Source organism: Mytilus edulis, chromosome 11 (assembly GCF_963676685.1).
Source record: "Mytilus edulis chromosome 11, xbMytEdul2.2, whole genome shotgun sequence".
NCBI classification, from domain to species: Eukaryota; Metazoa; Mollusca; class Bivalvia; order Mytilida; family Mytilidae; genus Mytilus; species Mytilus edulis.
The window spans coordinates 46978810-47050898 of record NC_092354.1 but is presented as its reverse complement, the minus strand read 5'-3'; the positions used below and the strand labels follow the sequence as shown (position 1 = coordinate 47050898).

The window sequence follows — 72089 nt, the reverse complement described above, 5'->3', positions numbered from 1 at the left end:
AAAATAAAATCAGCGGTGAAAGAGAATGCTAATAATAATTTAATTGATGTGGACAGTGACAAGGATTCAGGATGATAATGAAAATATTGCTTTCAATGAAAATGACAAAGTTCAAATTAAAAATGTTGACATGGACAAAGAGACTGTGGATGATAATGCAGATAAGGAACCTGAACATGAAAATGAGAATCCCGATGAACTTCATGAAGATGTTACTTTAGATCCGGAAACTCTTGAACCTCTAAATAATAAGAACATTATATTTCACAATCCCGTGCTTTGCTCGGATTAATAACTGAATCTTAACTGTATATGGAGGTCGCGCGCCTTTGTTCACAACTCGCTAGTTATTCAATTGACCAGTACTATATAGGGTCCTCTTTATCCCAAAGGCAGCACGTCTGTAAAGATCTAACAGACTCTGTTAAGATTATGTACTAACACTTTAATTTACCGACTCGGTATTGATAAAAAGTAATTGGATCGAGATATAAAAATCCGACACTGAATAATGTCACGTTGTCATAGTTTGAGTGACAGTGATTCCGACTCGGACCACGTTAATTTTGATGATGAACTTAACGATGAGCAAGTTCTAAAGCATTTCGCGTCTGAAAAAGAAATAGATGCTTCTATTTCTGGGTTTTCGATACAGATATGATGAGGCAAAGAAGCCAGTGAATGTATATTATCGAAAAGTTAACAACACTGAAAAACTCTACGGAGAGGAGACCAAAATGGGTTACCATTGCTTCTAAATTCAAACCTGCCGGAACTGATGGCCTCTTTTCACCTTTTAGATATGGATGTTTCGAAAAAGAACAATTCTATCTGGTCAACGTATTTCACGCAAGAAACCAGAATATGGTGGGGGAAAATCTGTCTTTTTATACAGAATATGCAGATAAACAAATACCAACTTACATTACAGTTGGGTGCAGACCAAGCATTACATGTAGACGGGCCGAAAAAGTTAACGCGGCGTTTACTCGCGTGCACTTCATGTAAACGCCGCGTTAACTGTGCGTTAACTCCGAAATTGCAGTAGACATTAAAAGTAAACGGGCGTTTACTTTCGCGTTTACCTCCGCGTTAACGCAAAAACGGCGAGTCTTCTAATTTTGTAAAGAGTAAACGGGCGTTTACTTTTCCGTTTACCTCCGCGTTAACGTGGAAAAAGGCGCGTCTTCTATTTTTGTAATAAGTAAACGCGCGTTTACTGTTTGTAGTAAACGCCCGTTAACGCAGATTGTCATCGTAACTTGGATACACTGACCTAAAATATGAAATAATAAGGAACATCAAAATTAATTGACCAAGTGGTCATTTCTGCTTGACATATTGACGATTACAGTTATTTAAAAATGTCACACATTTGTATTTAATTGAACAATACTTATAGTAAATTTCTTGTTCTTCGCAAATAATAGTTTAAGTATGTTTATTCAAATACATGTAATTTAATCCTCACCAAAATCAAACAGTTTTCTCATCTTAGACAGACTGACTCGTAAAACAAAACTTTTTGATATCATTCACCACAACTGACAATATTTACCTGTTAACAAGTTATCTTATTCTATAAAGAAGTAATTCAGTTATATTTTTATGCCATAATTGACCATATAAAACAATTGACAGCAATTTTTGTACCAGCCTAACGGCGATGACCTCTTTTTATTTAAAATATTGAATAGTAAACAAAATTCAGTAGTTTTCATACATCAGACTAACTCGTAATATATAATTATTATTAGGTAGCAATATTTGAATATTATGACTAAAAAATTTTGTTCGCATCAATTTAGATTGCCAGCATGTACTTTTTTATTCAAAATATTGAATCGTAAAAAAAAATCAGAAGTTTTCATACCTCAGACTTACTCATGTAATAAAATAATTTGTCCGCAACAACAAAAACTGACCATATAAGCATTTTAATATGTAAATCTATATCGCTGCATAGTAAATTAGTTATATTTTCATGTAAGGATTGATTGAATAAGAAAATATGTAGCAATATTTGAATATTATGACTAAAAAAGTTTGTTAGCATCAATTTAGAGTGCCAGCATGTCCTTTTTTTATTTAAAATATTGAATCTTAAACAAAATTCAGTAGTTTTCATACCTCAGACTGACTCATATAATAAAATTATTTGTCCGCAACAACCAAAACTGACCATATAAGCATTTTATTATGTAAATCTATATAGCCACATAGTAAATGAGTTATATTTTCATGTAAGGATTGATTGTATAAGAAAATAGGTAGCAATATTTGAATATTATGACTAAAAAATTTTGTTCGCATCAATTTAGAGTGCCAGCATGTCCTTTTTTTATTTAAAATATTGAATTGTAAACAAAATTCAGTAGTTTTCATACCTCAGACTGACTCATATAATAAAATTATTTGTCCGCAACAACCAAAACTGACCATATAAGCATTTTATTATGTAAATCTATATAGCCGCATAGTAAATGAGTTATATTTTCATGTAAGGATTTATTGTATAAGAAAATAGGTAGCAATATTTGAATATTATGATTACAAAATTTTGTTCGCATCAATTTAGAGTGCCAGCATGTCCTTTTTTATTCAAAATATTGAAGCGTAAACAAAATTCAGTAGTTTTCATACCTCAGACTGACTCATATAATAAAAATATTTGTCTGCAACAACCAAAACTGACCATATAAGCATTCTAGTATGTAAATCTATATAGCCGCATAGTAAATGAGTTATATTTTCAAGTAAGGATTGATTGTATAATAAAAAAGGTAGTAATATTTGAATATTATAATTAAAAAAAATTTGTTCCCATCAATTTAGAGTGCCAGCATGTCCTTTTTTTATTTAAAATATTTAATCGTAAACAAAATTCAGTAGTTTTCATACCTCAGACTGACTCATATAATAAAATTATTTGTCCGCAACAACCAAAACTTACCATATAAGCATTTTATTATGCAAATCTATATAGCCGCATAGTAAATGAGTAATATTTTCATGTAAGGATTTATTGTATAAGAAAATAGGTAGCAATATTTGAATATTATGACTAAAAAATTTTGTTCGCATCAATTTAGAGTGCCAGCATGTCCTTTTTTATTCAAAATATTGAAGCGTAAACAAAATTCAGTAGTTTTCATACCTCAGACTGACTCATATAATAAAATTATTTGTCCGCAACAACCAAAACTGACCATATAAGCATTTGCTTATGTAAATCTATATAGCCGCAGAGTAAATGAGCTATATTTTCATGTAAGGATTGATTGTATAAAAAAATAGGTAGCAATATTTGAACATTATGATTACAAAATTTTATTCGCATCAATTTAGAGTGCCACCATGTCCTTTTTTATTCAAAATATTGAATCGTAAACAAAATTCAGTAGTTTTCATACCTCAGACTGACTCATATAATAAAAATATTTGTCCACAACAACCAAAACTGACCATATAAGCATTCTAGTATGTAAATCTATATAGCTGCATAGTAAATGAGTTATATTTTCAAGTAAGGATTGATTGTATAATAAAAAAGGAAATAATATTTGAATATTATGATTAAAAAAATTTTGTTCCCATCAATTTCGAGTGCCAGCATGTCCTTTTTTATTTAAAATATTGAATCGTAAACAAAATTCAGTAGTTTTCATACCTCAGACTGACTCATATAATAAAATTATTTGTCCGCAACAACCAAAACTGACCATGTAAGCATTTTATTATGTAAATCTATATAGCCGCATAGTAAATGAGTTATATTTTCATGTAAGGATTGATTGTATAAGAAAATAGGTAGCAATATTTGAATATTATGACTAAAAAATTTTGTTTGCATAAATTTAGAGTGCCAGCATGTTCTTTTTTTATTCAAAATATTGAAGCGTAAACAAAATTCAGTAGTTTTCATACCTCAGACTGACTCATATAATAAAAATATTTGTCCGCAACAACCAAAACTGACCATATAAGCATTCTAGTATGTAAATCTATATAGCCGCATAGTAAATGAGTTATATTTTCAAGTAAGGATTGATTGTATAATAAAAAAGGTAGTTATATTTGAATATTATGATTAAAAAAAATTTGTTCGCATCAATTTAGAGTGCCAGCATGTCCTTTTTTTATTTAAAATATTTAATCGTAAACAAAATTCAGTAGTTTTCATACCTCAGACTGACTCATATAATAAAATTATTTGTCCGCAACAACCAAAACTGACCATATAAGCATTTTATTATGTAAATCTATATAGCCACAGAGTAAATGAGCTATATTTTCATGTAAGGATTGATTGTATAAGAAAATAGGTAGCAATATTTGAATATTATGACTAAAAAATTTTGTTCGCATCAATTTAGAGTGCCAGCATGTCCTTTTTTTATTTAAAATATTGAATTGTAAACAAAATTCAGTAGTTTTCATACCTCAGACTGACTCATATTATAAAATTATTTGTCCGCAACAACCAAAACTTACCATATAAGCATTTTATTATGCAAATCTATATAGCCGCATAGTAAATGAGTTATATTTTCATGTAAGGATTGATTGTATAAGAAAATAGGTAGCAATATTTGAATATTATGACTAAAAAATTTTGTTCGCATCAATTTAGAGTGCCAGCATGTCCTTTTTTTATTTAAAATATTGAATTGTAAACAAAATTCAGTAGTTTTCATACCTCAGACTGACTCATATAATAAAAATATTTGTCCACAACAACCAAAACTGACCATATAAGCATTCTAGTATGTAAATCTATATAGCTGCATAGTAAATGAGTTATATTTTCAAGTAAGGATTGATTGTATAATAAAAAAGGAAATAATATTTGAATATTATGATTAAAAAAATTTTGTTCCCATCAATTTAGAGTGCCAGCATGTCCTTTTTTTTTAAATATTGAATCGTAAACAAAATTCAGTAGTTTTCATACCTCAGACTGACTCATATAATAAAATTATTTGTCCGCAACAACCAAAACTGACCATATAAGCATTTTATTATGTAAATCTACATAGCCGCATAGTAAATGAGTTATATTTTCATGTAAGGATTGATTGTATAAGAAAATAGGTAGCAATATTTGAATATTATGACTAAAAAATTTTGTTCGCATCAATTTAGAGTGCCAGCATGTTCTTTTTTTATTCAAAATATTGAAGCGTAAACAAAATTCAGTAGTTTTCATACCTCAGACTGACTCATATAATAAAAATATTTGTCCGCAACAACCAAAACTGACCATATAAGCATTCTAGTATGTAAATCTATATAGCCGCATAGTAAATGAGTTATATTTTCAAGTAAGGATTGATTGTATAATAAAAAAGGTAGTAATATTTGAATATTATGATTAAAAAAAATTTGTTCGCATCAATTTAGAGTGCCAGCATGTCCTTTTTTTATTTAAAATATTTAATCGTAAACAAAATTCAGTAGTTTTCATACCTCAGACTGACTCATATAATAAAATTATTTGTCCGCAACAACCAAAACTGACCATATAAGCATTTTATTATGTAAATCTATATAGCCGCATAGTAAATGAGTTATATTTTCATGTAAGGATTGATTGTATAAGAAAATAGGTAGCAATATTTGAATATTATGACTAAAAAATTTTGTTCGCATCAATTTAGAGTGCCAGCATGTCCTTTTTTTATTTAAAATATTGAATTGTAAACAAAATTCAGTAGTTTTCATACCTCAGACTGACTCATATAATAAAATTATTTGTCCGCAACAACCAAAACTGACCATATAAGCATTTTATTATGCAAATCTATATAGCCGCATAGTAAATGAGTTATATTTTCATGTAAGGATTTATTGTATAAGAAAATAGGTAGCAATATTTGAATATTATGACTAAAAAATTTTGTTCGCATCAATTTAGAGTGCCAGCATGTCCTTTTTTATTCAAAATATTGAAGCGTAAACAAAATTCAGTAGTTTTCATACCTCAGACTGACTCATATAATAAAATTATTTGTCCGCAACAACCAAAACTGACCATATAAGCATTTGCTTATGTAAATCTATATAGCCGCAGAGTAGATGAGCTATATTTTCATGAAAGGATTGATTGTATAAAAAAATAGGTAGCAATATTTGAACATTATGATTACAAAATTTTATTCGCATCAATTTAGAGTGCCACCATGTCCTTTTTTATTCAAAATATTGAATCGTAAACAAAATTCAGTAGTTTTCATACCTCAGACTGACTCATATACTAAAAATATTTGTCCACAACAACCAAAACTGACCATATAAGCATTCTAGTATGTAAATCTATATAGCTGCATAGTAAATGAGTTATATTTTCAAGTAAGGATTGATTGTATAATAAAAAAGGAAGTAATATTTGAATATTATGATTAAAAAAATTTTGTTCCCTTCAATTAAGAGTGCCAGCATGTCCTTTTTTTATTTAAAATATTTAATCGTAAACAAAATTCAGTAGTTTTCATACCTCAGACTGACTCATATAATAAAATTATTTGTCCGCAACAACCAAAACTGACCATATAAGCATTTTATTATGTAAATCTTTATAGCCGCATAGTAAATGAGTTATATTTTCATGTAAGGATTGATTGTATAAGAAAATAGGTAGCAATATTTGAATATTATGACTAAAAAATTTTGTTCGCATCAATTTAGAGTGCCAGCATGTCCTTTTTTTATTTAAAATATTGAATTGTAAACAAAATTCAGTAGTTTTCATACCTCAGACTGACTCATATTATAAAATTATTTGTCCGCAACAACCAAAACTTACCATATAAGCATTTTATTATGCAAATCTATATAGCCGCTTAGTAAATGAGTTATATTTTCATGTAAGGATTGATTGTATAAGAAAATAGGTAGCAATATTTGAATATTATGACTAAAAAATTTTGTTCGCATCAATTAAGAGTGCCAGCATGTTCTTTTTTTATTTAAAATATTGAATTGTAAACAAAATTCAGTAGTTTTCATACCTCAGACTGACTCATATAATAAAAATATTTGTCCACAACAACCAAAACTGACCATATAAGCATTCTAGTATGTAAATCTATATAGCTGCATAATAAATGAGTTATATTTTCAAGTAAGGATTGATTGTATAATAAAAAAGGAAATAATATTTGAATATTATGATTAAAAAAATTTTGTTCCCATCAATTTAGAGTGCCAGCATGTCCTTTTTTATTTAAAATATTGAATCGTAAACAAAATTCAGTAGTTTTCATACCTCAGACTGACTCATATACTAAAAATATTTGTCCGCAACAACCAAAACTGACCATATAAGCATTTTATTATGTAAATCTATATAGCCGCATAGTAAATGAGTTATATTTTCATGTAAGGATTGATTGTATAAGAAAGTAGGTAGCAATATTTGAATATTATGACTAAAAAATTTTGTTCGCATCAATTTAGAGTGCCAGCATGTTCTTTTTTTATTCAAAATATTGAAGCGTAAACAAAATTCAGTAGTTTTCATACCTCAGACTGACTCATATAATAAAAATATTTGTCCGCAAAAACTAAAACTGACCATATAAGCATTCTAGTATGTAAATCTATATAGCCGCAATGTAAATGAGTTATATTTTCAAGTAAGGATTGATTGTATAATAAAAAAGGTAGTAATATTTGAATATTATGATTAAAAAAAATTTGTTCGCATCAATTTAGAGTGCCAGCATGTCCTTTTTTTATTTAAAATATTTAATCGTAAACAAAATTCAGTAGTTTTCATACCTCAGACTGACTCATATAATAAAATTATTTGTCCGCAACAACCAAAACTGACCATATAAGCATTTTATTATGTAAATCTATATAGCCGCATAGTAAATGAGTTATATTTTCATGTAAGGATTGATTGTATAAGAAAATAGGTAGCAATATTTGAATATTATGACTAAAAAATTTTGTTCGCATCAATTTAGAGTGCCAGCATGTCCTTTTTTTATTTAAAATATTGAATTGTAAACAAAATTTAGTAGTTTTCATACCTCAGACTGACTCATATAATAAAATTATTTGTCCGCAACAACCAAAACTGACCATATAAGCATTTTATTATGCAAATCTATATAGCCGCATAGTAAATGAGTTATATTTTCATGTAAGGATTTATTGTATAAGAAAATAGGTAGTAATATTTGAATATTATGACTAAAAAATTTTGTTCGCATCAATTTAGAGTGCCAGCATGTCCTTTTTTATTCAAAATATTGAAGCGTAAACAAAATTCAGTAGTTTTCATACCTCAGACTGACTCATATAATAAAATTATTTGTCCGCAACAACCAAAACTGACCATATAAGCATTTGCTTATGTAAATCTATATAGCCGCAGAGTAAATGAGCTATATTTTCATGAAAGGATTGATTGTATAAAAAAATAGGTAGCAATATTTGAACATTATGATTACAAAATTTTATTCGCATCAATTTAGAGTGCCACCATGTCCTTTTTTATTCAAAATATTGAATCGTAAACAAAATTCAGTAGTTTTCATACCTCAGACTGACTCATATAATAAAAATATTTGTCCGCAACAACCAAAACTGACCATATAAGCATTTTATTATGTAAATCTATATAGCCGCATAGTAAATGAGTTATATTTTCATGTAAGGATTGATTGTATAAGAAAATAGGTAGCAATATTTGAATATTATGACTAAAAAATTTTGTTCGCATCAATTTAGTGTGCCAGCATGTTGTTTTTTTATTCAAAATATTGAATCGTAAACAAAATTCAGTAGTTTTCATACCTCAGACTGACTCATATAATAAAATTATTTGTCCGCAACAACCAAAACTGACCATATAAGCATTTGCTTATGTAAATCTATATAGCCGCATTGTAAATGAGCTATATTTTCATGTAAGGATTGATTGTATAAGAAAATAGGTAGCAAACTGACCATATAAGCATTCTATTATGTAAATTTATATAGCCGCATAGTAAATGAGTTATATATCAATGTAAAGATAGCAATATTTGAACATTTTAATTGACGAGATGGTACAAATGAACATACTTATATTACACTTTATTGATATCCCTTTCAATATACTGTTCAATTTACGTTTTTTTTTATCATTTGTCAAAACAGAATCTTATCATGTTAATCCCAGGCAAACAAGGTGAATTTCGATTAAAAATTAATGTATTAAATACACCGAGTTATAGCAGAGACATATAAATACATGTCTCTGGTTATAGTTAGGAATTCGAAGAGACAATTATAAACGGGGAACGAAACAACGTAAACCATGATGTTTATATCCTATCATATAAAAATATTCTCCCGATGTCTCGGATAACCTTTCTTTCCGTATCGATATTTGCACATGTAACTTTTGAAAGGAAAATATAGAAAATCTGCCAATCAGTAAAGTTAATGAACTTTATGAAAGTGATTTTGTGTAATTTAATATTTCGAATTAAGAGTTTTTGAATTGTTCTGGTTTGAAACACATATACGTGAAATATAAAGACTAAAATAAATGTGAAATTGAACTTGAAGTTTATTTCTAAATTTACCCAATCAGTTAACGCGAAAAGTAAACGTGCGTTTACTTTCAAGTGCACGTAAAAATACACTTGTAAAATCTGTACTAAACGCCCGTTTACTTTTAAGTGCACTTAAAAATAAATTTGAAGAATTCTGAAGTAAACGCCCGTTTACTACTGACTAAACGGACACATAGTAAACGCCCGTTTACTAGGGTAGACATTAGAAATTTCCATTTCGACCACGTTAACGTAATTATAGTAAACGTGCGTTTACTAGTAAACGGGAGATTTGAAGTTAACTAACGAAATATGTGCACGCGGCGTTAACTTGCGTTTACTTTATGTAATGCTTGGTCTGCACCCAACTGTACATTCTAGAAAGGGGTGTATTTGGTGACTGAATTCGTTCAATCCATATGACAAAAATGCACTTTGAAAATTCTGTGGATAGCACTGATCCCGTGCCATCCGATGCAAGACAGCGTCCAGTGGGTGAACATGAAACATCGGAGGTAAGTTATATCATGTGGTGTATTATATGACCAATTCCACAGCGTTTATGACAAAACAGGTGTTCTTATGAAATCAATATCGTAATTCAGTACCAGTATAAGTTATAATAAATACATACACAAACTCGTGTTGGTTGTACATGTAAATAAAATGAACAAAATAACCACCTGTCTACATTCAAGACATGTAATATATATTATCATACGATATTACACTTGGTATTCTGTTTGATATTGATTGTTTTATTGAAAAGGGGGAAATACGTAAACATTGCCTTGTTCGTCTAGTATCGATTCAAATTTAGACAATACCTATCAAAGCTCAGAACGGAATCAATAATGCGAAAAGGAAAATTGTGCATGTTTGTGTATTTGTATTATCACGATCAGAAATAAATTAATATCAATACTGACACGATAAATTAATACGGATAATTTCTTCTTTCTCGACATGTTGTCAAGCTCAATTTTGCACATTTGTTTGCGTTTTATTACTAGAATAACTTCAAAATATAAAACAAGGTGATCTGCTAACCAATAAATATTATCCATCAGAATAACACGTAAATCTGTAAATACAGTAAGGCATATTTAACGTCCAACGGCAATCCAAAGAGTTTTTGATTTCTAAAATGTCTTTGTGTTTTTGTCAGACACTTTTCAGTTTTTTATCATTCGAGATTGTAATGAGGGCTAATTATGATACTCGTAGTTTGTTCCTGATTGTATTGGTATCACACAATTATTTAAGTATTCTTTCTACTCAATAAGTTGGATTAATTATTTTATTATTTTTATTTTGCATGGTATTTCGGATATCAATTTAGGTCACACTCGGACCAAGGCCGTTCATCCTTATCCGGTGCTCTGGCCACTATTTAGATTGTTTATATGATCTTTCAGTATGCGTGTATTTTACATAGGATGCGAATATCTTACAAAGCAGAGACTTAAGAAGATATTCCAATGATGAATTACCTTCATATGCAAGGATTGCAACGGCAACATTCGCCTAATGATGGGGTCCGTGGAAACAACATGCATCTGATCTTCTATACTGATTGCCAGCTGCAATATTTAACAAAGACAAAACTGTGGATATTTGCACCTCTGTTTTACATGCTACAGAGGATATCATATGTCCCAATGCAACAAAACAAACAGGAAATTAGACCTTTAAATAAGGAACTCAACACAAGGGTTCAATCCCAACGGTCATCAGTTGGAGCCAAACAAAAATCTTCAGTTGCCTACACCTATTAAAACCGATCTTCTGGGATCTCATCTGAAAGGTCATGATCCTATTAAATGGAGTTATGTTAAAAAAAACTATGTATGTATTTGTTTATTAAAATATATTACCTATTACAACGATAAATATGCGTTTTATTAAAAATCAAATCATTAAAATGCACAGGTTTTATTGAAATTTATACCGTTTACACTATTATTATTACGCTTTTTCGATATCTCATTCCACATGATTACGTTAAATGTTACCATATTATGATTTTCAATTCTTGTACATGTATTCAATAATTTATTTTATTTGAGGTCATCGATGAAGACCCTTCTATAGTAGTAGACCGATCTTTTGACTTCAGTACTAAGATAGCATGCAGACATACATGCCCCAGAGCCAAACAGACCAAGCTAATCTAGCCTTCAACGTACTTGTAACGAGGCAACAGCCAGTTTGGACATCAATATCTTTACTTTGAGGTATTTTCATTTTAGGTACATTAGTATGACCAATACTATTTACAGCATTTGTAGTCTACAACTCTAACAATGTCACCTTAATGGTAATTTTGATATTATGTAATATGTACATGTGAATGAGACACCACCAACAAAGTAATTAAGATTGGGTTTACGTTAATTGTACAGCGACAGAGTATTAATATAGATATGTTTGTTAGTGTGTGTGTGTTGTTTATATTACATTTATATTTTTTTTTATGCAGCTTGATATAGATAACCTAGACCAGATAGCTCCAGATTTCTACAAGAAAGATGTTATCGTGGGTAACAACAGGCATCTCATCTTCTACACTGATCACCAGCTGAAACTTTTGGCAAAGGCAAAGACGTGGTACATTGACGGTACCTTCCGTATCGTCAACACTCCATGGATCCTAATGTTTTCGGTCATTAAGATTCCTATCCGGTATATTCATATTCAAGTTATTAGTGATAATTAATGATTTATAAGTTAGTAATTATTACTTATTGATAAGTATAAGTTTCTTCACAAAATATGAATGTTACAACAGAGGGAAAAGACATACGGCATACAGGCAGTTCAGCTTGTGGCACCACGGATACTTTGGAGATGCGAATAGGAGAGTAATATCATCATGTTGTGTTTGGAGGATCAGGGACAAATACCCTGATCCATTCGGGCAATGCAGGGGTTTATTGGGTGGGCGACTTACTAGACAGTTAAAAAATATATTAACTGAATGCATGTGTTCCCTTTTTTATAAATTCAAATACCTGTTGAAATTCATGGTCAGCGCCGAGATATGCCAACAGAGGAAGAGAGAGTCTGATGTAATCAGATTCCTCTCAATTGCATTTCCCGGCATCAGGTTGGTAAATGATTCAGAAGCAAACTTTTAGTCAAAAAAAGCCGTATGGAATTTAAAGGGTCGCGACGAAGTACCGTGTCACCAGTACAAAATGCAGTACCAGACTCGCCATTAGAGGCACAGATTGAACTGGAAAACCAATACCAGGTGCCAGATGTTTTAGACATAAAAGTAAACAATAATGAATTTGATAATATAGAAGACATAATAGGTGATGTGTTGGAAATAAGGGATTTTGAAGTTGAACCTGAAGCAAATGAATTAATTTAGAAGGTTTTTTGATGATAATTGTGACTCAATGGATGTTAGCTTTAATGTGTCTAATGAAGAGTGTTCCGATAATGTTATGAACACGCCAAAATACTGTGTTCCAGACAATATTCAGGAAAACAACCTTAATATCAGCAACATGTATGAGGATATATCATCGCCTGAAAATTTGGAGGAATTTACATGTACCAATGATGACCAGATGGAAACAGGACTAGAGGATTTAGTGTATGAGTCCGATGACAATGCATCAATTTGTTCTTCAAGCCAAAAATCCACCAGTAGTGAGTGATTCGTCTAATACCAAGGCTGAAATAGTTGAATCTGTGGAGATCATTTCCATTTCTTTAATTAAAACTGTCACGGAGGTAGCAGGAGTAAAACAAGTACGGACAGGGCAGAAGTATTCCTTCACTGCGTGCGATGAACCACAAAATATTGATTGGAATGACTTTTTCCGGTCTACTAGTATGTAAATTTAAATATATGAACATTCAATCAACCAAAATACGACCGTGCCAAAGCCAGATGTAGAAAAACTAATTAATAAAACATTCAAAATTTATATTTTGTACTAATTAATAAAACATTTCAAATTTAAATTTTGTTAACTATTAACATTTTGGATTTTTCTTTTTATTTTTTGTTTGTCTTAAAATTTGTAAATATTGGTTATAATGCTTTCATAACTGACACATATTTTTCTTTGTTAAGTACGTGAGTGAGCGTCAGTGGTGCTAAACCTGGTGCGTATTGTTGAATTCCTGTCCATCATGTCCTTGTTAAATTTATATTGTGCTAAAGAACTTGATCATTCAAGACTAATCGGTCAATTTTTGTTATTCATGTTATCATGGTTATTAATATCGATTCACTCGATTGAATTTTTATGCCCCACCTACGATAGTAGAGGGGCATTATGTTTTCTGGTCTGTGCGTCCGTTCGTCCGTCCGTTCGTTCGTTCGTCCGTTCGTCCGTCTGTCCCGCTTCAGGTTAAAGTTTTTGGTCGAGGTAGTTTTTGCTGAAGTTGAAGTCCAATCGACTTCAAACTTGGTACACATGTTCCCTATGATATGATCTTTCTAATTTTAATGCCAAATTAGAGATTTTGCCCCAATTTCACGGTCCACTGAACATAGAAAATGATAGATTTTAATCATGTATGTTGATATTTATATTTATATATATATATATATATATATATATATATATATATATATATATATATATATATATATATATATATGCAGTCTAGTGCATTTTTGGTATTATATCTTTGTTTTATAGGTATTTACATGTATGTCTGAAGGGTTTAACATGTTTTGTTATTATTATACTGAACAGTGGAAGTTCAGTTTTTCAAAAGGGGAGGGCTATGTAATGAAAATTTATAGGGTGTGGAAACTGTGTTTAATGGCCCTCATATTAAGGGCCGACCATCTATGACTTAGTATTACATGGTACTTTATATGGTCCTGAATTATGGAGCCTGTAAGCCCTGATAAGCCCATATTGCAGGTTAATGTATACAAGGGAGTGATTATTGTGATACAGTAGAGCTGACGATAGAGAACGAGAGTGGAGGATTGCTAATAGTAATAAAGTTAGTATTCTGTATATACTGTATATTCTGTTATTACTGTGTATTGTGTTTAATGATACTTTAATATACTGTTGATCGACTTCGTCTTTATTTGAGTTTGTCGGAGGAAAAGGTCCACGCAACACAAGAATCCCTTATTTGATACGCAAAAGGATCCTCTCCGGTCACGAACTACCCGTGGACAACACCACCGGGAAGGTCCCCCGAATTTTCGCGTTAAAGACCTTTCTTTTTAAAGGACTTTGATCTGGTTGTCCGGGGTCAGGTGGTGTTGGCGGTAGCCCAATGATACGGCCAAGATGTCTGCGGAGTCGGGGACGATGAGGATTACAACAGAGGGAAAAGAAGACATACCGCATACAGGCAGTTCACCTTGTGGCACCATGGATACTTCGGAACTGGCAACAGGGGATTTATTCCATCATGTTGTGTTTGGAGGATCAGGGATAAATACCCAAATCCATTCGGGCAATTGGGGAATTTTTGCGTTACATACCTTTAGCAGATGAGGATGAACATAAACCAGCAGACTTGACGAATGAGCTTATATCTGATCCGAAACCGAAATAATCTAGAACACACAAAAGGAGAGCATTTTCGGTACAGGACGCAGCGACTTTGATAAGATTGTGCAGTAAGAATTTCTTTTTTGAAGGACTTTGATCTGGTTGACCCGGGTCAGGTGGTGTTTGCGGTAGCCCAACGATACCGCCAAGATAGATGTCTGTGGAGTCGGGGACGATGAAGATTACAACAGAGGTAAAAGACATACAGGCAGTTCACCTTGTGGCACCATGGATACTTGGGAGGTGGCAACAGGAGAGTTATTCCATCATGTTGTGTTTGGAGGATCAGGGATAAATACCCTAATCCATTCGGGCAATACAGGAGTTTCCTGAGTGGGCGACTTGCCTAGACAATGTAAAAAGATCTTAACTGAACGTATGGGTTCCCTTTTTATAATCCAAAAATACCTGTTGAAATTCTTGGTCAGCGCTAATACAAAAAACAAAAAATTCCAAATACAAAAACGTGACACAGAACATACCAAAGACCAATTAATTTATGAATCCTGACTTGGGTATACAGGTCATATAAAAAGATGTGATCACTAATTTTACGAGGTGAACAAGAAAGTAGACCGTGAAGTCAATAAGCAATATATTAATCTGAACATTAATATTTATTTTATATTACGCATTCGTTGATTAACAACTTTTTTTTTGGAGGCCTGGACACTACATATATATTACACAAATGTAGTTGACAGTGACTAATTCAACATGTTTTTATGTGATAGTTAACTTTATAGAACAAGTCAACACCATCTCATAAAACAGAGATTTTTCTATAAAAATGGAAATCGTAGATACAAATTTCTTGTTTTGGGTTACAATAATTCATATTTTGTGAAGAATCACACTGAATCTTCCAAAAAATATACTGAAGATGATCAAATGCTGGACTTTTTGATCGACAATATGATTGTTGAGTTTGGAGGATTTATATTTTAACAGACAGACGGTATTCCAATGGGTACTAATTGTGCACCCCTGCTGGCCGATTTGTTTTGGTACTCGTATGAAGCAGAATTCATTCAAATCTTCTAAAAGACAAAAAGAAAAAGCACCTTGCGAAATTCTTTAATTTTACTTTCCGATATATTGATGATGTTCTATCATTGAATAAACCATATTTCAACCAATACTTACATCTCACATATCCCAGCGAACTTGAAATTAAGGATACTACTGATACCAGAAGGACTGCTTCATACCTTGATCCTTTCCTCAATATTGACGCGAAAATCTATGATAAACGGGACGATTTCAACTTCCCAATTATAAATTTCCCATTTCATAGCAGTAACATACCCTCTGCCCCTTCGTATGGTGTTTACATATCATAATTGATACGTCATTCTCGTGCTTGTTCACACCATACGGACTTCATATACAGGAGTGTGCTCCTTACACAGAAACTGCTTCAATAAAGTTATGGGGAGAACAGATTAAAATTGACACTCCGTAAATTTTATGGACACCATCACGAATTAGTTGATCCATAAGATAGGTCTTTGACCAAACTAGCTAAGGACCACATGGTAGATTGTGGTTTGTCATTACGTCGTCTTATCTTTTAATTACCGAACGTGACTTATTCCCGATTGTGACTGTTTTGCCGAGTGTGAATTCGCATTAATATAAGACGTGTTACGGTGCTTGTCTATCCCAAATCCATGTGTTTAGTTTTATGTTGTATTTGTGGTTCTCGTCGCATTTTGTCAAATTTGTTGACGTCTTTTCTATTATATTCATGTGTTATGGTTAAATTAATCACCGCCTTCATTTATTAGATTTGATTTTGTTCAACGTAATCGACAATAATTTACGTTTGAAGTTGGATTTAAAACAAACTTGACATATATATATTATAGTTAATTGCTATTAATAAGTATTGCAATGTGCATTGTGTTTAAATGTAAAATCAGTATTTAGTTCTATTATAATCTTATATCAATCCTAATTTAGAGATATAGTTTTTCAAATGTGACGTCATTTTTGTGATGTTTCAGATATTCATGTGACGTAATTTTTCTGCCTTTTCACCATTCGTATGTGACGTCATTTTTATGATTTTTAGCGTTGAGGCGGGTGTGTCTATTGTTCTGTGTTGATCTTTGCATTATGTTTTCGGTTTTTGTTTCTGTATTTAGTTAATATTTCAGTTTTATTATGTATATATTTTATATTCATTTGATAAAATTTACTGTTTGCATAGCATAAATTGTTCTAAATAATTAGGATGTTCTTATCCCAAGCATAAAAACATAACCGTATTTGACACAACCTTTTTCAACTTTTGATCTTCAGTGCTGTACAACTTGGAACTTTTTTTTCACATTCGTTCTTTTATATCTGGGCGTCACTGGTGAGTCTTGTGTGGACGAGGCGCGTTTTTGGCGTATTGAATTTTAAGCCTGATGCCTTTTGTTATCTATTAATCATGTGTTTCTTTGTCTAATACGTTCTCCTATTTATTTGTATTGTAGTCCTGTAATATTATGTTGTCATTTCAATGTTACATTTAACATTGCCATTAATGTGTGAGGTTTGCATGCCACAAAAACCAGGTTCAACCCACCATTTTTATCTTTTAAAATGTCTGTCCTGAACCAAGTCAGGAAAATGGCAATTGTTATATTATAGTTCGTTTCTGTGTGTGTAACATTTAAACATTGTGTTTCCGTTGTGTCGTTTGTTTTCTCTTATATTTGAGTGTGAATTCACATTACTATAAGACGTGTCACGGTACTTTTCTATCCCAAATTCATGTATTTGGTTTTGTATAATGCTTAGGTGTATGTTACATTTTAATGTTGTGTCGTTGTTCTCCTCTTATATTTAATGCGTTTACCTCAGTTTTAGTTTGTTACCCCAATTTAGTTTTTAGACCATAGATTTACAAGTTTTGAATAGCGGTATACTACTGTTGCCTTTATGTAGTAGCCCACAATGCATTGTAGTTTATTGAGTCGATTGGTCAGTTTTTCAAGGCTACATTTTCCTTCTAATTTGGAAATTCAGAAATTACTATGCAAATATATTGATGTCAGGAAATCTAGAGTACACCACTAGTCAGTTCCGTCCCCTTTAGCTTAAGCTACCCGTACTCGGAAGTGTAAATTTTGCAGATTCATTTGTTAAAAAGTTATAAAATACAAATCCAGATATATTTAAACCAACCAGTACTTGTTTTTGTATTGTTCTTTTTGTTTTAACATACTTTGTTTCATTACCACAACACATTCCATTAAAAAAAATTTAGACCAAGGTTTTAATAGATTTAAACTTTTTAAAGAAACAATAAATTATGGAAGGAAAGGAACCTAGATTAAAAGAAACTTCGATAATGCCGGAAATATGTACACAATTATGATGATAGCGAGGAGGACCTTAAGTTAATTAAAAATAAACAAGATACAAAGTTACCTTCAAAGATTTAGATATCAGAGTATTTATTATCTTAAAGAGCTTTACAGTGCTTTTCATTCCATAATAAAGAATATAACAGAGTTTATGGATTTATCCGATCTCTATATTGTGTCACTTGAAGTTAGTCAACGTAGCTTATTTTCATATTGCGTTTGTCTTTGTCCTTGAATTCTACTACAGCAAAAACTCGAGTTCGTGGAAGAAAGTTGACAGGCAAATAGGGCAACAGAGAAAAATATAACAAATGAATTTATAAAATCAATCTTCCATCAAACGATGTATTAATGTATAGTAACTATAGTCAATGTTGTTCTTCGTAAAATATGTATTTGTATAATGGATGATGCCAATTCAAGGTGTGAGGCAATACTATAACTGGTCTCGTTTCTTCATCTCGGTAAGTTATACTGTACTATCATCATATTTGAGTCTTAAAAAATAATAACTTTTACATGAAAATTGTTTCGTTTTTAACATTTTTTTTGTTCAGTTTAGGATGGCATAGGCGTTTTAAAGGCAAGGCTGCCCACAACCATTCTATCAGATTGTGCCAGCCTTCCATCAGGAAGTCAAGACTGTTTGGACTGCCACTGGAATATGAGGTATATAGGATAGGGACAGAATTTTTGCCTTGCCACTGGCCACCTACTGACCTCTCATTGAGTTGTTGCAAGGTTCTTTACGTGGAAAGCCAAAAATTAGTAGTACTTTTGCTAATCAATAATCATATGTAGAGGAGAATTGTACCCAGTGATAATAGTTTGAACGGGACTGGTTTGATATCTTTAAACACGGATATTATATGTTGCAATGTTAAAGTAAGTTTATGGCTTCGGTTTTTTAAATAGCTCAGGAACCTTGATGTTTGCAACGACAGTCAATATGTTTCGTTTAAATGGTGTATATTGTTATTTATTTTCTGTCCAGGAATCCTTTCTATCACTTTAATTAAAACTGACATTTTTTAAAATTCTCTATCATTAGGCTGTTTTTATTTATTGAATAACAGAAGAGTTCATATTGTTTTCACATAATATTCACATTTCCCCAGTTACTCATTAAAAGAGTTTATCAAACGTTGATAGGAAATTGTGCGTATGGATTTTTAAAGTATCACACAGTATACCTAAGAATAGGGCTGTCACACATTTGTTTCATTCATTTATTATTTACATAACGTATGTTTGTTGACAATGTAGTATTATAACTCTGATGTGTGTACATGAGTACCTTATATATTAACTTTTCACTTATCTTAACAAATTATTTATAATATGTATTATATTACAGTATGGTAGAAGAAAGACCCGTTTTAGAGATGGAATATATTTTTCCGGTAGCAACAGGTGGACGGGGTCCATTTAATGGATTCCGTCAGCACCAGAGACACTGGCATTTAAAACATGTTCGTGATATAAACGAGTTAAGTTGTGTCGGGTGTAATGACACATTTCCACGTAGGCACCATGTCAAGGAACATTTAATGAATTTTCATCATTTTACATCACGTCCTGCAATCATCATCCTTCCATCCTTACAATCTAAAATCAACGTAAATTTAAATTATGTAGATCCAGGGAAATGTTTACCGCCGCTATAGGAGGAGAGTAGAAACATTGAAGTTGCTATGGTTCAGGAAGAGGAGGAAGTGTATGTGGATTTGCAAGAATACGCAAGACACGGCGAGGGAGTTCATAGAGATATGGAGTATAAGTTGGTGAAGGAAATGCAACTGGTAGCAAAGTTGTAAAGTCTATATTTATATATTGTGTATTTCATTTTTTTCAATTTATATTGGCTTGTATAGACCATTTATTGGTATTATCAATGTTCTAGATGGGAGGGGAAGCCTTGTTTTGAAATGTTAATTTTGCAATGTCACGGGACTTTCAACCTGGTTAATTTAAAAATATAGTATTACACTTTGGAAACGTTTTTTGAACTTTAAAACATTTATTTCATCTGATATATTTGTCATTGAGTAACTTTTAAATCCAAAACTGTTATATGTTCCTTGAATTTAGCCATGCTTTTTATTCAGAAAAGTTCCGAAAATTATTAACTCTCTAGACTTTTCAATTGAGTGCGTTCGGAGATATTTCTCTGTGCGTTTTTTAAATCGAGGCATAACAAGTATTTAATAGTAATTTTCAGTATTTCAATATTTTTAAGTTCTTGTCCATTCGTTTTTGATGTGATTATGGACTCTCCGAATTGATTTTCCTTAATTTCAGTATTTTTGTGATTTTACTTTTCATTGGTTTAACTTATGTGTTGATGTTTCTTATTTGGTTTTAGTTTCTATAATTAGAATTTAATTAGTATATAAGGCCCACATATTCTTAATGTCATTGCTTTTAAAGCAACAGCCACTTGTTTGTAACCGACTCTTAAGGTAGGTGCCTATTAATTAGGACTATTTTCTGCTAGCGAACTTTAGTCTTCGACTATAAGCAATTTGACTAATGCGTTAGTTAAGGCTTACAATTTTGGCTTCTTGTAATACAAAACTTTGGCAAACCATTTCAAACTGTTAAGCTTCCACGTCTGGTTTTTCCCTTCCCAAATTTAATTAGTTAGCACGTTTATTTTATAAAACAAGTGTAGTTTACTTAACAGTAGGAAATCAAGGGTTTTCAATATTATTTTAGAAAAGGGGAGATAACTTTGCCCAATTTATAAAATTATTATATTGTGCTGTATAGGTGAAGTGTTGATTTGATGTGTATTTATATTAAATTCTGACATGTAGATTTGTCTTTAAACATCATTTCAGTATGTGAACTTGATTGTCTTTATTTAAATAAGCTACCAAGAGGAGTCAAAGACTCGGGATCGAACTACAGCAGAACCTAGAGCATATAAATACCCTGTTTAAAAGGTTAAGTCATTAACATGACACTGTTAATATTATTTTGGCTTGTTCCTTTTTTTTGTTTTTGAGGTTGGAATCTTTAAAATATCATTTAGGTTGATCTCTGTAAACAATCATACCATACTATAACAAGACATCAACATTTACAAACAAACAATTCAGAAATTACACGAAACACAAGAAAGGATAACCAGCTCCGGTTACAATTTCAATATAATTTCCAACACCCATATTCGATTTCTAAAGTTTAATATTAAAATAGGCAAAGTGGCGTTGATAACTTGATTTAACGAGCTTGGCACTCTCTGTACACGAGTCATCGAATTTAACTTTCCCATTCTGAGGGGACGTGACAGCGAACTTGAAAACCTCACAGTCAAACGGGCGCCCTTCTTCGGCACGCGTTTAAATGCCGGTCGGGAGAAGACCGCTGACCATACTTCGTTACCCAGTCACCCTTGATTAAGAAGACACCAGTTCATGATATTGTGCACATATTAACTAAATGAAGAATATTGCAGGAATATTTTAACAACACATGTTGATAAAAAATAAATTTGAGGTTAGTAGTATATTGGAATGTAGGACAGAAAGTCACAAGACAAAAAGTCACAATTCAATTTTTCTGATTATTTTCTTTGAATAAAACCTGCTTATTCCTACAAAAATAGATTTGTATTTTTTTTAACTGTTGTATATAAACCAACTTTGTAAACAAAATCGATCAAAAAAAATATCAAAGATGATCTAATAATTGTTAGAAAAACAAAAAGTCAAAGTGGCTTGGCACTTAAATGGCTTCGTGGTGTCAAGAAATATGTCTTTTGTAAGATTAAAATTAAATAAATCTTGATTTTTCACTTATAATGACACATTTCATTAACTTTCATATGAATATATGTAACAAAAAGTTAATATTTCAAGATATTTCTCTTAAATATTCAAACAATTGTCAACAAATTATTTGTGACTTTTTGTCCTACCAAATTTGTGACTTTATGTCTTGTGACTTTCTGGCCGTTTATCGTATATTGCAGTATTGTTATTTCATTCTTTTAATAATGGCTAAAACAAGTGACTGCAAAAGAGTCCAATGTATGCAATAATAACACATTATTATTGTTTAATCCTTTAAAATTCTAGTTATCGACTATTGGTAAAATAACTGTTGTTAAACTAAGTGAACTATTACTCTATACTAACAACGACAAAATTAGTTTCAATCTACCTTCGTCATGGTTGTAAATTATGATTTTTTACACTATCCTAATGATGGACCTTCTGCAATTAAATTTTAATGCTTCAATCACCTTAAAATACATGTTTCTGTTTGGATGAATGAAACTAAGAATTGTCTCTGCTCTAAATCATTGGTCAGTGAGTCACACAGATATCTGAAAAAACTTTGATGTTATGTGTACAATGTGTATTATTAATTTCATTAAAATCAAGTGTAGAAACATGGCCGACTGTTATTTATACAAACTATTTCAACTGCACATTGCAGAACTTGCATTTCATCGGATTTGAAATATTGATGGATCACCTCCAATTTTTGAGCTTACATTTCTGAACACGAGGCATCGACTTTAACTTTCCCATTCGAACCGGACATGACTGCGAACTTGAAAACCGCACAGTCAAACGTACACCCCTATTCGGCAAGCGTTCAAATGCCGGTCGGGAGAAGACCAAGTGACCATACTACGTTAACCCTGTCACCCTTGACCAAGAAGAAAACCACTGAGTAATGATATTATCAACTAATTGAAGAATATTGCAGGAAGATTTTAACAACACGTGTAGATGAACAAATAAATTTGATGTTAGTAGTATATTGAAGTATTGTAATTTCATTCTTTTAAATATACCAAAAAACAAGTGACTGCAAAAAAGTCCACGGTATGCAATAATAACACATTGTCATTGTTAAAGCCATGAAAATTCTAGTTTTCTTAAGATGTAGACTATGGTAAAATTTAACTAAGTGAATTATTACTCAGAACTAACAACGACAAAATTATTTTCAATCTACCTGCGTCATGTCTATGACATTGATCTATAAATTATTTATTTTTACAATTTCCGTCCAGATATGATGGACCTCCTTCAATTAAATTTTAGTGCTTCAATCACCTGGAAATAGATGTTTGTTTGTATGAATGAAACTAAGAATTGTCTCTGCTCTATTTAAAATCATTGGTCAGTGAGTCACACAGATATCTGAAAAAACTTTGATGTAATGTGTACAATGTGTATTATTATTTCAAGGTTGATAAACAGCTTATAAACCGAGTCCGACGGTAATTAAAATAAACTTTTGTAATTACACATTGCTTAACTTGCAATTCATCCGGATTAAAAATATTGATGGATCACCTCCAATATTTGTGCTTTTGTTTCACCAGATATTACATATTTCTGGTTAGAACAAAGCAATTTATATTAAATCATTGATCATTAGGGAAAAAACCGTTGTTGTTGTGTGTACATTGTGTTATGTTAATTTCATTGGTAAATGACAGAATCAAGTCTATGCAACAGTCGACGGTTGATAACGGTTCAATAAATCACGTGCACATTGTTTAGCTGCAATGTAATTCATTGATATTGTTTAACTAATATAAGACGACTTCATGTAAAAATACTGTGTCGTTGAAATTATTAAGCAATTCACGTGATGTTATTAAAGATATAAATTCTCCACGAACCTCTTCCTATTGGATGGACTCGTAAGAGGAGGGTCGGGTCGGATGTCTATGCGTGATTTATCAGTGCTGATGTAAAAAAACAACGTATGAAATTCACAACCAGTAAAAGTTCATAATCTAGAATAATTCATTAACCACTAGGATTTCAAAATAAAGAAAAGTGCACAAACCACTTTGAGTTCAAAATCAAGAAAATGCACAACCAGTTGGTGTTTAAAATTTACAGGATGTTTAAGAAGTAGGAGTGCAGAATCAAAATAATGCACAATCAGTAAGAGTTCAAAATCAAGATAATGCACAACCAGTAAGAGTTCAAAATCAAGATAATGCACAAACTGTAGGTGTTCAAAATCAAGATAATGCACAACCAGTAAGAGTTCAAAATCAAGATAATGCACAAACTGCAGGTGTTAAAAATCAAGATAATGCACAACCAGTAAGAGTTCAAAATCAAGATAATGCACAAACTGCAGGTGTTAAAAATCAAGATAATGCACAACCAGTAAGAGTTCAAAATCAAGATAATGCACAAACTGCAGGTGTTAAAAATCAAGATTGCACAAACTGTAGGTGTTAAAAATCAAGATATTGCACAAACTGTAGGTGTTAAAAATCAAGATATTGCACAAACTGTAGGTGTCATCAATCATCAAAAGCAACCTGCTTTGAGAAGATTCAATGAAGTGTCAAAACCAATCATCATTTTTTGCATATGATTTTCATTATTTTTTTAATGGACAACAAGCACCTCCCCCTTATGCACCATCAAGGCGACCAGACAGGTTGAGAAATAAGCCGGACTACTTTCATGAACATATGCAAAAACTAAAGGGACACCTTTTTCCATTTTCTGAAGGTTACATCCCCTGTTGCTATGAAGTTCATAAGTAGTGTTGTAATGGGAGTTAGAGCATTGATGTTGCAAAATAGTGCAATGAAATGTTTGGAATGTGTGATGTCACTTAAGGTATGTGGTATTTAATGAAATGTGTCATCATTTTAAAATATGAAATAAATGTGGTTTTCAGAAAGGTCATTTAATATTTAATTATACCGTTTATCATTCATTACAATGAGTGTCAAATTTGTTTATGATGATTTGCTTACTTTAAAAGATTTTGATGTTGTAATACATATTTAAAAGTAGCCAATCACAAGTTTTCACCTCTACAGGAGATCGTTATTAAGCATTTAGTGCCAACCACGATAACATTCGGAAGCTCTGCATTGCTTGCATCGTAAATGAGTGAGGTGTTAGATTATATATTTATTTTGATCTAGGGTCATATGCGTACATCCTTTCCCATAGTCCATTGTGCCTTACTTTTTTCTCGTGATCACATGACAATCTTTCAAAATAAAAGTAAAAATGTCTGAATCGATGGGTCACTGTGAAAACTGTCTAAATATTAGAAAACACAGGGTGGCAGGTAGGTGAAACTTACATAAATGAAGAGATTGATACCCAATTTTATAATTCCAAGGCCGTCCGTTGGCACCAGAAGCGACGAAGCAGCGCATCTATTTTAGATGGGCAAATATCCACTTTTTGACATGGGACGAACTCTGACGTCCCACGGCCCAAGCTTTTCTGGCGAAACCGCCGTTGGACGTCAGAGTAATCTCGGACTAGACTGTATAATACAAAAGAATGCAGTATTGGAAAACAATGACCACACAATTATGTTTGCATCAGTTTATGGTGGCAGCATGTCCTCTTGTTATTCAAAATTTTGATTTGTTTATTAATTTAAGTAGTTTTCATATCTCAGATTGACTCATATAACAAAATAATTTGTCCGCATCAACCAAAACTGACCATATTTTCACTTTAGTATGTATATTTTAATATATATATATAGCTGCATAAAAAATTACTTACAGTTACATATCATGATGGTTTGTTAATCTCGAATGACAGCAATATTTGAACACATGGACTACAAAACAAAATCCACATCAATTAAGAGTACCAGCATGTCATGTCATTTTTTTATTCAAAATATTGAATCGTAAACAAATTTCGGTAGTTTCCATAAATCAGACAGTCATTTTAACAAAAATTATTTGACCACATCAACCAAAACTGAAGATACATTGTATTTACACTTCATCATGTAAATATATATATGACCTCATTGTAAACCATTGAATAATATTTCTTTGTCAGAACGGATCGTATGATAAAGGTAACACCAACTTGGAAAACAATAACTACCATGACTACAAAAGTTTGTCCATCTCAATTTAGAGTGCCATTATTTCCCATCTGTATCTTTAATAATGAACGGTCACTAAAGTCCGTGGTTCGTGATGTTTTTTTTTTTTTTTTTAAACAAAACTATTTAACGGCATCATCCAACATTCACATGACCGATTTATATACTTAAAAATGAAAGTACATGTAGTTCTTTTCTCGGAATAGTATACTGTTAATATATTTTGAAGAAGGCAAAGAAGAATGATTGATTTTGTTTGTAGCCTAACGTCCAGGGGCAAATGTTTCATTCATGTTCAGACCGAGTATATTTTTATAACGTCCCCGACTCCCAAATATCATTTATAATCGTTATGGAAAAGTCTCTAAATTGACGAGATGGTGTAAATGTATATATTTTTTTTACTTAAAAATATTGAAATCCGATGAAAATTCAAATAGGAAAGTCCAAAATCAAAAGTCCAAACACATCAAACGAATGGACGGACAACAACTGTCATATTCCTGACTTGTTCCAGGCATTTTCTAATGTAGAAAATGGTGGATTGAATCTGGTTTTATAGCTAGCTAAACCTCTCACTTGTATGACAGTCGCATCAAATTTCATTACATAGTCAACGATGCTTGAAAAAAACAAACATACTCAAAGAGTAAAAATGTCAAAAATAGGGGTACAGCAGTCAACATTGTGTTATCATCTTAATCACTATAAAACAACAAATGTAACGAAGAAGCACAAAAAGGCATACATCAAATTTAAAATCCTCATTTTGCTTATCTTATACGATTTTATTTACCTATTTAAAGTCTACCCTTAAAGGATGTAAGGTTATCAGTACTGATGTAAAATTGCGCGTTTGAAATTCGCACAGGTAGACTTAAAATAATTTTGTCGTTCAAAGTATGACGGCATACATAAATGCAGAGTCACGTAAAGTAGATATAACAAAAAAAAACAGAGACTTAACAGTAAAAGTAATAATAATAAATAATAAAAGTCTCTTCCTAAATATCACTCTGCATTTAATTTATGGAATTTTAATCGTAATTAACATGGACTTACATTCATTATGTTTAAGTTATACAACACGTATTTAATTAATATCTCATTATGTATCCACTGTACAATTTTCGTTTGATCATTTGTCAAAACAAAATCTTAAATCATGAATGTAAATCCAAGGCTAACAAGGTAAATTACGATTAAAATTACATGAATTAAATGCAGAGTTATATTAAGGAAGAGACTTTTAAAAAGGGGAACGAAGCAACGTAAATCATGATATTTATATATGCAATCATATAAAAATATGTCTCCTATGAGAAGGATAATCTTTCTATCCGCTTCGATATTTGTACATGTAACGTTTGATCATCTAAAATAAAGAAAATCTGCTATACAGTAAGGTAATTGGAACGTTTGTTTCTCTAAATTCCAAGATGCCCTTACTGCAGTGACGCCATTTAGAACTGATCTAGTCCGGACTGATTTAGTCTTCTGCTGACAGTACCTAGAACAGTTTTCGACAATTCTACCCTAGAACTGATTCTGACCGTCCTACTTAGAAAAGTTCTAGATAGAACTGCAGATTATTCTGCAATTGAAATGAGAGGTAAGAAGTGATCCCCACTGTATGGTTGAATCGAATCGTATGGTTTAAGCAGTGCTTAGAACATCTAAAGGAATTACACATTGTTGCATAACCATATCAAATTGGTTGTGGAAAGGATGGAGGAGACTGGACAACGTATTTCAAACAGGTTGTGAAAGCGAATGACATAAATTTTGTTATAGTAAGACCCTCATTTGCACAGAAATGTATAATAGAAGCAGATGCATATGATACTACTCAAATTTGTTCGAATTTAAACCTGTACAATACATGTATATTACATCGATGATGAGCGGTTTGGGGGAAAAAATTCATACACAGTTATGCGTTTTGACGTTATAAAATTCCAATTGTTAATGAAATAAATACAATAAAATATGTGTATTTTTAAATTTATGCTCATAAGAACAACAGAGATAAAGCTGAACAACACAAGACTACCGTTTGCACAAATGTAGTCACTGAAGTTGACTAAACTACTGCATTTGGGTTATATTTCTCCTCTCCCGGGATTTTAGGTTTTTTGTTTATCATATTACCTTTTTTACTGTCCATGGATCTCTTATTAGAATGGTAACGCACTCTTAAATGGTGCACTGTGTAGAGTGGCGGTGGAGGCGTGACTTGAGATGTCAACGGAATCTACCATTTGTGGTGAATAGTGTTGTGGAGGATGTTGCATAGGTTGGTTGTTCTTGTTCCTTAAAAGATATGAAATTAAATTAGTCATTTTTGAAAATGTTGATGTAAAATTGAGAATGGAAATGGGGAATGTGTCAAAGAGACAACAGCAGAAGGTCACCACCTTATTTAGATTGTTTTTTTTTTTTTGAGATCGACAGAATTAAAGATGGTTAAAAATGAAAAACTTCCCTCATATTCTTTAACCAGTTGTCCCTACGGGAAACGTTTTCGTTCGGTTGTATGCACAAGACATACTTCCACATTCCTGTCCGTTAATAGTTATAAGAATTCCTCTGTCGGTAGAAAAATGTTTGAACACAGTTCCATAACCCCTTGTTGAATTTCCAGTTTTTTGATTGGTGTTCGAATTAAAACAAAAGTTTGTATATTGATCATATCGAAGCTTATGGTTGCATCACCAGACTCAGAGTGCCCCTGATTCTTGTAAATTGATGTTCCCTCTCAGTCTCCTCTAAATACCTTCCTCTGTTTGCTCATTTGCATCCGTTACATCTGTTACTTGATCTACATGTACTTCTCTTACTAGCTCTGCATATGACGGTGGTGGATTCAATATAGGAGAATTCGATCGTGATGAGGTACTTTGACTATCCAGAATAGTTCCCTCATCAAAATGAATCGGTGGTAGCTGATTGTTCTGTTCACCTTATCCCCAAAATAAAAAAATAATTACAATCACATAATTTTCTTTTTAAATTGTAAAATTCTTAACAAATAAACTCATCATAGATACCAGGATCAAAATCTTATATTTGCATTTCTGTTTAATTTTCAGACTGATAATCAATCCTTAGGCTTAGAATTAAAGATGGTTAAAAATGAAAAACTTCCCTCAAATTCTTTAAACCAGTTGTCCCTACGGGAAACGCTTTCGTTCGGTTGTATGCACAAGACATACTTCCACATTCCTGTCCGTTAATAGTTATAAGAATTCCTCTGTCGGTAGAAAAATGTTTGAACACAGTTCCATAACCCCTTGTTGAATTTCCAGTTTTTTGATTGGTGTTCGAATTAAAACAAAAGTTTGTATATTGATCATATCGAAGCTTATGGTTGCATCACCAGACTCAGAGTGCCCCTGATTCTTGTAAATTGATGTTCCCTCTCAGTCTTTTCTAAATACCTTCCTCTGTTTGCTCATTTGCATCCGTTACATCTGTTACTTGATCTACATGTACTTCTCTTACTAGCTCTGCATATGACGGTGGTGGATTCAATATAGGAGAATTCGATCGTGATGAGGTACTTTGACTATCCAGAATAGTTCCCTCATCAAAATGAATCGGTGGTAGCTGATTGTTCTGTTCACCTTATCCCCAAAATAAAAAAATAATTACAATCACATAATTTTCTTTTTAAATTGTAAAATTCTTAACAAATAAACTCATCATAGATACCAGGATCAAAATCTTATATTTGCATTTCTGTTTAATTTTCAGACTGATAATCAATCCTTAGGCTTAGAATTAAAGATGGTTAAAAATGAAAAACTTCCCTCAAATTCTTTAAACCAGTTGTCCCTACGGGAAACGCTTTCGTTCGGTTGTATGCACAAGACATACTTCCACATTCCTGTCCGTTAATAGTTATAAGAATTCCTCTGTCGGTAGAAAAATGTTTGAACACAGTTCCATAACCCCTTGTTGAATTTCCAGTTTTTTGATTGGTGTTCGAATTAAAACAAAAGTTTGTATATTGATCATATCGAAGCTTATGGTTGCATCACCAGACTCAGAGTGCCCCTGATTCTTGTAAATTGATGTTCCCTCTCAGTCTTTTCTAAATACCTTCCTCTGTTTGCTCATTTGCATCCGTTACATCTGTTACTTGATCTACATGTACTTCTCTTACTAGCTCTGCATATGACGGTGGTGGATTCAATATAGGAGAATTAGATCGTGATGAGGTACTTTGACTATCCAGAATAGTTCCCTCATCAAAATGAATCGGTGGTAGCTGATTGTTCTGTTCACCTTATCCCCAAAATAAAAAAATAATTACAATCACATAATTTTCTTTTTAAATTGTAAAATTCTTAACAAATAAACTCATCATAGATACCAGGATCAAAATCTTATATTTGCATTTCTGTTTAATTTTCAGACTGATAATCAATCCTTAGGCTTAGAATTAAAGATGGTTAAAAATGAAAAACTTCCCTCAAATTCTTTAAACCAGTTGTCCCTACGGGAAACGCTTTCGTTCGGTTGTATGCACAAGACATACTTCCACATTCCTGTCCGTTAATAGTTATAAGAATTCCTCTGTCGGTAGAAAAATGTTTGAACACAGTTCCATAACCCCTTGTTGAATTTCCAGTTTTTTGATTGGTGTTCGAATTAAAACAAAAGTTTGTATATTGATCATATCGAAGCTTATGGTTGCATCACCAGACTCAGAGTGCCCCTGATTCTTGTAAATTGATGTTCCCTCTCAGTCTTTTCTAAATACCTTCCTCTGTTTGCTCATTTGCATCCGTTACATCTGTTACTTGATCTACATGTACTTCTCTTACTAGCTCTGCATATGACGGTGGTGGATTCAATATAGGAGAATTCGATCGTGATGAGGTACTTTGACTATCCAGAATAGTTCCCTCATCAAAATGAATCGGTGGTAGCTGATTGTTCTGTTCACCTTATCCCCAAAATAAAAAAATAATTACAATCACATAATTTTCTTTTTAAATTGTAAAATTCTTAACAAATAAACTCATCATAGATACCAGGATCAAAATCTTATATTTGCATTTCTGTTTAATTTTCAGACTGATAATCAATCCTTAGGCTTGGGTGATGAAAGATTGGCATAGTTGTTTGTATTCAACTGTAAGCTTGATTATTGGTAATGTCTTTAAAATTACATAGTGTGATCAAAGAAATGTGTGAAAATGTCAAGCAAACATTTATTTGGTATACCTATTTGTTTTTTAAAAACAATAGTTGCACACCATATCCTGAAATTAAAAAATACAAGTATTACATACATAAATAATCATATTAAATGATAGCAATCCACCTTTCGAGGTTTCTAACAAACTTCATGATTAACAGGAAAAAATCATTCCCCCCCCCCCCTTTGGTTTTTTTACAGTCTATGATATTGCCCTGATTGTCTGCTGTTACAAATGCGTTAAAGCCAGAGCCCGCAATTCATCTAAGACGGTGAGTGATAATTATACAAAAAAAAAATGGATGAGAATTTAAAAAGAAAAAGAGTCGAACTTTTGAATGCACGAAAAGCCCAAATAAAAGAAGAAAGCATAATAGTGGACATAAAACGGGTTTTTGATTCCAAATGGCAATACGGTTAACCCTAGTTGCAAAATATAGATGATGTAATAATTTGTCAGCTGTGTCCAAAGCACAGATCAGTGGGTGTATGGAATGATATTGGTTGCAAAACTATACAGTTAGATAAGATAAAAGAACATGAACACTGCTTTGTTAATCGTGAGTCTGAACAGGAAAAGGCTGAAAAATGCAATCAAAATCTTCAAAGTCAAAACTCACGAAGTGCTATTAAAGATATCTTTTTCTTTGTAGACACATCCGTGTATGAGGAATAACCAGAAACATATGCTGTTTCTGAAATGATGCAGATATCATCATATTTTGCAATAGATGGTGACATTCTACTAAATGAATGGACATCATTTTGTGAACTTATAGGGGACAAGAGCAGTCATGATAGAACAATCATGGCTTGTCTTAAGTCAAACAGTAATTTAGGGTTAATTACACTTTACCCTAACATGATTCACCTACTCGGCACAGCTGCTGTGTTGCCTTTGAGCACAGCAGAGGTAGAGATATATTATCGCAAGTTAAACTCGTTAAGTGTGACCACAGAAATAGAATGAAGCATCATACATGACAACACAGTGTTCATGTTAAACTTAATTGTGACACCCCCCAAGGGTGACTGGGGAATAGAAGTATGGTCACTTGGTCTTCTCCCGACCGACAGTAAATCGTCTGCCAAAGTTGGGCGTCCGTTTTGCTGTGCGGGATGTATATTTTACCATTATCTATGTCTTTCAGATGTTTGCCAACTTTCACAATCTCCATAACAGCTAAAGGAGCTTGGTATGTCTGTTGTTCATTTCTTCGGAATGACCCAAATGTGTATAGAAATATTGGCGCTCGTTCTCTGGTAAGTCCTCTGCCGCCATTTCAGTGCTGGTGAAATGTATAATTAAGGTGGCATTGATCTTCTTTGCCTCATCTTCTCTTATACCAGCATCATTTGCAACATGTTACATAGCTTGGTAGCCGTTTACATATTCCAAGGAATTTTGAGTGTTTGCAAAGACATACATGTTATTAGATAAAACTTCAGTTTGCTGCCTAAGGTCATCATCATCTAATAAAATAGGTGCTGCCAATGTGTCTGGAGTGAACAAAACTGGCACCAGTGTATTCATCCCGTTGCCAGTCTCGTAGGCAATCTTCAATTCTTGGCCTGGATAGCACACATGGATCATTCCTCCATTTTAATTAATCCAATTGTCTTCAACAGCATCTTTCAACTCTGTTCTAAAAAGTATGTATGCTTCTCCACAACGTCGTCCATTGAACATTGTCAAGCAACATACTGTTAAGAAGTCTAGCACAAAAACTTGGCAATTAGAATTTATTAACAGATATAACTCTACTTATTTCATAACAAAGAAATGAGACATTATAATATAAGACAAAATATTTTACCATTATCAATATCTATTTAATTTATGTGTTTGCCAACTTTCACAATCTCCATAACAGCTAAAGGAGCTTGTTATGTCTGTTTGTTCATTTCTTCGGAATGACCCAAATGTGTATAGAAATATTGGCGCTCGTTCTCTGGTAAGTCCTTTGCCGCCATTTCAGTGCTGGTGAAATGTCTAATTAAGGTGGCATTGATCTTCTTTGCCTCATCTTCTCTTATACCAGATATCCAGTGTTGTGATGTTCTTGGTCTGATAATGAGAACTGTCATTCTAAATTCGCTCATCAGATGACCTATAAGGTTATTTCCCGTCTCTGTTGTTGTTAAGGGTTTGATTGCGGCCGCATTTAGTATATGCATTTCATATCCTTTTACTTTCAGCACCCAGTGTAAAACTTCGACGGAATAAAACCCTTCTTTGTCTCTCATAGGTTCTAATGCTACTGTTAGACCTTGTGCTGGGTTATTTACCATCGACATTCAAATCTGATCGGATATGGTGTCCATCTCTTCCACTGTTATAGCTGCACGAACATCTGCAATGCCCAACGCGTTATTAAGGCAACACAGTCCACAGTTATTAGAAAAGCCTTGGCACTGAAACAAACCAAATTCTGTTGATATAAATTTAACTTGTTCTTCGTTTTCGTTCTGGATGTTTAAACAAGACTTCATTGATGTATCGCATGTTGTACTGGAATTTTGAGTGTTCTTGTGACAAACTCTTAATTTGAAGGGTAACAGCTGTCGTTAGGTCTCTAAGAAGATCAACGTCACACATTTGTACATATCTACGTTTGATAATTCTGTATTTTCAGGCATCACTAAATCTTCTTCTCTATGTATAACCGTATATGTGTCTCCCGTGTCATGTGTATTCACCTCAGGTGACACAGCAACGGCCTCGTAGATAAATTCGTTAGATTCATTTGGAAGATACTCTTTGTAAATTTGCCCATAATGATTAAATTTTAGCGGGGTTCCTAATGCCTTTTCGTGCTTCAATAATATTTTTGAGTTAATTTTCTCATTTCTTACGTGGTATATAAGTCTAAAAAAGAATAAATGATTTCGCGGTGTCATGTTGTTCAGGAAATAAATGTCCTTTTTGCTGCTACTAAAAAGTTGTTCAACAGTCTGTGTATCTACAAAACCAGAAATTTCTTTGACCAATGAGCTTTTTCTAAGCGTTTCTTCTTTTTTCCTGCAATTATCCTGATGGAACCAATCATATAAGAAGTGATCACTTGTACCTATTCTCTGGCGGTTGCCCTAAATAATTTTTTGACATGTATATATCAATACTATTTACTTTGATTTTCTTATTGGTAATTTCACCCCACCTAAGTATTCTATACGTCCTCACGGGATCTAAAGGCATCGCTCTAACCATTTGAGCAAAAGAAGATTTTCGCTGACTCAAATAGTTAGACTCCCATGCCAAAAAATCCAAGCCAAAAATTCTAGTCGACCCCCTACGGCCCTCATTAGTAGATAATGATCGAAACAGATTAGTAAATGACCTGTATCGCAACAACTAGGCGAAGTTTCCATAGCAACTCCCTGTCTTCTCATTAAGTTTTATGATAACAAGATTGACCTACTCTAGAGTGGTATTGCTATTGTTTATCTGTGTTGAAGTGTCGTATACATGTAAGATATATAATTTCCAAGATGGCAAGAAATAGAAACGCTCCGGCTTTTTATGGAGAATGGGAGTTTTCAGGAAAACTTCCCTTGAAGAGAGAAAAAGTGAAAGAGTAAATATTTTTTAATGTATTATATATATAATTAGATATATTAAGAATACACCTAATTTAAACACGAAAATGTTAATTTATAATATCGGAAGTCCATTACTAAGGTACTTATAGTACAACTGATACAAGATACACACATGCTAAGAAAAAAAACTGTTTCTGTAAATCCTCGGACTATAACTTTTTATTTTTTGTGTTAATGGATATAATTAAGATTCAAACGGTTTTATCGTGATTTGATTAAATGAATAAATGTTCACATCACAGAGGCACTCCCTTTTATTCTGTTTTCAGTGTAACGTAAATGCTTATTTTTAATTATTAATTTGTATTCAGTTTAACCTAAGTTCAATTTATATTGCTTGGACAAGAATGAAAAATAAAGCCAGGATTTGTATAGTGACAATATACAAATTCTTGAAAAGGCAAGTGAAAATATTCCGAAATGTTAAATCGATATAAGTTCAGCCTCGGAATACAAAAAAAAATCTTTTCTTTTTTTTAAGCATTCGACATTATTTATCAATCGTTATGCTGAATCTGATAGATATTGGACACAATCTGATTGAAAAGGGAATGTTAAGCAGACTCAACAAGAGAAGTTGTTTCGGGGGTTAACCCCTCCCCCTTTTTTTGCCGGTGTTATATTTATAGCAAAACCTTTTCACGTGTACGAGTCGTTCTCTTACCAATCCGATCTCACAATTGTTCCTGAAAAACAAGACAAAGAACAAAAAAGAACTCCAAGAAAAAAAAGGGGGGGTCCTGAAAGTCACTGTGTGACGCCTGAAACGGGCAATTTTAACTTGCTTACCTTAACGAAATCGGCATTTTATCGATAAATCTGTGGTTTTCTTTAAAGGAATTAAGTTGAATTATTCGAAACAAAAAAAAAAAGAAGGAAATTGCCCATGATGGTTCGAACAGTCACACAATACTGTAAATTCAGAAATTATTAAGAGTTTTTTTCTAATGCAAATGATGCCACTGCATGTGTATCTCAATAATAAGGACTCGCATTATTATATCTGAAACATACAACTGCATGCAGGTTTTACTGAAATGACAATAATTGGTCTCACATTTTAGTCCATTCTTCAACAAATGCACACAATAATTTCTGAACATACAGTATTCAATAAATTTTCTCTAAATGATATTGCCTCCAGTATGTATCCAGACATTTTTAAGAGCTGAGCTTTTTCTATCATAAAAAAAAATATTTTGACTATACGTACCAGCAACCACCTCAATAAAATACATTAACTTATTAGTCATTTTTAATTCTTAGTCTTCTATAAAAAAAACATTATTAAGATACAAATTACACCCATAATACTAAGTAGTGTCACAGGCAAATACATCAAAATAATATCAATGACATCATTACATTAAAATACAAATATAAAAAAAGACCTTTGAACCCATATCACAACAAATGACCTCAAGTGCCTTCACTTCAGTTACATAGACTTTTTCATAAGGGGTCCTAAATACTCTATTGTAAAACATCAGTAATGCACAAAAAGAATTAAATTTATATAAATTCATTGCATTGTTCTTAAAATTTATATGTAAAACTAAACACCCCTTGCTTTTTTCATACACTTTACTTTTATGTGTTTTTCCCCAGAAAGTTTGGAAGATTGAAGATGTACTTATCGCTGTAGTATCTGCAAATAAAATATTCAATTGGCTTAAATAATGTATCAAGGGAAGCAAATCTTAATTTATTTAACAACCTTGTTTGGTTCATTCAATCTTTAGTGAAACAAATTTTAAGTTTTAAGACACAAAAATCATTGTTTTGTTTTTTCAGGAAGAAAAACAAGTAAAAGGCCACATATTGAAGATATCGACGATTGGCAAGATAAATTTCTATACTTTTAAACCTGTTGTGAAATTTTCTTTTTGTGTTTCCACCATATCTATTGGTGCTATCAAAATATGCCATTCTTTGGTCATAATTTTTTCTTTTTAACTGAGCAACGCCAATATCGTGCAGGTATCTGTACTTTTCCAAGAAATATGGCACGTGATACACCATAGCTGTAAAACACATATATCATCAAAAATATTTAGTAAAAAAACAATCTTTACAAACAAATGAGACAAAAATTGTCAATGTAACAGTAAAATATAAACATGTGACAATTTCAGTACAAAATGTTGAGCAATACATAAATGCATGACGTTCTTTATTATATATGCACTCAGTTATATATTGCAACAGAATTAACAGATACCGTTTGCATATAAACCTTTAACATATTTTCCCTAATTGGTAATGCTATGTGGGATGTATAAGTACACTCCCGCATCACGATAAAATGAGAATATATACTAGTAATGGTTTCTATTAATCCATCAAACTATTGTAAATTTATGTGTGAAGTAATTCTAACTAGAAGAAACGAATCTGAAAATCATAAAAAAATGAAACAACACGTTTAATAATTTCGTACATAAAATTAGTAAATTAATTTCCTCTTCACGAGTTCATAATTTATAAAGAATCTTTTAAAAATTTCAGTTTCCACCACATCTACTTCGACAATTATTTGGATTTGCACAACAATTTCCAATGCACCTTTATTTAAAAATGACAACCATGTTCAGTCGAAACAACAACAACCCGAGCAGCCCACGTAGATAGTTCCCTAGGATGGAATGAATTTTTATGAGATGGCTTCAATGCCTTATGAGTTGGAGCAGCTGTATTTTCAATTTGAGGTGTGTTTGATGTCTGTCTCACTAGTCACGATGTTCAAGTTTTGATCTTTCTTGATGTATAAAAAGACTTGAAATAGAGGAGCTCTTTTACCACAAACAAATTGAAAACATAAAAGAATTATGATTCAATGGAAAGGATTCAAATTTCACGGATGACAAAGGGAACCATGGAACCAGAGGAAGATGCCTGCCATTTCCATCAATAAATACTGGCTATTAAAAACATACTGAACAATTTTTCTTTGTCAATCAAAACGCCCCGAGGAGCAGTACAATTAATTTAAATTGAAGTGTACTAATAGTTGTGGTGATTTTTTTTCATTGAACTATTTGATATTACAATACATGACCAAAAAAAATTAAACTGTACAAGGGAAGGGTATACATGATAGATTCATATAAATCTATATAATAGTGCACCATTTATATTGAAAACCAGGCAAGGGTTTCGTGAACTTATGGATTAATTATTTAAATGATGTATGCTGTACGCCTCATTTATAACACAATAAGACATAGAGGTTTGATGAACTGAACATTTGAAAATAATTGTTCACATGGGTATTGATGGCATGCTCGTTCTAATCAACATAAATAATTTTGTACTAAAGGCATAACGCAACTCCTCAGTCCTGGATAGTCGAATAACATATAATTGTTTAAGAAGCTATATGATTATACTTTTACAGGTATCAAATGCAAATATATAGTAACCACGTATGCTGCCATAATGATAGTCGGATTTGCACAGGTAGAATGAATATATTTTTGTCGTTGTTAGTTCTGGAATATTTAAACAAATGGTGGACATTTCACTAAGGTCCTACTTGTTTCCGGAAAAAGGCGTACGCCTTTCGCCGGTGGCGAACGCCCGGTGCACTTGTTTCACAAAATTTTGGATGCGCGCGCAATAACGGCTTACGCCGCCCTCGCCTGTCTCAGGACTCAGGCGAAGGCGGCGCATTTTCATTTCAAGATGGCGGAAAGAGTGTAAGTGAGAAAAACTAAAGGTTACAAATACTGAAAAACAACCAGTAAACGAAAAAATATTATTGTTAAGTGCAATTTATCTTCATAAATATAGAATATCAGTTTTGAGTAAAAAAATTTAGCTGGTTGCTAAGGTAAAATTTGTCCCTAGCAACAACAAAGAAATCATGATAGAATCAAATTTTCTTCTTTATTTCTAGTGATAACACAACTATATTGCATGGAAAAATACATTTTCAAGTTTTCTCAATTTTTTTTGGTGGCCACCTGTTGGTTGATTCTTATAGAGAATTGATGTTAAAATACAATACAATAATGTTATCCCCTAAGTCTATAAACAATGCTAAGGACATTTGTTTATGGTCGTACAAAATAAAGAATTGGATGCTTTTAGTGTTTGTTCATCTTTACAACAACTCCATGCTATAATTAAGCACATTGGAAGCAATTATAACATCCATTTTGAACCTTTTAACCATCTTGATGCAAATTTACAACAAAACTTAAAAATCATACCAAACTGCTTGTTCCATGTTTCACCCTCGTTCAAAATCATGAGGATTGTGTTTGGTGTGAGAGTTGAAAAAAATTCGTCATCTATTTCCACACCATCTTCATTTAGAACAAATGTTATATGGTTGCCCTCTGCAATAGTAAACTTTTCCTTACCTAAAAAGAAATGACTTTATTCATATAAATGTGATTATATTATGTAAATTACAGCAAATGATCCCAATTCCAAAAATTAAACAAATGACATGCTCATTTAATATTTAGTAATTTAATTTTGACAGACTGCTACAGGACCTGTGTTGCTCCTACCAATTTACTTACTTCATGAACAATCTTTATCCTAGATGGATTTTGATAATTGTTTCATTAGAATTTAAGACAATCTTTATATATATTGTGTCCTTTTTCTTTCTAACAGAGTTGTAAAAAATGGAAGAATGTGTCCATTGGCCACAGATGCCCCCACATGTAAATATATTTGTTTTTGGTTTTTTTATGTTTATAAAGGGGCATAACTAACCAACCAGTAAATTTGACACTGACATATTTGGAACTTTATCTGTGTGTTTATCTGTGTGTTATGATAATGAGTATTGTGTATAAGTTTCATAATATTTGATTGAAGCAAACTTAAGTTAGAGATCGGAAACTTAAAAGTTATAGCTATTTTTATGTTTATAAGTGGGTATAACCCAAGAACGATAGAAGTGGCACTACTTGATCTGTGTATTATGGTAATAAGCATTGTATGTAAGTTTCATAATATTTGGTTGAGGCAAACTACAGAACGTTAGAGATTGGAAACCACAGATTTAGCAATTTTTATGTTAAAAAGGGGCATAACTCAGTAACAGTTAAAGTGACACTCTCCAATTTCGAACCTGATCTGTGTTTAATGGTAATAAGCATTGTGTACCTTTTCACATCAGGACAATAAAAGATTTTGAGTAGGCAGCTATTTTCTAGCTAGGTAGCCTCACTAGTAGGGTAGGGCATTTTTACATTTAGGTATTTTTAATGGACTCAGAGGTTTCACAAAAGAAGAATTCTTTAAAGGAAAATTTGCAACAGATGAGACAGTTGGACAGAGGACAAAGTTGATGGCAATACATCACCCTGGATGTCCAGCTTCTTGTTTTGTTTATTATTACTATTCAAATTCAAACCATAGCAGTATAAACTTACATTTATTGACCATATCTGCAAATGAAGAGGCAAATACACCTTTTCTTATCCTCCTGTCATGCGTAAAAATCTTTAACGGTATTTTTGTCTTCTCTGTGTCCTTAAAAAAATGCAATCAAACTCAGGTATACTTTATGTATGGACTTCTATGTATAGAAACGTGATTTTTGTATGATAATATAGTCTTTAGTCAACTATGAGTATGGATAAATGCGATTCAGAGAAGATCCAAGATCTTTGAAATAGTTTACGACGACGGACAACGGATGACAGACGACGCCAAGTGATGGCATAAGCTCACATGGCCTTTTAGGCTAGGTGAGCTAAAAATGCATTTAAAAAGTTTTTATTACTTTTAAACACAGGGATACAACTTTTCAAGTTTTTTTACTAAGTTGAAAATGAGTTCAAAGTAATTTGATAAAATGCTTAAAAGTATGTAGGCTTCATATTAGAAGTTCTTTATAAAAGGCAAAATTAGAAAAATTAAAATATCTAGCAAATTCTACCTTCAAACACTATTTAAGGGGACGACCATGTTGAGGGCCAGGAGGATTTTGAATAATAAATAACTTGTCCTGAAAAAAGCTGAAAATAACTAGATATCAGTGAGATGGCCATTGGGAGCCATCACTGTGGGCCCGCTGTCAATAACAGACACAATCTTTACCATAGGACATGGGATTCCCAACTGTAAGTGTTTTACCTTGACCTTTGACCTACAAAATTGTTGCTTAATAAACATGTCGAGTACAAACTTATCCTAATGGTTCTCAAGGTATGGAGCGGACAGGATCTTTCCCATAGGTCATGGGGTTCCATAATAAAATCTAAATTTTTGACCTTGACCGTTGACCTACAAATTTGAACAAACATTATGACACAACTCTTGTATGTTAAGTATAAACTTTGAAATCATAATGGTTCTCAAGATATGGAGCGGACAGGATCTTTCCCATAGGACATGGGGTTCTATACCAAAACCTAAGTATTTGACCTTGACCTTTGACCTACACAGTTGAACATACATTATGACACACTCTCTGGTATTGGTCAATATACATGTGAAGTATAATTTTGAAATCATAACAGTTCTTGAGATATGGAGCGGACAGGATCTTTCCCATAGGACATGGGGTTCTATACTAAAACCTAAGTTTTTGTCCTTGACCTTTGACCTACAAAGTTGAACATACATTATGACACACCCTCTGGTGTTGGTCAATATAAATGTGAAGTATAAACTTTGAAAAAATAACGGTTTTCAAGATATGGAGCGGACAAGATTTTGTTATGGACGGACGGACGGTACGACGGACAGACGGACTGATCACTATAGGGCGACCCGCCTTTGGCGGGGCCCTAATAACGTGAGCCCAATTGTCAGGAAAAAAATAATCTGGCATGACAAGAGGGGAATTAGTTTTAAATGAGGTTGAAAATAAATGGTCGTGTGCACAAAAAATAAACCACCACGCAAAAAGTGAAAATAAAAAACTCATCCCAAAAAATTCTTGAGACCCCCTACCTCCCTCTTACAGTACAACCCAGAGTACAACCTGGAACAAACTCTTAGTATATGGTCAACATCTGCTATAGTCGCATCAAATGGTGACCATTTATTTGAGGGGTCATAAAACCTGGGATGTTGGCCATTTATTGGGGTCATAAACCATGGACTGGTGGTCAAGCTAATCAGTTTCATTATTTTTTATCTATTTATTTAAAAGGTGTGTAAATGTTATCCTGCATCAGTACTTTACCTGTACAGGTGAATTGTTTTTTTTCCCATTGAAGTTGTCTACATGTGTATAAGTTTTGTTTAAAGATTGAAATAGAATTTTTGTATTTCTTCATTTCAAAAGGTTGGAAATCATCTACATGTAAAGGCCACAATGTATTATTATTTATTCTCTTTACATGTGATTCTTTTTTTCTTATTCTGTATTTTTTGGGATGCAAATAAATTCCCTCTCTCAAGCAGTTTCAAGTGTTTATATTGCAGAAAATTCAGTTCAATCTTTATCACAATGCTTAAATGATAAAGAGCTATAATTATTCAGTTTAAGATAATTTTTCCCTTTACAAAAGAATACAAAGTTGAACAACATCTTATTTATTAATAAAATCAAAAAGAAATTTAAATAAAATAAGTTTTGTAAGAAAAAGCAGACAAAATATCTCAAAATAAAGTTGTGACTTTTTTTCCTCTGACTTTTTATCCCTGATTTTTTTGTATGTGACTTTTTTCCTGTGATTTTTTTCCTTACATTCGTTTTTTCCCAATTTCAGTGTATGCTATATAAGAATGGGTACAGTTTTTAATGGCAAAAATGGCACACTCCTACCAAATAAAATCGAAGTTACCCCCCGTGGCCCCCAAAGACAGAAATCATACTACTATATATATATATATATATATATTCTCTTGTGCGCCCTCCTTCACAAAACAAAATATTCGGATATTCAATTTATATACATATGTTATTTATTTTGTTATTTTTATAGTAACTAAAATATACCTGATTATACATATCTACTGTAGCGCATTTGATGGAACTCACAGAGGAATATTCGGTGAAAGGGGAATGAAACGATCTGTATTGACTGTCCCCAGGTACGATCATCCACATGATCCATATCATAGGGGCCGGTAACATACTGTTTGAAAAAAAAATTACACTGATATGTAATAATATACAATTATGGCCTTCATCAAAAGTTTTAATATCCAAAATTATTAAATCGAGAAAAGAGTTATTTTCCTCGAGGTCCGTAGGACCGAGGGAAAATAATCTTTTTCGAGATTTAATAATTTTGGATATTAACTTTTATAAAGGCCATAACTGTATTATTATACTGAACTGAACGTTAAGTTGTTATTTGAAAGACGTCGTGCAAATTGCCACCAAATGAGTTATTTTGCCTACGCGCTCATTCCCACACAGTTATTTTGCATACGCGCAGTTGCCCGCGGGAAATATGGGGTTATTTTGACAACGTGCATATTCCCTAACAGTTATTCTGCCTATGCGCAGTTACCCGCGGGAAAGAGGGGTTATTTGTGAAGGTTATTTTATTATAGTGGTTACTATAGTAAAGTATAATAATACGTATTATTACATATCAGTGTAAACATTTTTTTTTCAAACAGTATGTTACCGGCCCCTGTGATCCAGACATGTATATATGGCGGCACAGGCACTTGTCTCAGAAAACGAATCCTATATTATGTAGGGTTATTGTATGAATATTGGGGAATTGTCCGGAGTAGAATTTAATATTATTGCACGAGCTTGTGAGTGTACAAGGGACAATATTCCCCAATAGTCTTTTTGTTGTTGGGATGTATAAGTGCTGAGCCACTCTGTTTTTGTTAGATGTATTTCTATCCATCTGATGTGTTAAGCCTTTTTCAACTGATTTTTATAGTTCGTTCCTATATGTTGTACTGTTACACCACTGTCCAAGGTTAGGGGGAGGGTTGGGATCCCGCTAACATGTTTAACCCCGCCGCATAATGTATGTATGTGCCTCTCCTAAGTCAGGAGCCTGTAATTCAGTGGTTGTCGTTTGTTGTTGTGTTACATATTTATGTTTTGTTCATTGTGTTACATTTGTCATTTAGGGCCTTTTATAGCTGACTATGCGGTATTGGTTTTGTACCGTACGCGTACGGTGACCTATAATTGGTAATTTCTGTGTCATGTTCTTTCGTTCTTATGTTGTACTGTTTCACCACTGTCCCAGGTTAGGGGGAGGGTTGGGATCCCGCTAACATGTTTAACCCCGCCACATTATGTATGTATGTGCCTGTCCCAAGTCAGGAGCCTGTAATTCAGTGGTTGTCGTTTGTTGCTGTGTTACATGTATTTGTTTTTCGTTCATTTATTTGTACATTAATTTGGCCGTTAGTTTTCTCGTTTGAATTGTTTTACATTTGTTATTTCGGGGCCTTTTATAGCTGACTATGCGGTATGGGCTTTGCTCATTGTTGAAGGCCGTACGGTTACCTATAGTTGTTAATTTCTGTGTCATTTGGTCTCTTGTTTAGAGTTGTCTCATTGGCAATTACACCAAATCTTTTTTATATATATCATAGAGGGAAATTTTTGTTTACTTAATCTGAGAATGGAAATTGGGAATGTGTCAAAGAGACAACAACCTGACTAAAGAACAGAAAACAGCCGAAACACTGATAAAATGTGTCGTCTTTGTACTGTGTATTGCACATACAAAAACATTGCGGTATGGGCTTTGATCATTGTTAAAGGTCGTACGGTGACCTATTATAGTTGTTAATTTCTGTGTCATTTGGTCTCTTGTGAAGAGTTGTCTCATTGGCAATTACACCACATCTTCTTTTTTATATTAACCGAACAATAATTAATCTGCCCCGTCATTTTTTTAGTACTGCACGAGATTTTTTTTCTCACTGAAAACTTCAAAGTAACAATAGTCACAAGAACAGTCATTGGAACTTTATATAGGGGGGAGGGGGTCTATATAGTTCAAATGAATTTGTGGTGTCTCAGAGTTAAAACATCAAAGGATCTTATTTTGCCGCAACTGTGAATTAAAAAAATTAGAACTCGACTGGCTCTCTTCAACGTAAATTTCGTGACACCCTATGTTAATTTATAGTCAAACCTGATTATTTTTTAAAGCGACCATTATACTTTCACAGCTGGGGAAAAAGGGTTGGGTTTTTTATGCACCAAAAACTTAATTCCCCTAACGTGTGTATACTACGGCAGACACGTGTAAAAGCCTTTTTATAGAAGTTTTTTTACAACAATAACTTAAAGATTGATTGATTGAGTGATTGTTGTTTGTTTAACGCCACATGAGCACAACAAGGCTATATCGCGGCGATATTTCATTTAATAAATTGTTTCTTATCTTACCTCCATTTGCTTGAAATAAAATGCCCAAATGTGATGGCGACCTGGTCCTTCCAAAATCAAAATGAAAATGAACAGGTTAAAATCGTGCCATATTTATCTCGATTTAGCTGAAAACTTTCCCGTTGCTCGCCTTAATTTAAACCAATTTGTTGCTTTATAAAACAATATATCGAAGAAAAAAAGGCAATTTATTATTATTGCATGATATTTTTATTGACTTATGAATTAATCTTAAAATGTTTTCTCGTTTTGATAATTTGTCGCGTTATTTAAAACGATTTATTTTTATGGCGATAAAAAACAAATCGGCTAAATGCCTTGTTAGGCATTTTGTCGAAAAAAATAAATCGCAGTAATAAGAAAAAAAAAGGCAATTTATTATTATTGCATGATATTTTTATTGACTTATAAATTAATCGTAATTTTTTTTCTCGTTTTGAAAATATGTCGCGTTATTTAAGACGATTTATTTGTAAGGCGATAAAAAACAAAGCGCCTAAATGCCTTGTTAGGCATTTTGTCGAAAAAAATAAATCGCAGTAATGAGAAATAAAGCAGTTTCCCGCTAAAAGTTATATCGCCTTCATGGATTATAAGTATTAAAACGAGGGTAATATACGCTTCCGTATGTTTGCATATAACTGCCATCGCGTTGTCGAGATAACTATCACGACAAGTCGACTTAGTAGGTCGACTTGTCGTGATAATTATCTCGACAACACGACAATGCGATGGCAGCTGTATGCCACCATAATATAAGACGACAAGTCGACTTGTTGTGATAACTATCTCGACAACACGACAACGCGATGGCAGCTTCATGCCACCATTTTTTTACTTTCTGTGAATCGTGATGGGACCCCCCTCCCCCATCAGGGCCCTCATCATTATATATTCACATGTATATGTCCCTCTTTTTGCACAGTCTTTGGCATGCAACATACATTTACTATCAATAAATTAATGAATATGATTGTGTTAATTTCAGATTTCCAGAGGAGCTTGTTCAAATTCATCTGAGAATACACAATAAGGATGAAAACTGTATAGTGACCAGAGTGTGTTTAACAACTCCAGCCATATCAAATCTTTTAGACAGTGGGGGTATATAATTATATTTCTTTACAAATGTATATACTTAATCATGTTAATATCACATTTACATTCCTTTTTTTTAACAAATTATGGCTAACATGTTAAAACCATGAGTTTGATGTAAGTGATGATATATTATTGTTGTTGGTGTTCAAAAGATTTCCTCTACATGCATATACATTGTACTTGTATCCAGTCAAAAGTAAAGCATAAGGTTGAATTGGGTTTGGTTTATAAAACATTGGTTAATGACTACTTGCAATGTTATATTTTGATTTTTAAAATTGTATTGAAATGGTATAATAACTATATTCTCAAAGCTTGTTCTGTATGATTTGAGCATTAATTTTTTTTCAGATATTGCAACTTCTGCAAAAGTGGTTAGGATAATGGAAAATTCAAAAGAAGAAGTTGTTGTGATAACTAATGTTGAACAAGCAGTACTACCAATGTTAGAAGATGAAGCTGTACATACCAATAAATCACCTACCTCCACCAATAAATCACCTACCTCCACCAATAAATCACCTACCTCCACCAGTAAAGCATCTACCTCAACCAGTACAGCACCTACCTCCACCAGTAAAGCACCTACCTCCACATCTCAAACTCAGACACAGTGGAATCAGAGATATGAAAAATTCCTATTAGATACTTATAAAACTTTTGAGGAATCCAAAAAACCAATCAAAAATAAATGGGGAGCTATTGCTGATCTTGTTAATAAAGAACTAGATGTGAAATTTACAGGAGAACAATGCAGGTTGAAAATTAAATGCCTAAAGGAAAAATTTGACAGACATCAGAAAAAATTGAACAAATCAGGAGAAGAACACACAGAAATGCCTCCAGAGTTGGAGATATTTGAAAGCCAGCCTGATGTCAAGCCAGTTATAACAATGGATTCATTTAAATGTGATAAAGGAAAGCGACAACATGGTAAATTTTACTCTCTTAAACATGTGATTATGAAGAATATTTTAAGCTTGTAAATTTATTGAATTGATTTAAAAAGTCTCATTATTTCATCACTATTAATGGCTTAAAATTTTTATTTCTATAAATAGAGCCTTAGCTTTTGATAAAACCTTGGATATAAAATATAGTTTGTTTGCTGTTCACCTACCGACCCAGAAAAATTGGCCCTACCCAAATAATTTTATTGCTGTTTTGAAATGAGAATTATTTTTATTGTCTGAATAGTTAGATGCGCCGCAGTTTTTAAATCGATAAAATAAAATAATTTTCCAACCTACCAACCCATATTTAAATATGTGAGTCAGGGAACAGCAAACAAACAATTTTTTAAGGGTGGCCTGGCCTATATTTTTATCATTGCAGAGGATAATGGTATTGATGTTTCTTCAGAAGAGGAAGAAGATAGAAGCATAAAACCGGATCCAAAAAAGGCAAAGTTATGTCCAACTCCGAATGGTTTGTATTCATTACACTTAAAAAACCACCATAATTCAGTACATGACTTACACTCTAAAAGGTATATAAAGTTATATTCATATTATCAATTTAATACATGAAAATATTATAAATATCATACATGTCAGCTCATGGGTGACTGTTGTGCAATTTCTCAACTTAGATGCTGAACTGTTAAGAATGTAAGGCCACTAATTTTAGATTTATGTCACTTGTGATCTAACAATCTCTATAAAATATAAGAACAAATGTGGATGATATTCATTACATTTTAGAATAATAAGGAATCGTATACATGTAGCACCAAGTTCTTCAAACACATTATTTATTTAATTTTTAACTTTGCCATTAAAAATATTTCTTCATTATTAATGATACCCTCAGGTGATAAATTTTCATTTGCATTCTTTATCATCAATCCCTATATGGATATGTTGTATTATAGAGCTTCAGCATGATCCTTTCAGCAGATATGAGTGGAAGGGTTCCCACCATCATTGTGTTGGTGAAATGTCCTGCAGGAAAGGTTTTATTCAAAATATAATGAACAGACAGACTGGAACTTACAACAAAAATCCTTGGGCATTTACCAGAATAATGTACCTACTTCTATTTCCCAAGACCACTCCAAGATATCTTATTCTGAAAAAAGACCCTTATAAATATGTTGAGTATAAATTTCACCCAGGATGCCGGAATGGATGTTAAATGGGTATGAAGTAAATTTTATTCCTCTTTAATAAATCAAGGCATTACTAAGTGAATTGTATGTTGCATAAATTTCTCCCTTAATCAAATTATTTATACTGCAACCTTTCTATCTGAGCAACCAAATTGCATTGACAGTATATTCATAAGTGATAATATGTCACTGGCATTAAAGCCTTGTCTATGACGTCAACAATATGTTTCTTTGGAAATTTTAATGTGTCCATGACGTTACAAGAAAGTACAGATTCGCTCCAAATTAACGTCGACATCTTCACTTTTTAAATCACAGTTTTCTCCCATCAATATTACTTTAAATTGTGTTTTTTAATGTTGCAGTATAAACACAATAATAGTACATTGACTTGACATATACTCGATATAAGGATTCGGCACGAAACGGTGAAAATCCTTGCCAATAATAATAATAATAATAAATTCTTTATTTAAAGAGGGTAACTCAATTAGAAATAGTCTAATTTTCATTGAGGCCCTCAAACAAAATACATGCATACAGTTAACATTCATACATTCATACATTAATTTACAATATATATTACTAGTATATACACAATTTAATCATTGAAATATACAAAGGGTAATAAATGACAATATTTGATATAGTTTTGTTAGAGGAAAACAAATTAGTTGACTTGCATATAATTTTCAAGAAATGATTATAACTATGTTTCTTGAATAATTCCACATTAGGACATTTCTTTATTTCGAGTGGTAAATTATTCCATACTTTGGTTGCAGAATAATGAAAAGATTTTTTATAAAAATTTGTATTTGGTCTTGGAACAAAAAGATCAGTATTAGAGACAGATCGTAAGTTGTGGCGTTGCACATCATCAATATTTAGTATTGCTAAGTAATCAGGTGTTAGCCCATTTACAATTTTATACATTAGAATTGATTGTTGGTATTTTATTCTTTTGGTAAAAGATAGCCATTTTAAAGAAGAAAACATGAAATTAGATGGAATAGAAATATCGCATTCCAGTATAATTCTTGCTACTCTTTTTTGAAGTTTATGATTCTATCTGAATCTTTTTGTAATAAATTTCCCCAAACTGAACTACAATAGTCTATATATGGTAGAATATATGCATTATAAAATAGTTGCCTTGTGTGTATTGGCAAATATACTTTAATTTTATATAAAAGTGATACTTTAGATGAGATAATTTTACATATACGATCAACATGATCTTCCCAGCTTAAATTTTCATCAATGTCTATTCCAAGTAATTTGAAAGAATGGACATTCTCAATACATGTTTCGTTGACGGTAATACATAATTCTGATAGTTGTTTAAGTTTTTTTTTTTAACCCAATTTCATACACTTAGTTTTTTGTGCATTGATTTTCATACTGTTATTGTTACACCAAGATTGTATAGTATTTAAATCATTTTGCAATATGCTGTTTATTTTTTCAATGTTTTTATCATGAAAATGCAATGTTGAATCATCAGCATATAAATCCATATTGGATTGTTTAACATGAAGTGGTAAATCATTTATATATATTAAAAATAACAGCGGACCTAAAATAGAACCTTGAGGCACTCCATACTTTACAAACGATTTATCAGATTTAATGTTAGCGTATTGGACTTCTTGTTGTCTGTCAGACAAATATGATTTTATCCAATCTATTATATGTTTTCCGATATGATAAAATTTTAACTTTTCTAGAAGTATGGCATGGTTAATAAGGTCAAAAGCCTTACTGAAATCTAAAAACACTGTACCAACTATTTCTCCATTATCTAAATATTTTAACCATTCGTCAATTAGTTTAGTTAGCGCTGTTTGGCAGGAATGACCTTGTCTGAAACCTGACTGGGCGATATGTAACAATTTTTTATTGTTAAGGAATTCATATAACAGTGTACATACATGTCTTTCGAAAATTTTAGATATGGTATTCAAAATAGAAAAAGACTCGAATTTTCCCGCATTTCTAAGCCTCGTCCTTATATCGTGTATATGTCTAGTCAATGTACTATTATTGTCTATATAGTAGGCCAGGTCAGAGATCTCCAGTGAAAGAGAGAATCGTGAATACTTTGGTCATTTATTCTCTTTATCGATCAAGCTGTTGTCTATTTGACATATTCCCTATTTCGATGATTCTTCATGATATTTCTTCTTTTTTCAAAAGGACCAATGGGCTTTTCTACACAATTAGGGACCCATTGTCTACTGGGTCTCTGCTACGCATACTTCAAGTATATATAATTGAGCATTATTTGTCATTTTGATGTACACACCTTATTCCTTCCTTTTACATTTTGAACTCACCTGACCCTAAGGGCCATGTGAGCTATTGGCATCACTGTACGTCCGTCGTCCGTCCGTCCGCAATTATAAAAAATGTTCTCCTCTGAAACTACTCAGCCAATCACAACCAAACTTTACCACAATAATTTTTACCAGTTTGGGCTGTTTTTCAAAAACAGTAAGAAGTAGAAAGAAACTTCAAAGTAAAAAAATATTCAGCAAAACAAAAAAACGATCTATAAGGCTTAAACTGCAGGTGAACGATTAAGGGCTCTTTGGAGCCTCTAGTTTCATTTTCCTGTCACTTAAAATCACATTTATACTTATTATTGTTTTTGCAGAGAAGGTCAAGTCAAAGAGAAAGACAAATGTTGAAGAAATGAAAGATTTTTTTGAGTCTCAAACCAATCAACAACAGGAAGCCAATGAAAGGAGACATCGTGAAAGATGTGAACTTATAACTAGTCTTGTTGGTGTTCTAAAAGATTTAGCTAAATAATAGTATATTTTGAAGGAACTTTAAATTCAAATCAGTTGTCAGGAAGACAATGTTTTAATTGTTTTAATTGATCAAAAAATTTAAATAGTAGTGGGAGTACTTTTCATGATAGTGTATGCAGTATTAACAGTTTGTGTTTTACTTTATTTTTTATATTTTTACTTTTATGCAAAAAGAGATATTTGCTGTATTCATTTTACAAAGTCATGACACTTTATATTTTTCTTTTTTATTTTATTTGTATATTTAATGTTATTTTTTTTATCAATGTTTTGGAATAAACATTTGTTTAAAGGATTTTTCATCTCATAGTTCTTATTTTATGATTTTGTTACTTGAAACATATTTTAAAATGAGAATGACATTGGATTAGACACAATTAAGCACTCCTAGACCCATCTTCACCATGGGAAAGCCTATGGTCGTAACATATTTTACGACCATCTCAAAAAGGGAAGTAACCTGGAGGTCAATTTATATTGTCTTGTTTTCAGACATTTATACACCCAATAATGACAAATCATTTTTACACAAAATACAACTCATTGCTGGCAATGTTTCCAGCTAATTTATGAACCATATTGCCAGGTATATATTGAATACTAGCCTTGCAAAAAATCGAGACCTGATGGTCGTAACATCAAAACAAGAATTCAAGTAGACCGAAAATAATGTTACGACCATCTCAGTATGTTACGACCATCAGGTCTCGGTTTTTTGCAGGGCTATTATTCAATATATACATGACAATATGGTTAAAAAATTAGCTGGAAACATTGCCAACAATGAGTTGTATTTTGTGTAAAAACGATTTGCCAGTAGCGGGTGTACAAATGTCTGCAAACAAGAAAATAAAATCTGACCCCAAGGTTACTTCCATTTTTGAGATAGTCGTAAAATATGTTACGACCATAGGCTTTCCCCCAGTGATCTTTCAAAATTAAGTATTGTCCCATTATTTTCTCCTTCAAGAAAGTGGTTTTGTAGTTAGTGGTTTATCTGTGTTGGGTTTTATTCGTTGGTTTTCTGCAGATCTAAAATTTACTGTAATATCCGTATTTTATTTTCTAATTACACTATAGGGAAACAGGGTAGAGAAAGGGAAGGTTTGGGTACCCAAAAAACTGGGTTAACCCTACCGCTAGCTCTTGTTAGCGTCGGTACCAAGTCCGGCTATCCCGATTTCCTGTAGTTATTAGTGTTTGTCTTTTGTCTTTCATTTTTGTTTTTGTGGAGTTTTCTGGTGGAATTTGGCCTGTGGTTGTGTGAAATTTTCTGTCATTGTAGACGTTTTCTCTTGTCTTTCCTTTTTTTAAATTTACAAATTCACAAACTTACAAAGGTAGAAGATACCGAAGTTATTGTGGTAAAATCGAAAATTTAAAAAAAATCGCAATCCAAAGGAAAATGCAAGAACCACTTAAATCAAAAGCCACAGGACAAACAAGTATAGACAAAAACGCAAAGCACATGCATTTCGAGTAGGAGGAAACTGTGGTTGGTTGATTGGTCAGGCAGAAATGCTGTTATCTGGTATTGTGTTTTGAGGTTTCATTGAACAGTCTATACCACATGATACATGTACATGTATTATACAAGTGTGAAGGGAATCAGAACTTCTACGATTGTAAGATTTGTTTTAATAAATTTAAAGTCATACAAGAACACAATGCAGTTGAGAAAGTTTTTTTATACATCATGTATACATCACAAGTTTAACTGGTTAGTAAGTCTTATCCTCTTGAGAGAACCCTCTCTATCATTTTCATCAAAGAGGTTTGCAACTAAGTTGTCATCAGCCACATCGTCATCGCCTTCTAACATATCTTCAAGTTCGTCATTGTTTAGTACAGCAATGTTGTGTAAAATGCATGATGCTGCAATAGTTCTGCATATTCTACCTAAATCTTTCAAGTTGACATACTTAAGACGACGGAAACGCCCCTTTAATAACCCAAATGCACGCTCGATCACTTGACGTTTTGACGATAGCGATTTGTTATAATTTACTTGTGCTCTTGTTAAGTTGCCATTGTCTCTGTATGGTGTTAATAACCATCTCCTTAGGGGGTATGCTCCATCCCCCAAAAGATGAAATCTACCAACTTGACATTTTGCATCTCCTCTTTCCCAAATTTCAGAATGTCTTAATACTTTAGCATCATGTACCCGCCCAGGCCATCCAACATTTATGTTTGTAAACTGTGTATCATCTTTGCAAACGCCTTGCAAAATAACAGAATGAAACTTTTTCCGGTTAAAATATGCCTGTGGATTCTCCACATGAGGTTCAATTGGTATGTGGCTACCGTCAATGGCCCCGACTACATTTGGAAAATGCCGTGTTCCCATATTGTCAAAATTATTTGCAATAGCTGCTAGTTCATTGCTGTCAGGCCATACTATGAACCTGTCCATAAGATTTTCATAAATGGTATCAATAACATTGTTTTTGTGTTTGAGGAATGCATATTCTGTAACACCAAACAAGTGGCTGATTTGAAGCGTAGTCTCTTGTGAAGCAAGATATTTTAATGTCATAAGTACTTGTTTCTCAATTGGCATTTCCAATTTCCCACCAGTACTCGGATTTCTTAAGTGCATTCTATTGAACTGTCCCAATGTTTGACATAGAAACTCGCAGGTCTCTCTGGAAACGCGAAAAAATCTTTTAAAAGTGTCTGCAAGGTATTCTGGAATCGTCTCCTCATAAAAGTCTAGTACTTTGAATCTATCATGTCTCAACCTATTAAAAAAAAGAAAGCCCATTTTAAACATACAATACAACTCTCAACCAGGAGCTGTCTTTAACTGTTTTTATATTAACATAAATTTTTGTGGCAGAATTTAAAAAAATGACGTGAAGTGCTCAAAGTTTAACGAATGCGTTGCACATACACAACTTTTTTAATTTCTCATTGTTTCAACAGTAAACTTTGTAGGGTCTTGGAGGAATATAAGCATTGCATAGTGATTCAACATAAATAAAGATACACATTTTTTAAATTAAATTTACTTTAACTCTACCCTACCACTAGCTTTTGTAACGTGGTTCCAGAAAATGATGCAGAAGAAGAAGAAATTCTGATGGGGGGTATATATTTACAACCCCCAACAATCAAATTGTTATCCTCTTAGGCACAGACCATTTGATTTTCTGGGGAGGAGGATTTATATGCGTGCCGGGATTTTTTTTTCGGCCGCTTCGCGAGCCAGATTATTTTTATCATGATAGTACAATTTTGTTGGGGAAATTTCTTTTTTTTAATAGCAAACTTTCGAGCCAGATTATTTTTTTTCAACATAGATACTGACCAGAATTTTTTTTGGGACAAAAATCAGAGGCATATTTTTTTTATCCACCCCTCCCCCCCCCCCCCCCCCCCCCCCCGGAAATCAAATGGTCCGTGCCTTAGATGGGTAAAATGAGATACTGTAGCACTGTATTGATGTTTAATTAATCTCGGTGTAGCAATGCATCTTGCGATTATCGATAAAATATCTATGGCATTCCCCAGTTTATGGCTTTTAACCTCTTAAAAACTAACATTGACACCATTGAACACTTTACTACTGCTGAAAGTGCCTCATCTTCCCCGGAATCGCAGTCTTCAGCCAGATAAACAGCAAGTACAGCCGCAGCCGGTACAACTGTCGCCATGTTGGATGATATGCCGGTTTACTTGTTTTGAGTCAAAATACGGCGTACGCCGTTAGCCGTTCGCCGTTCGCCTATCCTTTGTGAAACAAGTTGGACCTAAGAGTCACATGAATGTGTATGCTAATGTTAGTGCAAAGAAATGAGTACCTTTTAAAACTGTAATACTTGACAAAACAAACTAAAACCGAGGGAAACGCATTAAGAAATAGGACAAAACCAAATACAAAAACAGAAACAAAGCACTTATGTCAAACATGACAAGCAACAATATCGAAATAATAACAACTGTAAGTATTGTGGAAGAAAACATGAACATTCTAGATCCATCTGGCCAGCGTGTAGAAAATGTGGCAAAAACAATCATTTTGAATCGGTGTGACAATCAGGAAAGATAACAAAAACGAGAAGATCACATCCAGTTTGAACTCTGTCATATGATCATGCATCAGAAGATTACGACAGTGATGAATTTTTTGAAATCAAAGCAGTTACCCTTGTACCGATCAACACTGTAGATGGTAAGATTGATTGATTGTTGGTTGCTTAACGTCCAGTGGCAAATATTTCATGCATATTCAGGACGAGAACCAGTTTACAATAAATACAATAGGTAGGTTGATACAATAGTGGCCATCTGGGATGATGGTCGGAGAAATTTGGACTGCCACCGGAAAATGAGGATATATTGGATAGGGACATTAATTTTGCCTTGCAACAGGCCACCTACGGACCCCTCAAAGAGTTGTTGCAAGGGTTCTTAACGTGCAGAGAGCGTGGCACTCTCTTTACACGAGGCATCGGATTTAACGTCCCCTTCTGACCGGACGTGACTGCAAACTTGATACATCCCGCACAGCCAAACGGACGCCCCACTTCGGCAAGCGTTTTACTGCCGGTCGGGAGAAGACCAAATGACCATATTTCTATACCCCAGTCACCCTTGGGGACTGTAGATGGTAAGAATAGCCGTCATGTATACGCAACAATGAACATTGTAGGTAACAAAATCATGCCAGTCAGATTTCAATTAGACAGTGGTGCAACATGTAACATTATAAATAGCAATGCACTGAAGGAATTAAAGAATTAAAGAAAACAATCCAAGTCCTCTAGATGTACAATAACACTACAATAAAACCACTTGGTACTCGACAGCTGAAACTAATTAATCCAAAGAATAATGCTAAATTCAAAGCAGAATTTATTGTTGTGGAAGATAAAACACTCACTCTACTACTTGGTAACAAAACAGTTCTCAAGCTATGAACTTAATGACAATACACTATGAAAACATTAAAAGTGTACCAATGCTCAACCAGTAGTACACCCACAATAGAAATTGATATTATCATTTACAATGTATGTTGGTTTTTTTTTTATTATGCAAGTTATGCATTTTTTAAATTCTCTAGTCAAAGTTCATTATTTTTAGTCAAGTGAAAATTTAGAGTTCAATTTATTTATTTTATTTAAAGAAGAAAGGATGTAACAATACTCCAATTTATAAGACGCTTCCGGGTCTGCATACTTAGCTATTGTTTATTTACAAATTGTTAGATTGGAATGTACCCATGATGCGTTGTATTGTAATTAAATATGTAGTTCAGCTGTGTTCTATCATGAAGCCAAATTTGATACAGGTACATGCTTATTGACATGGTGTTTGGAAGTTCAACAATGAAAGCAACGTATCAGGTATGCATCTTACACATGTTAATAACTATTCAGTCATTCAAACACATCAGTAGTTAACCTTTATTAAACAATATACCACCAAGCGAGTGGCCGGTTTAACCATGTGTGTTTTCTGTATTCATTGTTAATTATAGGCCCAGTCACAGGTAGATAGAAAATAACTTTGTCGTTGTTAGTACACGAGGAGATCCGAATGTTCGAAGGTGGTGGATGTGTATTTTACCTGTGCGACTGAAAATTGTATTTTATGTGGTGGAGGCATAACATTGAGAAGATTCAAGTTTATTAGTGTTCCCATACATTTACAACAAGCCAGAAACTATTAATTTACATTCAGAAAACGTCAATTCCTACATTTTTAAAGTCTGTTACAAGTACATTTTTCCTGACACTTCTGCACGAGAAAAAATGGCGGCTTTTTAAAAAAAACCAAAACATACTAAAACAATCTGGTCTTTGGCGATCTGCAATCATTCTATTAAATTTCCAGCTTATATAACATTGAATACAAGAAAACTTCTCAATACTATTGCATTGTTGACATTTTAGTGAATCTGTATTTTAAACTGTGCTTATAAACGAGCAGAACTATCTTCAAATTTTATCGAAGTGTTTTTTTTAGAAACAAGACTCAGTTTTAGATTTTATTTGATTTATCCTACATAAACAAATTTCAATCATAGGATTCGAACAATTCATCTAGCATTATATAACATTTTATTCATCTGTGGCTTTTAGCAAAATATATATAGATTTGCTTGCACGAACTAATTAGTACCTGTGTGTTATAGTTGCTTGCATAGCTTGATTTTAGATTTTAGAGTAGTGTGTAGTCAACAATATTATTTTACCCTCTAAAACTTTATCGTTTATATGCTGACAATCTTAGTTTTTATTCATGACGGAGCATAAACTATTAAAGTATCTTGCAAAACCATTTGTAATACCAGCTGGGGTAAATCAACTGACTCCTGTAGTGTTTACTGACAGTAAAGGGAAATATTTGGAAAGGTATTGCAGAAATACAGTTGAGAATAGTATTAAATGGTGGAATCAATCTGGGCGTAGCTCCTCTCAAGCTCTTGTATGGTTAAAACAAAACCTTGAATACAAAATTGGACATCTTGATAATATTGCGCTATATGTATGGTTTGGCACATGCGATCTCACTACTTACGACAAAAACAGTAGATATATTACCTTAAGAACTGAAACGGATGATTCCATTCAAACAATTGTTAACAATTATCAAGAAATTGCTGATCTCCTTAAGAGTTATCCTGGGTGTAAATTAAGATTTTTGGAAACTCCACCATACTCTGTATCTCTTTGGAATTCGTATCAAAAACATCCAGATGTTCAACAATTCAAAAATGATGACGACATTCTATTAAAACAAATAAAGGCATTAAACAATCACATCAGATACATGAATGACACATTGGGAACTAGAACTCCAAATTTATCAGCTGATATTCATCATAGAATCAATACAAGCAACAAAAATAGTTTGAACATAGCCAGAAATCAATATAACTTCAATCTGTATAAAGACGGCATCCATCCTTCAAAAAACCTTGCAAAAGTCTGGTTAAAGAAGATAACCCAGCAAATAAAAACTGACTGTTGGTAATTAACAATCCTGCTTTGAAATATTATTTAAAGACAATCTGTATATCGCTGCTGTGACATTGTGGGGGAACGGTGGGATTTTCCACAGTACTCTTACTTGCCACAACATATTTTATACTAAATTGCTGGTTGTTTAAAAATAAAAATTAAAGAATATGGAGCTAGCCCAAAGAACTAAGCGAAGAACGTCCAACAAAGGCAATAATATGAGCCCGCACCAAAAATATGAAAACAACTATACTTTGAATATTGAAAAATCTTTGAAGAAAAAATTAGAAAGTACTAAAGTCACTGAAATAACATACTCAAAAACCGGAGGCGGTATCACTGGAAAATTTGATGCTATAACTTTTGAGCTTTTTTTATATGCATGTGAAATCTACTATAAAAATTCACAGGACATACTTGACTTCAGTAAAACTGCTGCAACTGACAATGTGGGTAATAATGTACAAATAACCTATAGTATCACTGATACATCAAATAAAAGCTTTACTATAAACGCCTATATAACAAAGTGTTCCTTGCTGATAAATGGAAAAAACGCGAATAGATTTGAACTGTGTGACATTTCAAAAATACACAATATAATGGCGGACACCAAGATATCTGGTATAAAGATAAACATAGTGAAAAGTAACAGAAAGCTTGCGGAGCAACTTGAAGAGGCAATTGCAACGCTGCATTCTGGGCTAGGATTAGCAAATACATCAAAATCTCAAATGGATATTGTGCCAAATATAAATCAAGAGGAGAGATGTCTCAAATGTAACAGAAATTGCAGAACAAAAGCTGTTCTCTGCATCTATGGTCACTGGGTACATTATAATTGTGAAAAATTTTCTGAAGATGATGTAAAAAATGTGAAAAGAAAGGATTTTACTTATGTATGTACAGTCTGTACTCTCAAAAAAGCTAAAAATAATAATATTGTAAAGGCATTGGAGGCGAATGATAAACAAGACATAACCTTAGCTGAGTCACTTCTACAAGAAGAAAATGTACTGAACTGTCAGGCGTGTGATATGGCTATACTAAACAATGTAGATTGCTGTTCTGTTTGTCTGATGAAATTTCACAATACTTGTATGGACACCACCAACCACACCTGCTTTGCTTGTCTAGGGCTTAAAGACCAAAGTGAAATTGTACAACCAGTTGACACACAAGATCAGCAAACTTTGGCTAAAACAATAGATGAAGAAGGTCTATTAGTAGACAACAAAATTGTTGACAGCTCAATGCAACATACAGAAAGGAATGAAGAAACTATAACAACAAGTAGTACTCTCTCATCATGCTCAAATAACATCAATTCCACTGCGCAAGATCAAAATGAAACCAGTGCAAATTCCGAATTTCAGAAAATTAAAATGAAAGAACTTCGTCAACTAGAACAGAGATTGCGGAAAAAAGATGAACAGTTGAAACTGAAGGAGACTGCTATTAATGAAAACATGTCAGAAAAAACGAAAGTGCTGGATAGACTGTTTAAAGCTGAAGCAAGAAACCTAGAGTTGGAACAGACCGTAAAAACTCTATTCACAAGAATTGAGACACTAGAGGCCTATAAGACTACACAGGGAAACGGTGGGACTATCCACAGTATCCCTAACACTGAAGACAAAGTTAGTCATGATAGTACCTCAAGTGATAAACTCATAGTGGGAATTAGAGACAAAGTCACCAACTACGTACTTGGTAAAGTGGATGAAGAACTCAACAAACTTCTCAACAACAGCGGTAATATATCATCAAATTCTGAACAGTTTAATTCTAGTCAACAATCGTATGATCAACAAAAATCATTTGTGCAACCACATCAATACTCTCCAAATCAGCATTCAATTCGAAATCAACCATATGTTACAACTCAACATCCAATTCATCAATACCCATATTACGGCCAACCTGTTTCTCACAATACATCTCATTTGCAACCAAGTCATCAGTGCTCAAATGCCTACTACCAATATGATCACATTCAAAAAAGGGAACAAGATACAGAATTTATTCATTCAGCTAACCTTCACCCCGATGTCAACTATGATAGAAACATATGTATAGAAAACTTAATTGAAATACTTCCAAATGAACAAATGAATGTTGGCAAGACTGAACTTTCACACGCAAATGAATCATACAGGAATGATAAAGAAGTGGTCAACAATCAACAGAGTATAGGAAAAGTTGATCCCAATTGGTTCCACATCTCCCTTGATGGTGCACCTATAAGCTATGAAGTAAACAACAGTGACATGCATTTTTTATACCAACAGAGCCTCATCCGTCCGAAAATATAGCAATAAAACCTAGAACCATAGAAGAGAAGGCTAAAAACTGTAAATATGTATTAAAGATTTTAGATTTTAATTGTAAAAACATTTTAACCTGTGGTCCACTATTTCATGAATTAAAAGACTCTATTGACATTTATCTACTTCAAGAACACTGGCTCTTCCACTGTCAGTTACAGATGTTGAATGACATTCTACTTGATTATAAGGGTGTTGGTAAAGCAGTAGACTCCAGCGACCCAATTACTCCATGGAGAATGCCAAGAGGTTATGGTGGGACTGCTATACTATGGAAGAAAAATCTTGACTCCATAGTCACTCCACTGTCTATAGGCAATAATCGAATACAATGCATAGAGATCAATGGTGACCCAAATTTATTAGTCATTTCAGTATATTTGCCGTGTAAAGGTTCAACAAATAGTCAAACAGAATTTCAAGAATGTCTAGATCTTTTGAACGAAATATTGACAACCTATGAACTAACACACCAAATAATAATAGGTGGTGACTTTAATGAGGAAATCTTTGGATCTAATGACTCGATAAGACAGAAATATATAGTGTCATTTATGGACGAACACTGTCTGTGTACAAAAGATACGGGAAAAACATTCATTAGCGCTAATGGGAGTGATTGTACTGCAATCGACTATATACTTTTTCAAGAAACTTTTAAAGAATCAATCATTAATATTAGGAAATGTGATTTAGTTGGGAATGTATCTGACCATTATCCTCTTCTATTGTCTTTGGATTTCAAAACAACTAAGAGTTCAAATACGAAACCAGAATTTAAGACTAAAATGAAAGTTAAATGGGATAAAGCAGACTTGTTGAAGTACACTGAGATAATTAATGAGGGACTTATTACATCTCTAAAAGTTATAAATACAAAAGAAGATATAGAAACAGGTTTTCATGATATAACAGCTGTAATAACAAAAGCCACCAATGAGATAGCACAAAAACCAAAGATTCGAAAGAATAAACCAAAATTAAAAGTAATGTCTGACGAAATTTTAAAAGCTATTAAGAATAAGAAATCAGCATTTTATTATTGGAAAGCAAATGGACGGCCAACTGATTGCTTAGATCCTTTTCTACTTGAAAAGAAAATTACAACACAGGAACTGAGAAAAACTTGTAGATTGGAAATTGCACAAAAACGCATGCAAGAAAGAAACGAAATTATTGAAGCAAGTTCATCAAACAAAACTCTCTTCTATAAACTTATCAACTAGCAACGTGGAAAACTATCTAGACGTATAGATGAGCTGAATGTAGGTGACAACATTTATAACACTCCAGAGCAAATAATGGAGGGGTGGAAAATACATTTTGGTCAACTAGCAGAAAACACTCTTGATGAAAATTTTGATTCCAATTATCTAAAGAATACTGAAAATGAATATAAAAACATCATTGAACTCTGCAGTGAGCAATTTATTCATGTTAATGTAACACAGGAAGAAATTTTAAAAGCTATAAACAGTCTGAACCGAAATAAGGCAGCAGATTTCTATGGCATTACAGCTGAGAATATTATCCATGGCGGTGCCAACCTTTTAACATACTTACAAACTTTAATCAACAAATCATTTGAAAAACATTTTATTCCTGATTCACTCAAAATTGGAACCCTCTTTCCGGTATTTAAAAATAAAGGAGAATGTAAAAATGCAAAAAACTACAGAGGAATTACTGTAACACCAACATTCTCAAAAGTTATCGAGAAGATACTAAAAATTAGAGAGAACTGTAAAATAATAATATGTCAAAATCCGTTACAAAGAGGTTTCACAGAAAATTCATCACCATTACTTTGTGAACTTATAGTAGAAGAATTTGAAAGAGAGAATAAAGATCTTAAGCGCCCAACATATATAGGCCTCCTAGATGCAAAATCTGCCTTCGATGTAGTGGTTCACGCAAACTTAATTAAAAGACTTCATCAATATGGTTTTTCAAATCAATCAATATTATTGATAGACAATCTTTACCAAAATGCAGTGTCATATGTCAAATGGGACAATAGCTTCTCAGAAGATTTCTTTAAAATAGAACAAGGTGTTCGGCAAGGCGGCACTCTCAGTGCTGATTTATATAAACTATATATAAATCCTCTTTTGAATTTTCTATGTGACTCTGGACTTGGTGGAAAAATTGGAAACATTAATTGCTGTGCACCGACATGTGCAGACGATGTTGCACTACTTGCCTGTAACCCATTAGATATACAAACAATGGTAGATATAGCCGTGGATTTCAGTAAGCGCGAAGGATACCATCTACAACCTTCAAAAAGCGTAATTTTACCTGTAAAAAGCAAAGCTAAAACTATAGAAACTAATTTAGGATTTTGGAAATTGAACGATACTGTAATGCCAGTGGTAGACAAAGCTTCACATATTGGAATAACGAGATCTCAAAACAATTCTGCACAAACAACTGTTGACGAAAATTTAAAAAAAACCAGAAGGGCTATCTACAGTCTAATGGGAACTGGTCTACATGGGGAGAATGGTCTTGATCCTGAAACATCAATTGCAATGTTGAGAACATATATTCTTCCAATACTAACCTATGGGCTTGAAATTGTGATACCAAAAGGCAAAATTCTTGACAATTTACAGATCCAATACAAAAAGTTACTTAAGCAAATTCTTTCACTAAATATTAATGTGGCTGACCCTGCTGTATATTTAATATCTGGTTTACTACCTATAGAAGCAGAAATACACTTAAAAATCCTCTCATTGTTTGGAAATATTGCAAGATCAAATAAAAATTCATCTGAGTGGAAGCTAGCAGAAAGACAACTACAGATTAAGAGCTTTGATAGTAACAGCTGGTTTATAGACATGAAAAAGATATGTATCAAATATAGTCTAGAAAACCCATTATCACTACTTTATATTGAAATGTCAAAAGGAAAATGGAAGAAATTGACTACCACAGCAGTACATAAATATTGGACAACAAGAATTAATGAAGAAATAATGTATTACTCAAGCTTGAAATACATTCCAACATCTTTATTTAAAGTTGGGAAAATTCATCCTTTGGCCTTAGCGAACAGTGCTAATCAAAGAGACATCAATAGAATTCCAATAAGAATAAAAATTGCAACTGGAACCTACATTCTACAAACGAATAGAGCAGCTTACAATCAAAACAACGTTGATCCAACTTGTAAATTATGTGACCAAGCAGAAGAATCACTTTCACATTTCTTGCTGTGTTGTAGAGCACTTGACCAATTTCGTACACCAATTTTGAAAAACATTATATGTAAATGTAGTGAGCTTCCTGCTTTGCAACTTTCTAATATTCAGCTAGACATTTTGCAACTAATTATTAATCCATTCCACTATGCTTGCAGTGCTGAGTCAGAAAATGATATAAGCTATAGAATTGAACCTTTGTGTAGACAATTAATTTATAAATTACACAATAAGAGGTACGAAATACTTTCAAAAATGGACTTGATAAGTAGCAGGAGAAAGATGAACTTTAAAGTCAGTTAGATAGGTCAAATAGGGTTTTTGCAGATCGCCTAGGCTTAATATTATTTTTTATAAATAGAATTTTAATAGTATAAAGACAATTTTTATCTTTTACATATAAAAGGATAAATAAATATCAAAAACTGTGAACTGTGTACATAATCCTCATAGTGTATATATATTGATGGATTGATATTCTATACTGTTGCGGTGGTGGAACTATTTTTATTGTTTTACTCCATATAACGGAGGTGTGCCTATATTGGCAGAAATTCATAGGATACAGTACCGAGTAATCTTACAAAAATACCGAACTTGGAGAAAATATATAAAGAGAAGTCAGGATTGTACTTACTTAATTCAATCATACAATCGAATCCAATCCAGTCATGTCTCAGTCATTACAGCTGAACGGACGTGCTGGACCAGCTCTCCTTTACCCGCTATCTTCGATGAGGGTTTACAGTTAGATGATGAACGACTTACTACTTAAGATGACAGAAACCAATCCAAGCCGTACAGTAGACGTAGTAGTTGGCGTACCCGCGTTAACATGCACTCCAAAACCATTGTCTCATGGGGAGTGTTATGCCGATTAACGTCCGAGGGCTGTATCCTAGGTGTTGGGTGATTTACCTTCATTTCACTGCCTCACGGCTTTGGTCCTGATAACGCCTCCTGTCATCTTTAGAACTACGTCCACGACTCATCTACCAGTACTCCATCATCGACGTTAGCGCTCCCCAAGGGTGACTGGGGAATAGAAATATGGTCACTTGGTCTTCTCCCGACCGGCAATAAAACGCTTGCCGAAGTGGGGCGTCCGTTTGGCTGTGCGGGATGTATCAAGTTCGCAGTCACGTCCTGTCAGAATGGGGACGTTAAATCCGATGCCTCGTGTAAACAGAGTGCCACGCTTTTTTGCACGTCAAGAACAAGAACCAATATCCAACTCTTTTCTCATGCTTTCTTCATTTACATATTTTTTTAATATAAATCCTATTACTTTTTGTATAGACCTCCTCCACTTACTGATTTATTCTTCTTTAATTTTTTAATTGATGCATTAAGGGCACGGACAGTTTTGTCATTTCTTACATTCTTTACATTGTTAAGTTTTTCATTGATTTTATGTGGCCATTCTAAGGATGATTTTAAGTGCATTGCCTTTTACTGATTTATTCTTATGATATCGCTGTCTTCTATTTTCCTTTTCTCTTCTGTGAGCTTGGGCACTCATGTGCAAACGTTTTTTTTTTTGGCTTCCCTCCATGTTTTTCTTTTTCCCTTCTGGTCATAACTTTTCCTAGTACTTTATATACTTTCATTTCATTCTTTCTTCTCTCTCTCTCTCATAGCTTGCATCCTTCACTTGGATTTCTCGGAATTCAACTTTTTCTTTGTAGGAGTCAAAGATCGTCTGTATTTTCTTCCACGTTCAGCATCAATTCTTTTGAACAATTGATAGGCTTCATGGTCAGCTGTTAAAATCTCTCTTACTTTTGTAGTAGTTTTTCTGTATTCAGCTCGGCTCTGCTTCTTATTAACCTCATGTTTTATTCTGATTCTTAAGTTATACGCCCTACAAAGAAAAGGGAAGTATTATTGGTGGTATCATAAAAACAATTGTTTAATGTCATTATAATCTATTGTCTATTGTTGATGAATTTATTGGTGTATAAACTTGACCAATTCACTCACAAACAAAAAAACAGTCGAAGTAGTTTCATGATATGTTTGTGAGTGACTTGGTCCAGTTAATACACCAAAAAATTCTTTCAAAAAGGCGTTTAATTCTTTAAAATTGGAGAAAAGGAATATATTTTTCAACACTCTTAACCTCTATCACATGTTAATGTATATATATTTGTGTCATTGAATAGGCCTGGCGAATGAATATATTTGTTGGTTAACACAAAAAATAAAATTCTCATTTAAATTTGCTATCTGATAAACTAGAGGCTCTGAAGAGCCTGTGTCGCTCACCTGTTACTGTATTTACTGATGTCGGCCATCTTGGTTGGTAGGCGGGATCATTAGACACTTTTTCAAAAAAGATACCCTAGAAATGATTTTGGCCAAGTTTGGTTAAATTTGACCCATAGTTTTAAAAAAGAAGATTTTTGTACAAGTTACAAAAATGACGAAAAGTTGTTCAATATTGACTATAAAGGACAATAACTCCTTAAAGGGTTCTCTGACAATTTTGGTCATGTTCACTTATTTGTAGATCTTACTTTGCTGAACATTATTGCTGTTTACAGTTATCTCTATCTATAATAGTATTTAAGATAATAACCAAAAACTGCAAAATTTCCTCAAAATTACCAATTTATATGGCAGCAACCCAACAACGGTTTGTAGGATTCATCTGACAATTTATGAGGGGATAGATCTTATTCTGATGGACATTTAAATCTTGAAAGATTCGCCATAAATGTCTTAGTTTCAAAGATATAAAGCAAAAACAGCATTTTACCACTATGTTCTAATTTTAGCCATGTCCGCCATTTTGTTTGGTAGATGGGGTCATCGGACACATTTTTTAAAATATATACCACAATCATGATTGTGGCCAAGTTAGTTTAAATTTGGACCAGTAGTTTCAGAGAAGAAGATTTTTGTACAAGTTACAAAAAATGACGAAAAAGTTGTTAAAATTGACTATAAAGGGCAATAACTCCTTAAGGGGTCGACTGAAATATTTATCACAATATGTACACTTATTTAACACTCAAGTTTATGTGTACAGTTCTTTATATGCTGTTGCACATATACACATACTAAGGTGATTGTTAAAAATAACAAATGTATTTGCAGGTATGCAATAGACTCCTTCAGCTGAGAAGTTAGTGTTAAACAAGCATAAGGAATTGGAAGAATCCAATATATCCATAAAGAATAAATGGAAGAAAGTATGTGAATTCATGAATATGTTCCAGACCATATAAGTATTTGGACCGTACACGTACGGTCCGGACCGTATACGTATACCCGTACGGTCCGACCATACGCGTACGGTCGGACCGTATGAGTATACGCGTATGGTCCAGTACGAGCTAACCAGCTAACTATATATGTTATAACATCATATGGGTTAAATTTAAACAAATTAACATTAATCACAATCTTTATTTTAAGGTTTACTAATTAATATTATTACAATTACACGGATAAAATGAATAAATGATCAATTGAAATTAAATATTTGTTTAATTGTATATATCTTGATCCTTATTTTGGTACTCTCAACCAATGTTACACTTGCTACCACAATTAACGTACTAATATTTTTTACATTTACATGTTTGCAGTTGGTGTATGTTCTTTAGCATTTGCATTTTTCGTAAAGTTGCTAAATATTCTAAAACAATTGTCCTCCCACATTATATTTACTTCCAATTTTTTCAATTTTAGTGTTCATAATTCAATTATTTTACTGAGTGATCGACATACAAAATACAAGAGATTAACAGATTCAATTAGCGTGAATTTTTTAAATCAATAAAATATAAAAGTGTTTTTTTTCAATTACAGTTAAACTTTTTTATATCAATTTGAGAATCAAGTTATATTGATCTGTTATATGCATCTAATTAACTTTGCCAACTTCTTAATATAAGTCAGACCGTACGCGTACGGTCCGACCGTATGAGTATTTTGAAAAAGTACGCATACGGTCCAGACCGTACGCGTACGGTCCAAATACTCATACGGTCTGGAACAAATACATACAACTATAAATTTACTGCAGAGCAGTGCAGACTAAAAATCAAAGGACTCAAAGAAAAATATGAAAGAAACAAAAAAAAGAATGAAAAATCAGGAGAATCTCCAGGAACGGAAGATGAGCTAGAATTAGATGACATATTTGAAAAATTCCCTGATATGAATACAAAATTTCAATTGATTCCTCCAGTTCCTCCAAGAAAGTACCAACAAAAAGGAAGGAGTCCCCAAGTCTCGGGAATGATTCAAGCAGCAGTGTAGTGAATGGTAATTATTTTCATGTGTTGGAAATGTAACAAACAGGAATAGTATATACAAAAATAAGGAGATGTGGTAATGATAGCCACTAGGACAACTTTTCTAAAAGACCAAATAACAAATATGTGAACAATTTGATAAAGGCAAATTATCCAAAATAATTTTATAATACACATATAATCATATATGAAATAAGAAATGTGGTATGATTGCCACTACATGATCTTTCAATTTTGTTATATGAATGAAGTAACTGATTTTTTATTTGAACTGCGGTCATTGTGGGGGGGAATTTAGTTATCACCCCTAGTTTTTGGTGGGGTTCGTGTTGTTTATTCTTTAGTTTTCTATGTTGTGTCATGTGAACTGTTGTTTGTCTGTTTGTTTTTGTTTTTGTTTTTTTATTTTTAGCCATGGCGTTGTCAGTTTATTTTAGATTTATGAGTTTGGCTGTCCCTTTGGTATCTTTCGTCCCTCTTTTAGTTAAACTTATTCATATTGGTCCACTTTATCTTCAGTAACATTAAATTGTAATTCTTGAGTGTTTGTAAATAATTTTAATATTGTTTTGTAGATAAAGCAAATTTAGCAAAAAAATAACAGATTAATTTGGAGATGTCTTGCATAAGAGAGAAGACGCTGCAGAACGCAGACATAAAGAAAGAATAGAGACGATGAACTCTCTGGTAGAAGTGATGAAGCAGGTGGCTAATAAAAAGTAACTCAAAAGACACATACACTTATTAGATTATTTTTTCATTATAGATTTGTGTCAGTCTGTCAGAGTGTTGTACTGAGGTTGTGATTATTTTTTAATTAGTTTTGATTTGATGTAAGGGAACATAAAAACAATTGAGGTTTTGTGAAAATACAACTTTTTTGTCTGTTTTTGAAAAGAAAACAAATAAGAAGAAAAAAAGGTTTAGATACATGAATCATGACATTTATTGATTTAAAAACATGTGTTTGTATTATACATGTTGCTTACAGGAAAATGTATCTTATTGGTCAAAGAAATTAACAATTGTTGACTTATAATTTTGTTCCCTATTAATATGAAAACAGTATGCATGTTTTTATTATATACTGGTATGTTTGTACTTGGTTTTAAACCCATTTGTATTTTTTATATGATTTATATATTAGTCGATGATATTGACTGTTAAGTTTGATTTTTTTATTGAATAAAACTGTTTGGATCTTGTGATATTTTACTGAATAAACAGTGATATAATCAAAACTAAATGGAGACTCATGCTTAACTTTTGGGTAAAATAAAACATCTTTAATAAGATGTCATTTGATTGCCAATGAGAGCAAAGATTAAAGATAGCAAGTAGATATCACTGTATGGCCTTCAACAGTGAGCAAAAGCATAGCTATAAAATGCCTCATAATTAAAAGTGTTAAACAATTCAAACATGGCAACTAACTGCCTGATTTGTGCAAATCAATACACAAAACACATACTAGGATGATAACAACAAGCAACAACCTAGTTTTAAAGATTTTATCCACATAAGTTTTAAAGAGAATTTTATCAACATACTATTGATATCATTTATATGTAAGGTTTCAATACAAATTGCATTTGTACAAGGTATCACTGGAATAATGGGACAGACTTGCGAAGAATGTGAACAGCTAGAAAAGCTGCATTTTGAACAGTTGCACCATTTCATTCAGAATGCCATTGATGCTGTAAGATATGAATATAAAATGAATGAGGTAGAGGATTCTTATCTTGATGAAATTGACCAAATAAAACATCCACACGAAGCAAAGAGAAGGAAAGACATTTTAGTTTGTACATTATGCAATGCAGAGAATAACAAGAACAAGATAGTTTGCGATAATTGTAAGAGGAAAGAAGGACTGAAAGATGCAAGAATCAAGAAGAAAGATGTTGACACATGTGGAACCAACAAAAAAGCAATGTCAAAAACTGATGAAAAAAAGATCAGTAAAACAGATAACCAAGATTCAAAATATGTGCGATACCAACATGTTCCATCTAATCATGAGGGGCCAACATCTACAATGTTAGGCATGCCAGCATTTGTTAACCCTAACAGCAATGAAACTGAGTCTTTATAGAGTTCTAAGGCTTATTGGAATCAATATTGGAATAAAAAGATACCAGGGAATGAACGTAGTTGGGCCTTTGTCTGTTGTGGTTGTATACTAGAAGAATCTGTTATGTGTAACCATTGCAACCAGACCATCAAGGAACACCTATAAAGAGCACCACGGATTAAACCATCAACCTTTACGTCCTTTTTGTTCCAGGGAATTTGCCTGACTATGCATGCGTGGTCACTTTGAAATGAACGCTATGAAAACATTCCTTGAACTAAACTGGACCCCCTTTTAAAAAAAATTATGTGAGCTCAAGGGGTTTAAAACAAAATACAAAACATTTTGCAAAAACTTGCAAAGACCATCATGTAGCTTGCCAACTTCTTCTCTGAAGGAGATGGTGATACCATTTACCAGAAGCTTGAAAGGAACGAACCAAGAAGCCACTATAGAAAATTACTTCCGCTTTTACAAAGAATTTGTGGCACACAACTCTAACCATGCATTCCTCCATTTGCAAATATGCAGATTTTCGCAAACTATTATTAACTTCAGAATGGGTATGAGACGTAACAATGCTGAAAGTGAAAAACACGCAAAATATTTTCTTAAAGAATTAGTTTATGGACGCTTTCATCCACACTATCAAACCATTGAACTTTTTGACTGTATTCAGTATAAATTCATGCCTGATGAAGTTAAGACAGTTTGGGGTGATACCATTTCTTTCATAGTGAGTGGAGATCCATCAAAAGGGCAGGACCTTGATTATGTTTTGGAGGAAAAGAACAAAGCAATTAAACAATATTTACCAAGTGGAAATGTGCCATCAGACGAAACCTGGAAATCAATTTTCTGTAACATTACTTTCTTTTGAGTTTTTGCAAGATAAATTAATAGACCTCCTCGGTTTATCAAAACAGTCAGAATATTGAACAAAAGAAATCAACAATGCCATAACCTCCTACCGAGCAGTTTTAATGCAACATCTTTCTACAATGAAATATGGATGAACACACATCTGTTTGTAGAAAGAAACTTCATTCAGAACTAAACACCTTTCTTTAACAGTCAACACAGAGAAGGATCAATTCGTGTATTCTTGGTATACCTATAGATACCCACAGATAAACCAACACGTGGGCCAATCTTTATCACACCAGACGAGGAAAAATATGAGAAGAAAATTACAGAGAATTAAGAGACTCTATCAAAACAATGATCGAAAAGCTGTTTCGTAATGTCGAACTTCAGACTCATTATTGTGCAGTTTTAGACAGAACACATACAAATAAGGATACCTCTCAATCTTTACTATGAGTTACAAGATGTAACTAACAATATTCAAACTGAACTTGATAGCTTTGAAAATAAATGATATAAATTATAAACAAGCTGATACACATGGTTACTTGTAATTTGCACATATATTTAGATTAAGGTCCTTTGCTGGGCATATTGTTGTTTTTGTCAGATTTTCTGAGTCCTCTGGTTTTATTCATTTGATATTAAACATAAATTATACACTATGAACATTCAGTTTTCTGTTCATAAATGTATTGTATGCAAGTGCATTTGTTTAAATCTTTAAAAAAATGTTGGTTTTTCTTTTAATAAAACATATCTATTGATAAAACTAAAAAAACAACAAGAGAGAATACTTTTCCAAACGTATTGTAATGTCTTAAGAAACAAGCTCATAGATCAGTAATTTTGTTTATTTTTATTTAGTCCTTCAATAATCTACTT

At 32.8% G+C, this 72089-nt stretch overlaps 3 protein-coding genes and 1 long non-coding RNA gene across 5 annotated transcripts; 2 read left to right on the top strand and 2 right to left on the bottom strand.

Annotated features, from left to right (window-relative positions):
- Positions 1–38672: 38672 nt before the first annotated feature.
- LOC139495695 (uncharacterized) lies at positions 38673–51596 on the top strand. Its single transcript, XM_071284028.1, has 5 exons — positions 38673–38847; positions 46441–46556; positions 46905–47486; positions 47889–47981; positions 51323–51596. Exons 1-5 carry the CDS (start codon positions 38834–38836, stop codon positions 51478–51480), a joined length of 963 nt encoding a protein of 320 aa, XP_071140129.1. The 5' UTR covers positions 38673–38833; the 3' UTR covers positions 51481–51596.
- LOC139495693 (uncharacterized) lies at positions 39020–44048 on the bottom strand. Of its 2 annotated transcripts, XR_011657433.1 has the most exons (4): positions 43411–44048; positions 43068–43206; positions 40546–40645; positions 39020–39516 (listed from the first exon to the last, which is right to left on the bottom strand). It is a non-coding gene; the product is annotated as an uncharacterized lncRNA (long non-coding RNA). The 2 variants fall into 2 exon arrangements; XR_011657432.1 differs by having other exon boundaries at positions 43068–44048.
- A 1507-nt stretch (positions 51597–53103) lies between the features above and the next one.
- On the bottom strand, positions 53104–55240 carry LOC139495694 (uncharacterized). Its single transcript, XM_071284025.1, has 2 exons — positions 55029–55240; positions 53104–54226 (listed from the first exon to the last, which is right to left on the bottom strand). Exons 1-2 carry the CDS (start codon positions 55139–55141, stop codon positions 53188–53190), a joined length of 1152 nt encoding a protein of 383 aa, XP_071140126.1. The 5' UTR covers positions 55142–55240; the 3' UTR covers positions 53104–53187.
- Positions 55241–62084: 6844 nt separating this feature from the next.
- Positions 62085–64295, top strand: LOC139494327 (uncharacterized). The gene has a single exon (XM_071282495.1). The coding sequence runs from the start codon at positions 62085–62087 to the stop codon at positions 64293–64295; it is 2211 nt and encodes a 736-aa protein (XP_071138596.1).
- The last annotated feature ends 7794 nt before the right edge of the window (positions 64296–72089 follow it).

What these genes read in the sequence shown, in the direction of transcription:
- LOC139495695 (XM_071284028.1), top strand. An exon ending in AAATCTTTTAGACAGTGGGG is followed by an intron (nt 46,557 to 46,904) that starts GTATATAATTAT and finishes ATTTTTTTTCAG; the next exon opens with ATATTGCAACTTCTGCAAAA. An exon ending in TAAAGGAAAGCGACAACATG is followed by an intron (nt 47,487 to 47,888) that starts GTAAATTTTACT and finishes TTATCATTGCAG; the next exon opens with AGGATAATGGTATTGATGTT.
- LOC139495694 (XM_071284025.1), bottom strand. Translation starts at nt 55,141, where the DNA reads ATGGCGACAGTTGTACCGGCTGCGGCTGTACTTGCTGTTTATCTGGCT. An exon ending in AAGTGTTCAATGGTGTCAAT is followed by an intron (nt 54,227 to 55,028) that starts GTTAGTTTTTAA and finishes TTTTTTTAATAG; the next exon opens with GTTGAGACATGATAGATTCA.
- LOC139494327 (XM_071282495.1), top strand. Translation starts at nt 62,085, where the DNA reads ATGGAGGGGTGGAAAATACATTTTGGTCAACTAGCAGAAAACACTCTT.